Source organism: Geotrypetes seraphini, chromosome 1 (assembly GCF_902459505.1).
Source record: "Geotrypetes seraphini chromosome 1, aGeoSer1.1, whole genome shotgun sequence".
Taxonomy (NCBI): domain Eukaryota; kingdom Metazoa; phylum Chordata; class Amphibia; order Gymnophiona; family Dermophiidae; genus Geotrypetes; species Geotrypetes seraphini.
The window spans coordinates 1,549,126-1,621,214 of NC_047084.1; the positions used below are offsets into that span (position 1 = coordinate 1,549,126).

At 41.2% G+C, this 72,089-nt stretch overlaps 1 long non-coding RNA gene across 1 annotated transcript; it reads left to right on the plus strand.

The window, feature by feature from the left end:
• The first annotated feature begins 29,146 nt into the window (after window positions 1-29,146).
• On the plus strand, window positions 29,147-49,727 carry LOC117356750. Its single transcript, XR_004538707.1, has 4 exons — window positions 29,147-29,233; window positions 31,427-31,547; window positions 39,379-39,569; window positions 49,637-49,727. It is a non-coding gene; the product is annotated as an uncharacterized LOC117356750 (long non-coding RNA).
• The last annotated feature ends 22,362 nt before the right edge of the window (window positions 49,728-72,089 follow it).

The following is a 72,089-nucleotide window of genomic DNA, read 5'->3' on the forward strand; positions in this document are numbered from 1 at the left end:
GCCTCAATTCCGCTATATGTCAAAATTATAGAAGGCCTAGTAGCCAAACTCCTCACCAATTACATAGAGGACCACAACCTACTCCACCCCATGCAATCAGGATTCAGAACAAACTTCAGCACAGAGACATTACTAGGCTCCCTCATGGATACCGTCAGACAACAACTTAGTACAGGAAAAAAAAATGCTACTCATACAACTGGACCTATCGGCGGCATTCGACCTAGTAGACCACAACATCCTTCTACAGATCTTAGATGCAATAGGCATCTCAGATAAAGTATACGCCTGGTTCGAAGGATTCCTAAAACTCAGAACCTACAGTGTAAAATCAAACAAAGAAAAATCAGAATCCTGGTCAAACCCCTGCGGCGTACCACAAGGATCTCCACTATCCCCCACCCTCTTCAATCTATACACGGCCTCTCTAGGAACTCATCTGGATAATCTAGGCATAACATCCTATAGCTATGCGGATGACATCACCATCCTCATCCCATACGATCATTCCAAACCAACCATGACAGACGAACTTCACCAAACATTGGAAGCAGTCACAACCTGGATGGAAAATCACAAACTTAAACTCAACCAAGACAAAACCAAATTCATCCTCCTAGAAAACGACAAGATCCAAACCACAACCATACTAGACATAAACGCAACCAAATATCCCATCCAAACAACCATAAAACTACTAGGCATGACCATAGACAGATGCTGCACAATGCAACCGCAAATAAACAAAACAACTCAAAAATCATTCGCAATCATGAGAAACCTGAGACAAGTCCGAAAATTCTTTGAAAGTACACAATTCCTACTTATAGTACAATCCCTAATACTAGGCATATTGGACTACTGTAACATACTCTTCCTCCCATGTCCAGCAACTACGATAAGACAACTCCAAACAATCCAAAATACAGCCTTAAGACTCGTCTATTCATTGAAAAAACACGACCACATCACTGAGGCCTTCATCAACTCACACTGGCTCCCAATCCAAGAAAGAATCCAATTCAAATTCTACTGCATATTATTTAAAACCCTACACGGAGACAGCCCATCATACCTGAACAATCGCCTCATCCAAGCAACCAACACCAGACACAGAAAAACGCACTCCCCATTCATACCCCCCCCATCCAAAGAAGTAAAAAGAACAAAACAACATGACGGCCTCCTAGCCACACAAGCTGCAAGACTGGACAACCAGATATCCAACCTTCTGATGACAACCCCAGACTATAAGACGTTCAGAAAAGAAATAAAAACCACACTTTTCAAGAAATTCCTAAAACAGCAATAACAACACGACCTCTAAAAGCCCTTAAGATCTACATCTTACCTATCTAGCTATTCATTATAATTCATGTAATTAGGTAATTAGGTAATTCTGTAATTATGTAATTCTGTAATTCTGTAATTCTCTAATTCTGTAATTCTGTAATTCATTGTAATCCTGTCCTTAAACTAACCTTTTGTAATCCGCCTTGAACCGCAAGGTAATGGCGGAATAGAAATCCCTAATGTAATGTAATGTAATGTAATGTAATTTCTGACTCCTCCAAATCTCAGGGCTGTCATTGAGCTCTGTATTCCAATCCCTACCACCCCCACTTTGGCTCATTTACATTATCCTTGTGAATCTTTGTCTCTTAATGAAGGTCAAGGAGCCATGGCTGTTGTAGAGACACCTAATAATGTTTTAGGTTGCATTGGAGAAGACACACCTGCCTTAAGTTATACATTCTGCTCCCAATGAAGCAATTGTAGGGTGGAGAAGAAGGTGTCAGGTGAAGTTAATTTAATGGATATTCGGAAGGTTGTGTCTCTCACAAATTCATACTTATGGGCTGTTATGGATAAAGTTGCTCAGTTTTTCAAGGACACTGTACTTAACAAAGAAAAACAGAACAGGATAATGAGAGTGGAAGTAATTATGTCTAGATTTCCAGATGAGAATAAAACAGTCCACTTTGAGTTTATATAGTTATTCTGAAGTTATTCTGAAGATATAGGGCTCCTTTTACTAAGCTGCGCTAGCGGTTTTAGCGTGCGCTGCATTGCCGCGCGTGCTAGACACTAACACCACCATTGAGCTGGTGTTAGTTTTTACGCATAGCGCGGGGGGGCAGTGTGCGCTAAGTTTCAAGTTTCAAGTTTCAAGTTTATTATCTTTTTAATATACTGACCATCAACAGGTATCTGGCCGGTTAACAATAAAATTATAGCGCACCTTAGTAAAAGAAGCCCATATTGTGATCTAGGAATATCCAGTTCTTGAATTTTCCTACAACTTGTTCATTGTCTAACTTGAACTTTTGAAGTTTTCTGTGCTCCTGATTTTGATTTTAATGTCATTTTCAGCTTATATTATCTGCCAAATCATAATGTAAAGAGAGATAAAACTAAGGGAGTCTAATGTGTCAGTTCCTGACACATTAGACATTTCTGATTTATTCCTAATAGGGTTACCCTTTTAGTTATATTTGTAAACTTTATTTTATTAAAAAAAAGTTGTTTTGGTCAGTGAATTTGTTTCTTGACTTTCTTTGCATTACCCAAAGGAGGAGGAGGCCTCATGAATTTTCTGTGGGGGATGTCTTTAAAAATTTCCTTTCAAATGCCTGATCACTTGTTCCAGAAATAGTTATATATTCATAGATTCTTTACAATTGGAAACATTCTTGAGGTTGTATAAGTTTAGATGTATATTTATCCTTATATTATATCTTAGTATTGGACTGGTTAGTAGTAGTGGATATTTAATTTGGGAGAACATGGGTTATATTAGTTTTCAGCGCCTGCAACCGTCTTTCTGTAATGGGAGCTCGATTATCTGCATGATTACCTTTTAAATGTGATTGATTTCTTATTTTGTTCTCTGATTTTTTTCATATGTAAATATTAAAATTTTAATGAAAAAGAGAAGCACTTTATAGAAGGAAAGCAAAGCAATAAAGCCAGTACAAAGAATATGGTTTATAAATAATTTTTAATAATAATAATTTAAATTTTATATACCGCCATACCAAAAGTTCTAGGCGGTTTACAACAGTCAAGGCAATACATACAATACAGATGAATACATCAATTAAAATACATCTAAAGAATCAGCGAGATTAAATGCATACAATATAGGTAAAATACAGCAATTTAAAATAAAATAAAAAGGTAATTAAATTGAGAAACAAGATACATTAAGATATCAGCCTATTGAATAATTGTGTCGTTTATCTGTTTTCCAAAATCAAGATGAGAGGAAGCTTCTACCATAATTTTTGCAAGCCATGTATTTAGTATGGCGGCCTGAAATGAGAAGGTTCTCATGGGGAACCTCTTATAATGACAAGATTTTATAGAGGGATATGCAAACAAATGAACTCTTCGTGTACTTTTATTAGTATAACTCAAGGTAAAATGAGGAGTAAGATAATCTGGTAACATACCAAAAGCTACTTTATAATAAATGCATGAAAACTTAAACAAGACTCTGGAATCCAACAGCAACCAATGGAGTTTTTGATAGAAAGGGGTAATATGCTCCCATTTTTTTTAAACCAAAAATGAGGAGAACCGCAGTATTCTGAACCACTCTCATTTTTTTTTAGAATTTTCTTGTAGGCACCCAAATATATAATGTTACAGTAGTCAAGAATACTTAAAATAGAGGTCTGAACTAACAGGCGAAAAGAGGATTCGTCAAAATACTTCTTAATGATACGAAGCTTCCAAAGCACCGAAATACATTTCTTAAATATTAAATCAGTATGTTTTTCCAATGTAAGGGCTTGAAACTCACTCTCTCAAATAAAATACTCTTTTTAAGATTATTACAAGCTGTGAGAGGCTCGTCTTCAGTAAGCTTGCCAGAACAAGCTGATGGGAAGGCACTAAAATCTGTGCAAAGTGTCCTGAAGTCTAAAGAAAAAGCACTGAACTAGATAAATAAGGAAAAATGTGTTTGTGAAGAGAACAAGTTACCATGTAATTTCTGGCTCAGAACCAGTTGTCTTCTACTGTAGCAAGACAGCTGCCTGAGGTTACATTTGAAAGGTTTTGAGATCCTCCCCCCTTTCCACCCCACCAATTATCCTGCCAACATACACTTGAGCCCCTGGTGCTTGTTTACAAATGATGTGTCCTTTTACACAGACAACATAAGTAATGTGGCAGAAACTGATTTGATTGGAGAAAATATTGAGGCAGATATACAAGCGGAGCCAAACAATACTCGGATTGTAGTGCAGAGCAGATTTTGCATGGGGAAGAACACATTAAGGGGTAATTATACACATCCCCCAACTCTGGAACCAACTTCCCCCGCAACTCAGATCACAGAACTCATTGATGACCTTCCGGAAAGCGGTAAAGACCCTCCTCTTCAACTAAAATGAGAACTGTGATCTACCTCTTAAACTCCCCCGTCTTTCTCCCCTCCCCCCTCCATCCTGAACCTATACTTAAATTACTGTATAGTTCTCTCTTAACCTGTACCTAAATTGCTATATAATCCTCGTACTTGAACTACTGTATAATCTTTGTACTTTCCAAATATACACCACTGTGAATGTTTACTTGTAGGCCGTTCTGATCTACTGGGAGAACTGGATATAAATCGAAATAAATAAATAAAATAAATGACAGCAGATAAAGACCTGAGCAGTCCATCTAGTCTGGCCCTTAGTTAAACTCAAGATATTCTTTGATATTTCTGGGCCATAGACCATAAAGTCCACCCAGTACTATTCTTACATTCCAACTACTGGAGTTTCTCTCAAAGCTTACTCCAGCCTATCCAACCATCCAACATCCTCATGTTCCAAGTTACTGAAGTTCCCATTGATGCCCTCCCTAGCCCATACTACACCGAATTGCCTTAAACTGGACACAGATCATGTAAGTCTAGTACCAGCCTCAGTGTGGTGTAATGGTTAGAACTATAGCCTCAGCACCCTGAGTTTGTGGATTCAAACCCCATACTGCTCCCTGTGACCCTGGGCAGGTTACTGAATCCTCCACTGTCCCAGGTACAGTAGATAGATAGACAAAATGATTGAAGTACCTATATGTAAACTGCTTTGAGTGTGGTTGTATAACTATAAAGAAAGTGATATTTAAATACCAGTTCCTTTCCCTTATTTTCCAATTAGAGATCATCTGTGTTTATCCTACACTATTTTGAATTCCATCACCTTCTCTGTGTAAAAAAATGTTCTAACATTACTCCTAAATCTACCTTCCTCAACCTCAATTTATGCCCTCTAGCTTTGCCATATCCCCTTCTCTGGAAAAGATTTGGTTCTATATTAATACCTTTCAAGGCAAACTTGGAATAGAAAACTTGATTAACATAAGATATCATAACATAATGTGTTCTTACCACTCATGCACAATTTCAAAATTCCCAATTGTAAACACATATTAGGCTCCATGGAAAGGTTTGAGCAAAAAAAACCAAATGCTGTTGTAGATTGGAATTTTACCATAAAGGAAGAGATCAGTCTGATGTAGAGATGACTAAGGAGCAGATCTTCAGAAAACATAAAGAACCAGATTCAGTATTTGACAGTCAAATCTGGGTGCCAGAAAATATTGGAGCCCAGCACTGTTCTAGAAAGGGTACTCTGGGCTGAGCACCCTTTATAGAATAACATGAAGCACTGATTCTTAGAAGGCTCAGCTTGTACTACGGTAGCCCAGAAGTGATTGAGAATGTGCTGTTTGAAAAGATTGGAAACTTTCCCAAAATTATTAAGCAAAAGCAATAACAAGCTTCAAGAACTGGGAGACCTGGAGTTAGAGGCAGTCAAAAATGGTCTGCACCTCCCAGGGCTCTGTTGCTTGGATGCATCTTGTGCCATGAAGTCAATCACAGAGAAGGTGCTATACAATCTACTATGCAGGAGATGTGGTCCTCTTATAGCACAATGTTCAGAAAAATAACAACCATGGGAGCTTCTCCTCCTGTGCATTCTTCTAAAGCAGGGGTGCCCAAAAGGTCAATCGCGATTGACCAGTAGATCATGAAGGCAACTTGAGTCAATTGTAGAGCCCATCCCGAGCTCCGTGATAGATTTGCATTGACTGCTTCCCAACATCGTAAACAGGACATTAGAAGCACCAGGCCCACAAGCCTCCCCCCCCCGGCATCAATTCTAATGTCGGAGAGGAAGTTCCAGACCAGCCAGTCACTGCCTGGCTGGCCCAGAACTTTCTCTCCAATGTCAGAATTGATGTCGGGGGAAGGCTGGTGGGCCCGGCACTTCTGCTGTCTTGTTTACGGTGTTGGGAAGCCAGGAGAACTCAGAACTCGGTTGTGGTTGCTTGGGGAGGGGGGCAGGTTGAAAGAAAGACAAAGAAAGAAAGGGGCAGGCAGGGAGACAGAAAGAAAGGGGGCCAGGAAGACAGAAATAAAGGGGGGACAGAGAGACAGAAAGAAAGAAAGAAAGGGGCATGGAGAGAGAAAAAAAGAAGGGGGCAGGGATAAAGAAAGAAAGGGGAGGGGGCAGGGAGAGAGGAAGAAAAAGTTGGAGGAGGGAATGAGGTCTGGAGGAGAGGAAGCATACAGGAGGCTGAAAGAAGGGAAGAAATATTGGTTGCACAGTCAGAAGAAGAAAGTGCAACCAGAGACTCATGAAATCACCAGACAACAAAGATAGAAAAAATGATTTTATTTTCAATTTAGTGATCATAATGTGTCTGTTTTGAGAATTTATATCTGCTATCTATATTTTGCACTATGGCCCCCTTTTATTAAACCGCAATAATGGTTATTAGTGCAGGGAGCTTATGAGCGTCGAGAGCAACGTGGGGCATTCAGCACAGCTCCCTGCGCTAAAAACCGCTATCGTGATTTAGTAAAAAGGGAGGGGGTATATTTGTCTATTTTTGTATAGTTATTACTAAGGTGACATTGCATAAAGTCATCTGCCTTGATCTCTTTGAAAAAAAAACCCAGATTATAAATGATAATTAACATTTTCTCTGCGTATAGTGTGCTTTGTGTTTTTTTTAATTTTATTGTTCGTAGATCATTTTGACTTGGTCATTTTAAAAGTAGCTCATAAGCCCAAAAAGTATGGGCACCCCTGATCTAAAGGTTTATTCAAAATCTGGCTAACTGGAAAAATGATCCTAGCGTCTCATTTCATGCATCAAAGTAAATAAGGTCATCGACTTTGAAAATGAAAAGCCAGATAAGAAGCACAACAATATAAGGAAATCCATATCTGTATATAAAATTTAATTTAATTTAATGTGGTGTCTTATATACCGTTAAATCTCCCAAAGGATTTGAAGCAGTTTACAAAAGGCGAAAAAACAGTGTGACAAGGCAGTGGCTGCTGCCAGAAGGATTCTGGGCTGTATAAAGAGAGGCGTAGTCAGTAGAAGAAAGAAGGTGTTAATGCCCCTGTACAGGTCATTGGTGAGGCCCCACTTGGAGTATTGTGTTCAGTTTTGGAGACCGTATCTGGCGAAAGACGTAAGAAGACTTGAGGCGGTCCAGAGGAGGGCGACGAAAATGATAGGAGGCTTGCACCAGAAGACATATGAGGAGAGACTGGAAGCCCTGAATATGTATACCCTAGAGGAAAGGAGAGACAGGGGAGATATGATTCAGACGTTCAAATACTTAAAGGGTATTAACGTAGAACAAAATCTTTTCCAGAGAAAGAAAAATGGTAAAACCAGAGGACATAATTTGAGGTTGAGGGGTGGTAGATTCAGGGGCAATGTTAGGAAATTCTACTTTACGGAGAGGGTGGTGGATGCCTGGAATGCGCTCCCGAGAGAGGTGGTGGAGAGTAAAACTGTGACTGAGTTCAAAGAAGCGTGGGATGAACACAGAAGATTTAGAATCAGAAAATAATATTAAAGATTGAACTAGGCCAGTTACTGGGCAGACTTGTACGGTCTGTGTCTGTGTATGGCCGTTTGGAGGAGGATGGGCAGGGGAGGGCTTCAATGGCTGGGAGGGTGTAGATGGGCTGGAGTAAGTCTTAACAGAGATTTCGGCAGTTGGAACCCAAGCACAGTACCGGGTAAAGCTTTGGATTCTCGCCCAGAAATAGCTAAGAAGAAAAAAAAAAAAAAAAAAAAATTTTAAATTGAATCAGGTTGGGCAGACTGGATGGACCATTCGGGTCTTTATCTGCCGTCATCATCAATTAAATTGACTTAAATAATGGCCACAAATCTAATTTCCCTCTCTGTCCCAACAGGCTAACAATCTAACTATACTGTTGTACCTATGAAATAAATAATTACTTACATTTACCTATATAAAGAGAAGGAAGAGGGAAAAGATAATACAATAAATTCAATGCTATAGGTGCGTAAAAGACAGAACAGAAGGGAAAACTTCAATATCAAAGAACCCCAAAGAAAAATCCAAAAAATAAAAGCAGATGTGGCTCAATTAGGGACATGGAATTAGAAGCTGGCTGAGACCTAGGGTAGTGAGAATGACTGGGGTCTATTTTAATTTAATTTTTGCTTTATTTTTTTGGGCTTGTTTAATTTTGCTCCTTTTTGGAAGCGAATAGTTAACCAGATGTTCAAATTCTACTTCTATAGGGCAGTGATGGACTGCAGTATCACAGTATTGTTTAAGAAGTGGTCCTTGTGACACCCCTTATGCCCATTGGCTCAGCTTGGGATGTTTCCAAGTATATTCATCACTTTGATATACCACACCATCTGAGGGACCCTTTTACAAAGCATCTTACAACTGTTATAAAGGACATTTTAGGAAATGGCCATGCAGAGCTAGCTCCGTCTTTGAGGGAAAATGAAGTGTGCTGGTAACTATTCACCTTCAGTATGTATTACCCACAGAAACCAGGTCAGATCCGAATTGTATTTGATTTTGGTGTTCAGTTCCAAGGAACAGCCTTAAATTGGCACTAACCTAACCAACCACAAATTAAGGGTTGGCATCACATCTCCACTCTGCTTGCACTCAGCGACCACAAGCAAGTAAAGCACTGAGGTTGATGCTTCATGGAAGGAGCTACCAGAGTCATAGGATTGTGGATCTTTGAAACAGAACTATGCATCACTACAAGGTTCTCATCCAGGGTTTGTAGTATAATTGAAGGGTGAGGGAGTTTGTCATAAGCAGAATTTCTAAATTGTTTTGGGCAGCAGCCACATCTTAATAAACAAAAATTATTTTACGCTGGGTTTTACTAAGCAGAGTAAGAGCATTTTACCACGGACTGGTGAGGTAAATACTCTGACGCTCATAGGAACTCAAAGAGTATCGGATCATTTACCTCATCGGCCCAGAATTCTCTTACGCTGCTTAGTAAAAGGAGCCCTTAGACTAAGAGAATGAAACAAAATGGAAAAAAAGCTGTAAAGTACAAAATAAAATAAAGAAAGCAAAAGATTTTTGCCTCCGCACCTCTACTGGAGGAACTGATTTGTGACAATATGCAGATAGGTATCTTTATAACAAATCAATCTATTTTTATGATGTCATTCCCAATTTATATGCAAGTTCATCTTTAATGATGCAGTTACTTGTGTACACCTGCATAACTGTGCTATTTTATTTCAAATGATCCGTGTCAGATTTTATGGCATGCTACTCAAAGGAGAGCAAAAAGCAGTAAATAAGAATTTACTGAGCAAACATTTTTATTGCTTGCTATAAGAATACTTTTTCCTGCACACTGATTATTCTTGTCAATTTTATTTTTATGGAAACTCATTGCTGTTGAAACAATCCTCTCCTAGGCTTGCCTCTTCCCATCTGTCTGCATGTATTTTCTAAGTTTCCTAAAATATCGTTTATCTTTCTCTTCATCAGTGGTTTAGCAGGTCTCCTTTCAATGCTCTGATTGCTGAAGACTTTACATATTGCTCCCTGTTGATCTACCCTGATGACATGATCTATCCTTGCTAGTTGATACGATCTGACAATGCTTGGGATCAACAACTTTTTCAGCTCAGCTTATCCAGCTTTTTATATTTTTACAATTTGCAAAATGTGAGTATCATTAAACAATTCAAGACTACACTTGAGACCAGGTCCAGGTTTCCATTTAATTACTGGAGAAGATAATATAGAAACAGAAACATGATGGCAGATAAAAGTCAAATGGACCATCCAGTCTGCCCATTTGCAGTAACCATTATCTTTTCCTCTCTTTAAAAGATCCCACTTGCCTATCCCAGGCTTTCTTGAAATCAGACACAGTCTCTGTCTCCACCAACTCTACTAGGAGACTGTTCCATGCATCTACCACCCTTTCTGTAAAAAAATATTTCTTTAGATTACTCCTGAGCCTATCACCTCTTAACTTCATCCTAAGCCCTCTCATTCCAGAGCTTCCTTTAAATTGAAAAAGACTCGACTCATGCACATTTATGCTACATAGGAATTTAAACATCTTTATCATATCTCCCCTCTCCCGTCTTTCCTCCAAAGTACAGAGCTTGAGATCTTTAAGTCTGTGCCTTATGACGAAGATCATGCACCATTTTAGTAGCCTTCCTCTGGACCGACTCTATCCTTTTAATATCTTTTTGAATGTGTAGCCTTCAGAATTGTACACAATATTATAAATGAGTTCTCACCAAAGTCTTATACAGGGGCATTAATACCTCCTTTTTCCTACTGGCCATACCTTTCCCTATATACCTTAGCATCCTTCTTGCTTTCATGATCACCTTTTCAGCATATTTGGCTACCTTAAGATCATCACATACAATCACACCCAAGTCCCGCTCTTCTGTCATGCACATAAGTTCTTCACTCCCTAAACTGTGCCATTCCCTCAGGTTTTTGCAGCCCAAATGCATGACCTTGCATTTCTTAGCATTAAATTTTAGCTGCCAAATTTCAGACCATTCTTCAAGCTTTACCAGGTCTTTCTTCATGTTATTCACACCATCCAGGGTGTCTACTCTATTGCTGATTTTGGTATCATCTGCAAAGAGGCAAATCTTACCCGACAACCCTTCAGCAATATCGTTTATAAAAATGTTAAAAAGAGCAGGCCCAAGAACAGAACCTTGAGGCACCCCTCTGGTAACATCCCTTTCCTCATAGCGATCTCCATTAAGAACATAAGAACATGAGCAGTGCCTCTTCTGTGTCAGACCAGAGGTCCATCATGCCCAGCAGTCTGCTCACGTTGTGGCCCATCATTTCCAGGACCTGTATAGTAATCCTCTATCTATATCCTTCTATCCCCTTTTCCTTCAGGAAATCATCCAATCCCTTCTTGAAACCCAATACCGTACTATCCTATCACACCCTCTGGAAGCACATTCCAGGTGTCCACCACCCTTTGGGTGAAGAAGAACTTCCTAGCATTGGTTCTGAATCTGTCCCCTCCTACCCTCTGCCAACTTCCACTCAATCAGTTCTTGACCCAGTCCGTCACTTTGGGACCCATCCCAAGGGCACTCAGTTTATTTATTAGACGTCTGTGTGGAACACTGTCAAAATGCTGTTCTAAAATCTAAATACACCACATCTAGCACACATCCTCAATCCAATTCTCTGGTTGCCCAGTCAAAGAAATTGATCAGATTTGTCTGACAGAACCTAACTCTAGTGAATCCATGTTGCCTCTGGTCCTGTAATCCACAGGATCCCAGAAACTTGACCAGTCTCTGTTTTAAAAATGTTTCCATTAATTTGCTTACCACAGAATGTAATTCCCTACTTCTTCCTTACTTTCACTTTTGTAGAGAGGGACCACATCCGCCCTTCTCCAGTCCTCCGGTACCACTCCCGACTTTAGAAACTCATTGAAAAGGTCAGTCAGCGGAGCTACCAGAACTTTCATAAGCTCCTTCAGCACCCTAGGATGTACACCATCTGGCCCCATCGCTTTGTCTACCTTTATTTTAGCTAGCTCCTCACGAACACAACCCTCTGAAAATCGAACAGGGTCTATTATATAAAGAGTCTTTGTATTACAATTTTTTAAATTAGAAAGATAAGGCATTCCTAGATATACAGCACACACACACACGCCACTCCAGAGATGGTCACCTTTTCCATAAGCAAACAAATCAGCTGATGTGGTGAAGCTTAAAGACAATGCTGACGCAATCAATAAAGAATGTCTTTCTTTATATCTGTACAGTATGATGTCACATCGGCTTTGAAATAAAGACATTGTCTCTCTAATGTAAAATATTTTACTATGGATCTTAGATGGTTCTGATAAAAAAATGTTATAAGCGAAACTGCAAGAATTGCATGTTATTTTAATGCAAGAAAATGTATACAGCTCTGTGCAATTCAGGCAGGAGGAAAAATCTATAAACCCACTGGTGCTTAAAAAAACAGCACTAAAACAGTAAAGAAATTTTGAAAAAAGATTCTTCCCCTCTGCGGCTAGGAATCAATGTCCCTTTTTATTGCTGAATTGTTACAGCGTAAACAGGAATTTCAAATATACACCGGGTGGTCTCTTCCTCCTGCGCTGTGTTATCACCACTCTGCTGCTGAAACTAGCAGCCTCAAGGGCATTTGTTCAGCGTGTTATCTGTCAATTGCTGTGACTTAAACCTCTCCAAATGAAGGGAGACCATTTTATGCTACTGATGTCCCGAGTGTCCCTACAATTGACAGCTCATATTTGCAATAATGGTGCCAAAAAACCCCAATTATGTCACACTGCAAAGGGGAAGAAGCAAATTACTGTGTTGTGTACAGGAAACAAGTATACAAAATGGGCATACTCCATGAGAGAGAAGTTATATTAAAAAAATAATTCTAGGGTTATGTGTCTGTTAATCTCTTGCGCTTTCCATAGTACTTTGCCCATAGATCTTTCAATACTTAGAGGTGTACAGCCCAGAAACTTTATTTTTGTATCATTTCCTGTGTTGTTTCCAGGAGTGCTCTTTTCTTTTTCCTCCTTATGTTATCACAGGAGCCATGTCATTAAAAGTATTATGCACTCTTTCCAAAAAATACATACAAACCCCCCCCCCCCCAGTTCTCAGATTTGCGTGCCCTAATTCATACATGCACCCAAGATGTGGGTGCAAATTAATTGAATCTGAATCATCAATAATTGCATGCTAAAAACCAATTGACACCCATTAAATCTGCATGTGCATCTGGCTGTGCATTATTCTATAAGGCAGGGTGCCCAACTCTCATAGCATACGTCTCAAAAGGGGGCATTGCCATGCGAAAGGAAAGGGCATGTCAAGGTCATTCCAAAAAGTTAAATGCATAGTCATGGAATACTGGGTCAGTGCGCCCAATGTGGGTGCCAGCATTTATACCAGGTTTCAGCAGGCATAAGTCTGGTGTCCAGTGTTAGGGCATGGGAATTGGTGCTTTGCACTATTCTATGAAGGGCACACCCTTTATAGAATAGCACTTTGCACTGGATCTATTGGGTGCCAGTTTATGAGTGCCATTTATAGAATTTAGCCCTATTTGGAATTCATGAACTGTTCGGAAAGATTGCACACACTTCTGAAAAAGCATGCACACTTTGGGCCTGATTCTGAACAGGACGCCTGGTCTCAGCAGCCGCCTAAGCAGCTTTTGAGAATCACACATGGGCGTCCTGTACAGAATCGTGTCTGTCCTAATGGACAGATTCCTAACTACCCCGATTCTCTAAGCAGCGTCCATGTCAAAGACACTCTTTAGAGAATCGCATTGCCGCTGAGCTGATCGAGGCAAGGGAATTTTCCTGTCACGCGCAGCTGAGCGGTAGCGGCAGGGAACACTCTAACCCTCCCTCTCCCCTCCCCCCCCAAGTAGCTGGCAGGAAGGACACACAGCACACTCCCTCCTGCCAGAACCCCTGAAACAACCCTTTTTTTGTACTTTATTTCTTTTTTGAATTTTATATTTTCATGATAACAAAAATCATATCGAAATCAACAGTATCTACAATAATAGTAAATAGGCAATAATAAAACAGGAAGAAAAGTAAATCGTAAAACTGTTTGTTAGCCCACAATAATACTTGAAGGAGGAGTAATCCCAATAAATCGGAGCAACATTTACAAGAAAACTCTTAAGGCATTCAGACGGACCTCCTGAAGTGAGCCTATAATTAAACTACAAGCTTTATTCTTGCCTATTGACAGGGGTACTTGCTGTCACCACACCACTTTCCACAATAAACTTAGATAACTGCGAAGAATCAAAGAAAATATACTTTGCTCCTTTAAAATTAATCAAACATTTACATGGAAATCTTAATACGAAAGTAGCTCCCAGTTTTAAGACCTGGGGTCTCAATAGCAAAAACTGTTTCCTCTTTTTTTGTGTTTGCCTAGACACGTCAGGGTACATTCTAATTTTTTGATTCAATAAGAGTATATCTTTATGTTTAAAAAACATCTTCAAGAGCCAATCTCTATCAGAGTCAAGAGCTAATTGAACAAAAAGCGTAGCTAAACTAATCTGATCTATTTCTGATGACTCTAGTAAATTTGTTAAATCCAATAAGTCAATTGCTGGTTCCTGTTGTTCTTCTGGAGTTTTCTTCTTTCCCACCGGAATATAGTAAATCTTTGAGATAGGTGGAAATGAATTTTGCGGGATTTTCAGAATCTCCAGAAGATACTTTTTAAACATTTCCATCGCTGAAATAGTTGGTGATTAAGGAAAATTAATCAATCTTAAATTATTCTTTCTTGTCATATTTTCCAATACTTCCAACTTAAAGTTGATGTTACCATTTTCTTTCATTAAGTGGTGATTTTGTACACCCAAATTTTCCAATTTTTTTTTCTTGCTTCAGTGATTTATTCTCCAATTTTCCTACTCTTTGTTGTAACATCAAAGAATCCTAAAGTATCCCAGATTAATGAGTGGCAAGTGTTTGTAATTGAGAGCCTAAGGATACTTGTAACATCAAAATTACTTCCCATATAGAATTTAAATCAATCACTGGGGGCTTCTGTAGTGGAGCAATTGAAATTTAAAATCCCAAGTCTTTAATAAAAGATGTCAATGGGGGTTCTAGCAAGCCCTCTTGCAATTCCAAGAGTCTACGCGGTGGCAGTTGTGTTGCTGAAGCAGCCAACACTCTCCGTACTGCCCGTTCTTCTTCCTCCTCTGCACAGCTTATGGATGCGGCTGCTGCATTCCATTCTCTCTCTGTGTCTAGCAACATTGGGCAGGAGAGTGGCCACGCCGGCGTTCTGCGCTCTTCCGGGGAGAAGCTGACTGCCTCGAGAGAGGTTGAAGGACTCTCCGACCTGCCTTCACCGCTAGCCGAGGTCATCTCCACTGGAATTTCTTTAGGCCCCAGCTCAACGAAAACATCCATTGGGACAGAGAGCTGCAATTGGGACCTGGGCACTGAAGGGAAAACCCGGGTCTTTGACTTTTGCTTCACCATAAGTAACAGGTAAGACTCGATGGCGTTCTACGAGTGCCTTCAGGCCACCATCTTAGTTAAGCTTCTCCTTCCCAACCAGATTAAACAACCCCTTTAGATTGTAAACCCTCTGGGTGGAGACAGGAAAATATCTATTGTACATGAATATAACTTGCATTGAACTACTACTGAAAATATGTGAACTAAATTCAAACAAAGTAACAGTTTAATATGCTTCCTCACTGTGCCCATGTTGCTTATAAGTATTTGCATGTATGTTAGCATTTCCTTTCTGGGTGAAGTCTTCTGAGGTTAAGACACACAGGTATTAAAGGATTGACCTTATTTTCTTATGTGCTTGTAATGAGTTTGTGCTAACATTGCTTTTGTCAAAAAATTGCATTTAGAACTTGTGTGATGTGTTCTTTTACTATCTCCAATGGCTTCTTATGACCTGTCCCAAAATACTCATCCCCTTCATGCTCCTGATGTTAGTAGAAAGATGCTTACCATGGACGCCATGGGGCTCATAATCGAAAGAGAAAAACATCCACAAACTGGTCTAAATACGTCCAAAACCCATTTTTATTTTCGGCGCTTGGACGTTTTTGAGAAATGTTCGTCCAAGCGCCAAATATAAAAACGGGTTTTGGACGTATTTCTAAACGACCTAGGCCTTCATAGTGCCGCTCAATGTCCAAAGCTAAACGGGGCGTTTCGGGAGGCGTATTGAGAGCGGGAGTTGGGCGGGACATGGGCCGGCTTAGACTTAGTCGTACAGCATGTATAACCAAAAGTTTAACAACAGAGCCTAGACGGAACTTGGACGTTGTGACTTAGACCATGTAAAACATGGTCTAAGTCACAAAAACCCACCTAAACTCACCAGATAAGCACTGCAAACACATAACACAGACCCCCACACACTACCCCAGTGATCACCAACCCCCCCACCCCCATAAAAATTTTATTCACAACTTTAAATTTCAGCCTCCAGACCATCTTCACCTGGCCACCTGGCATAGGAAAGCCTAGTCGTCCAGCCCAGAGGCAGCTGAAGTCATCTTGGGGGTGGGTTAGGGACCCATAAAGAGGAGGACCCATGCCCATAAGCCCCTGTAATCACTGCATTGATACTTAAACATGTGCACTCCCCTATACACCCCAATACCCTTTTTTACTGGCATATAAGTGGCTCCTGCAGCCATAAGGGCTATTGGTGTGGTAGATAAGTGGGTCTAGGGGATTCTGGAGGTGGTTTGGGGGGCTCACCGTTACCTATAAGGGAGCTGTAGTGAGGAGAAGCCATGGCACCCTTTTTGTGAAGTTCACACCAGTGCCCTGTAAGGTACCCCGCTATTTAGTTGGCATGTCTGGGTGTGCAGTCCATCACTTTGCAGACCCCTCCCACATCCAACAGGGTTTGTTCTAGGACAGTTTTGGACTTGGACAGAAAGTTGGACGGAAATGTGGTATAAAGATGGACAATTTAGTGGCTTGGACGATCAGATCGGCAGGACGTATAATTAGACGATTTTGAAAGTAAAAAAAAAAGTTGGATGTATCTTTTGAAAATGTGTCTTAGGCTCTTTTTAACTTTGGATGACTTACGAGATGGATGTAAACGGACTTAGACATCCCTTTTGATTATGCCCCTCCACGTGTATACGTTATAGACTGCATATTCCTGGGGGGTATGCAGGAGGAAATGTATGTATGATTTGGGATCCTACCAGAACCTTACTACTTACTAGGTACTTGTGACCTGGAATGGCCACTTTTGAAAACATTGTGTTTGATGGACCTTTGAGCTGACCCAATATGGCAGATTGTGTATTCTTATGCAGACTTGTCCAAGTTCAGTTTTGCTGTCTTGCTTTTTTTTATATTAGTTTAGTCTGCTCTTTGTTCTGCTGTTTCTCATTGCAGATCATTTGCTCCTTTTACATCCCGGTATCCTAAAAAGCTGACTTGTCTCAAGGACTGAAATTGGAAAAACTTTTTCTTATGGGATATTTACGTCAGCCCTGGTTTTTAACTTACACCCCCAATTCTGTGTGATAGTTGTAATTCCAGGTTCTGTGTACTTAAATCAGTTTTATCAGTCATAATGTGTTGTTTGTTTGTTTTTTATTTGGTTTTACATCCCTTCCTCTCAGAAGAGCTCACTAGGTTACAAGTTTGCATACATAATAAAATGGATTCATACAAAGTTACGGCAGACATGACATGGTTTGACAAAGATGGCAAAAAACATAGGGGTCCTTTTACTAAGATGTTCTAACCGATTTAGTGTGTACTAGAGATTAACGCGCGCTAAATGTTAAGGCACCCATAGAATATAATGGGGGCCTTAGGATTTAGTGCACGCTAATCTTTAGCATGCGCTATATCAGTTAGCGTGCACTAAATTGGTTAGCGCACCTTAGGGCTCCTTTTACTAAGGTGCGCTAGCATTTTTAGCGCGCGCCGCCAATTAGCGGGTGCTAACCTCTGTGCTACACATAAAAACTAATGCCAGCTCAATGGTCATGTTAACGTCTAGTGTGCGTGACAATTTAGTGCATGACATGTGCACGCTAAGCGCACGCTAATATCGCTAACGCAGCTTAGTAAAAGGAGCCTATTGTTAACAAAGCATGGTAAAAACATAATACGACAAACATGGTATGGTGATACATCAGGACAGAGTTGTCTGAAATCCAGGGCAGGTATCTCGGCAGCTGTCCATTAGTCTTCCTCTTGCCATATCTTTGCTACATCATCCTTCATGAAATGTCTGGTGTTTCTGAGGTGATATCTGACTTCTTTATCATTGCTTTGGGTGACTACCAAGCTATTCCTCTCCCTGGTATTGCTGAATCAGATCTTTACCTTATAAGCAGAGAAATTTTAGAAGCGTATTAATTTTATTTGAACATTTGTTGTTGCTACTGTTTGCAAAACACCGAAGCAGGTTACAAGTAGCAAAAGAAGATAAATGGAATATCAAGAAAAAAAACCTCTAGTACTAACAATAAACTACAGACACCCAGGAGGAACAGGAATTTGAATAGCAGAACAGTAAATCGCGATGGCGAAATTGCATGATTGTGGTTCAAATTAATTCCCCATCTATCTATCTTTCTAAAATCAGCATTTCCATGTACTGTATATGTAATATACCATGTTTCCCCCCCCCCCAAATAAGACAAGGTCTTATATTAATTTTTGCTCCAAAAAAACACAGGGCTTATTTTCAGGGGATTTCTAATATTTTTAATGTACAATCATCTCTTACTTCCTTTCCTCCACCCCAATTCTTCTTCTCTCCTTTCTCCCCCCCATGTGCAGCATCTTTCCTTCCCTCTCACCCATCCCCTTATGCAGCATATATCTATCCCTCCCTCCCATCCCCCTGTACACTCCCACCGTGAGACTGACATACTGTACCTCCAAGGCCTCCAAAAACAGCAGCGGTGGCAACTCTTTGAATGGGCTGCTTCGCAGTCTTCTCTGTCAGAGCCTTCCTTCTGCTGCATCACTGATGATGTCATCAGTGATGCGGCAGAATGAAGGCCACAGCGGGGAAGGCCGTGAAGCAGCCCATTCAGAGCGCTGCTGCCAAAGCAGTTTTAGGAAGATTTGGAGTGGAAGTATGTCTGGTCTCACCAGGGTGGGGGTTGCTGAATCGATGAGTCCAATTTTTTTGGCGAAGCGGGCAACACTAGTGTCAGGGATGGTGTCAGGGAGTGTCGGGAATATTTGGGGGGCTTCAGAGGTCGATCTTAACTAGGGTTTATTTTGAGGATAGGGCTTATATTAGGAGCATCTTTTTTTTTAATCTTTATTAATTTTTAAAGCCAACAACAGTGCAAAACAATATACATACATATAATAATAATCATAATAAGCACTTATGATCAATCAATAACAACACAGAAAAATAAACCCCCATTCCCATCCAATTCTTCCATTAGGGAACAAAAGCAAACCCTCCCCTGGATATGTGTGAGCTAAACAACAAAAAAATAAAAATAACAACAGCTATAACGAAGCCACAAAAGACATCAATGGATCCCCACACTAATTTAAATAACTTATTGTGCACCAGCATATCAGCGTTCATCTTTTCATACTTATAACTTAAACATAGATTCGCCCACCAAAAAGTAAAACTAAAGCGATCGCAGTTTTTCCAATTGTGAGTAATCATTTGCATGGCTATCCTGGTCATAATAAGGAAAAGCCAACATTTATATCGGTCCAATGGGGGTTTAATATGCAATATCATCCCCTATACGACTACATCATATGTCAATGGGATTGATGATTCCAGTATGGTATTAATCTGTCCCCATGTTGACCTCCAAAAGTTGAGTATTAAAGGACAATAGAACAACAAATGATCCAGTGTCCCTATGGTTAGATCAGGGGTAGGGAACTCCGATCCTCGAGAGCCGTATTCCAGTCGGGTTTTCAGGATTTCCCCAATGAATATGCATTGAAAGCAGTGCATGCAAATAGATCTCATGCATATTCATTGGGGAAATCCTGAAAACCCGACAGGAATACGGCTCTCGAGGACTGGAGTTCCCTACCCCTGGTAGATGATAGTGCCAGCATCTATTAGACTTAGAACTATCTAATTTCTGCAAACGAACAGGGGTCCAGAAACTTCTATGTAACAAAAAAAAAATTCACGTTTGTCTCTTAGATGCTGACGCTGTACATCTCATCCTCCAAGTCCAAATCCGTGGCCATTGAGAAGCAGAAATCTGCTGCTTAATCTCAATGCTCCAAATGTCTCTTAGACTAGTTTTTGATTTTTGTTCAAATATTCTGAGATTAATTTATTTCACTTGACGGCCTGATGTCCTAGGAAATCAATCTGGAAGTATAGGCCCGGCAAACTATACTGATCCTTTAAATTTTGCCAATCAGGGAACTTCTTCTGAATGGCCTGCTTCACCTGCAACCATTTTATTAGGAGCATCTTTAAAAATCATGCTAGGGCTTATTTTTGGGATAGGTCTTATTTTCGGGGAAACACGGTACGTATGAATGCCACTATTTATATGGTATATACCATGTGGAGATTTTAAGGAAGAATAGGTTGAGTGTGGTTTGGGCATGAGTAAGGGAAAATTTTCCAGGTTAGATTTTACACCAGTTCAAAAGCATGCACGAGTTTTAAAAAGTGATCGTATTGATCTGGGCTTTACATGAGGGATTAAGGGAGTCATTCAACCAAATAAAAAATGTAACCTTGCTACTTAATTGGCAGCACTTATACTTTTAGGCTTACAAAATGGGGCATCTACACATGCCATTTACATATAAAAGTGCTGACAACTCCATGTGGAAGCTGCTGGATGCATATTATTCATTTTGCAATATGTATTTTGTAAAATGGCTGCTCCAGTTGCATGTGCTGGCAAATACATATAATCCTGCAGATATTTTAGAAAATGCTCTGGTAAAATACTACCAGAAGTGACTACATCCCCATGTAGATGTCTCAATTGCAAGCTCTAGTTTCTATGTAAAATGGGACTCTACATGCCAGTGTTCCCAAGGTGTCTATTACACAGCAGAAATGGGCAGATCTTCACTACCACCCAGGCACGCCCTCCAACTCCAAACTGCCAGACATCGTTCCTACTCCCACTTCATACCTATCTATTGGAACCAACTACCGCCCCCCCTCCACATCAGATCCCTTAATGGGCTCCTGAACTTCAAGAAAGCAATAAAAACCTACCTCTTCCCAAAACTACCACCTACGTTAGTGGTCTCAGACTCAAACCCTTTGCAGGGCCACATTTTGGGATTTGTAGGTACTTGGAGGGCCTCAGAAAAAATAGTTAATGTCTTATTAAAGAAATGAGTTTTCCATGAGGTAAAACTCTTTATAGTTTATAAATCTTTCCTTTTAGCTAAGTCTTAATAATAATAATGCAATTTATAGCTAAAGAGACATATGATCAAGAAACTGTTTTATTTTACTTCTGTGATTATGATAAACATACCAAGGGCCTCAAAATAGTACCTGGTGGGACGCATGTGGTCCCCGGGCCACAAGTTTGAGACCACTAACCTACGTAAATTAACTGAAGAGCTCAACTGTATTGTACTCAAAATTGAGCCACAGATTGTGTTTAGTGATCTGTAGATTACACTGTGTATATCGCCTTGGTGTGCCTAATATGTCAAATCCCTTTTTTTAAATTTCCAAACATGAAACAGGCAATTTATTTCAATTAAGCTGGAATTTGAGGGAAACCAGTGCATATTGTGATATCATCAAGCATTTTAAAACTATCTTACCATTAGTTATTCCCTGTTGTCAGCAGCTGACTTCATTTCATGCCTAGTTTCCCATAGGGAAAATATACTTCTAATGTTTAATGATATACTAATTACATAGAAATTAACATCACAAATGTTCTAGTAAACCCATGCAAATGTCTATACCAGCAAAGGAAACTAGGGTCATTTTAGAAAGATTTATACATGTATAAATCCTCTTGTCCAAAAGGAAAGTTTTGTGTTTTTTTTAAATCTAAAATAGTCTGGCTGTATATAAACACTGGCAGTGAGGCACATACTTTCCTATACATAAGTTTGCAGGGGCAGATTTGAGACAGACTTGCATTAACACTGATATTTTAGAAAATACGTACAGCATATACAAAGAGTACATACACTGAAGCTCATGAAACCTGGAAACTAGTTTGTTCATTTGTATCTATGATGGCTTTATCAAATACTGCACTTAAAAGCTGCACACTAATACATAATTTTTCTTATTTCAATAAGAATATAGACCATCAAAATTTAGAAGCATAAAAGCTGTAATTATGGCAGACATTAATGCTTCATTTAAATATCATCATCAATCCAAACTTCTCTAAAGTATTCTTACGTCACAATGATTACTAACTTAATATAACAATTCAATAGTAATTAACTTTAATAGCTTCAACCAGACACAATTATGTTTCGAGCTGTGAACATGCTCTGCATCAGGAAAAAAAATCTCCTTATTTATGCTCTCACAGAGCTTCTCGGTAACTTTCTAGTTTTTATAAAGTAAGCATTAAAGAGAGGCATTGTTCTCGTTATTTTAAGCACCCTTTTCTAAAATTACCCCCTAAATATCATGTGGAGGGACATTTTTGAAATGAAGTCCAAATCCAAGCTTGGATGTTTTGCTGAAGACACACAAAAGTCCAGTAGCGAACATGACCATTTTTGAAATATAAAAATGACTCTTTTTGTTTCGAAAATGGTCATTTGCCCTCAGGGCATCTATCTTTTTGAACCATTTTTGGAAAAAAAAACCCCACAAAACATGTTCAAAAGAAAAATGCACAAAACAAGCCATTGGGATGTAGGAGAGGACAACAATCTTAGTAGACTGGCCACACAGACATCCCAGCAGAGTCCTCTTTAAATGTGCCTGTTTAGCTTTCAAGATCCTACATGGCATCCTCCCTCCCGTTATCCGACTCTTCTGGAACTCCTCTAACCCTAATTCCACTAGATCCTCCCAAAAACTGAAACTATCATTCCCCTCTGCAAAAGGTATATCCCGCGTAGGAAAACTAGGAACATCCCTCCCCTTTAGAACCACAGAACTCTGGAACAACCTCATACCTCCGCTCAGAATTTCAAGCTCCCTTCAATCCTTCCGCAAACACCTGAAAACTTGGCTCTTTTCAAAAATCTAACATCTCCCGCTCTTTGGTACCCTGTCCCTCTTTATCTTCCTAGCTCCTTTCCTATAACCCTTCATTGTAGCTCCTTTTCAATCTAACCCTGTAAACCGTGCCGAGCTCTACGCTTGTGGAGATGGTGCGGTATACAAACCTAAGGTTTAGTTTAGTTTAACAGAGCAGTGGGGCACCATAAGGGACACTGAAGTGTTTATTCTTAGTATTTATAGACTGTTTTTCGCTGTAACATCAGTACAATTTACAAAAGGTTAATAGGGAAAGGAACACCATTTTCATAAGGACAGTAAAGGAAGAAAAAAAAAAAGCAGCCCAGGTACATAAATCTCACCATAACCCTCTAATAGTATATGATGAGCCCTTTAAAACCCACCTAAAACCTACTGGACCCAACTGTACACAAATAGTCCTTATGCCTGCAGGTGTCACCTATATGTAGGCACGGTAGGCTTTGGAGGGCTCATATGTTCCATCATAAGTGTAGCACTGTGTTTCTCTGAAAATAAAACAGTGTCTTATATTAATTTTGGGTCCAAAAAACACACTAAGGCTTACTTTCAGGGATGTCTTATTTTTTTCATATACAACAATCATCTCTCTCTTCCTCTCCTCCACCCCAATTCTTCCTCTTTCCTTTCTTCCCCTCCCCCCATGTGCCACATCATTCCTCTCCTCTCACCAATCTCTTTGTGCACCATCTTTCTAGCCCTCCCTCCTTCCCATCCCCCTGTGCAGCAGAACCCCCTAACAACTCTCCCACCGTGAGACTGACATACCTCTGCTCCGAGGCCTCCTGAAGCAGCAGGGGTGGGGGTTGCTAAATTGACAAATCTGATTTTTTTTATCAGCAAATCCGGCAGCACTAGTGTCAGGGATGGAGTCAGAGAGTGTTGGGGACATTCGGGGGGAGGGGGGAGGCTTCGGCGGTCAATCTTAATTAGGGCTTATTTTGGGGGTAGGGCTTATATTAGGAGCATCTTTAAAAATCATGCTAGGGCTTATTTTCGGGATACGTCTTATTTTTGGGGAAACAGGGTAGTTAGAATGGGATGTGGACCTGAGTCCCCATCTCTATGATTAACTACACTGCCCACTAGGCAACTCCAGGAACCTGCTTTCTGCACTACTAGGACTGGCCATAACATCTGATGCTATCAAACAGGCAGGTATATACTGTACTATTCATATCTTTAGGGGTGGGGGTGGGAGGGGGTCAGTAACCACTGAGGCAGTGTGTGTGCATGTGTGTGTGTGGGGGGGGGGGGGGCGGGGGTCATGCTGTCATTCCTTCAGTGGTCATCTGGTCATTTTGGGCACCTTTTTGGCCCTTATTCATTATTAAAAAGGTCTAGCCCCAGACATCCAAATTCTGCCCTGGACATTTTCTAAAATGTTTAATTATTGCAGAAAAATGTCAAAATCATAAGCCTGTCTTAATCCCACTCATACCACACCTCCAAAATGCCCCCTTGAGGTCTAGAGACACTGCAGACTACCACCATAGAAATCCATCTATAAAATTAAGTTCGAAAATAGTGAATTAGAAGGTTTTGAAGAGAAAAAGGTCCATCTGCCCCTTTATAATAATAACTTTATTTTTATATACCGCCAACTATCTTGCGACTTCTAGGCGGTTTACAATAAAGAGGAGTGGTTTACAATATAGAGAAACTGTAGTTACAATATAGATAAACTGTAGTTACAATAAAGAGAGACTGTACATACAGCGGATTAAAGGGTATAACATTGTACATCTGGTAGTTCCAACATTAATAAATATTAACAGCAGTTTGTGTGCCGTGCTGCTTACACATGATTAGAAATGTTCCTTAAATTGAATATAGTGTTCATGGTTGGTGATTGGGTTGGGGTTTATAATTTAATGATTTGGGTATGTTGTGGTATTATAAAGGGGGCTGATGTTCTGGTTCGTTATCTAAGTATTTCAAGAACAGGTATGTTTTTAGGTGTTTCCTAAATTCACCATAATTGGTTGTATATGCAATTAGTTTTTCTAAGTCTTTGCCCCATGTGGCTGCTTGGTACGATAACAGTTGTTGATGGTATCTCTTATATTTACACCCTCTAGCCGGTGGGGAGACAAATTTCAGGTGTGTTTTTCTTTCATGTCTGTTGGTTGGGAATGAGAAGAGGTCTGTGATGTATTTAGGGGCTAGACCGTTTAATACCTTGAAACAGAGACATCCTAGCTTGAACTTCGTGCGTGCCTTCATCGGCAGCCAGTGTAGGAGTCTGTAGGAAGGGGTTATGTGGTCGTACTTCTTCAACCCAAAAATCATCCTGACTGCTGCGTTTTGTATGAGTTGTAGTCTTTGCATTTGCTTCTGGGGGATTGTCAGATGGGTGATGTTGCAATAATCCAGGTGGCTTAGTATAAGGGATTGTACTAGAATTCTGAAGGCTGAAGTGTGGAAGTAAGCCTTAATAGACCTAAGTTTCCAGAGGGTGAAAAACCCTTTTTTGATTAGGGAGTCTATATGGTCTTTCATGGTTAGACTTTGGTCCAGCATTACTCCCAGGACCTTCATCGTTGGTTGAATAGGGTATTTAAGATTGTTAATGTGTAGTGATTTTGTCGTGTTATGTGCCTGTGGCGAGGCTATAAAGAATTTAGTTTTCTCTGAATTGAGCTTCAGTTTGAAGTCTGTGGTCCATTGTTCCATCATGTTTAGTGCTTCAGTTGCTGTTGGGGTGATTTCGGAGGGCGATGTATTAAACGGGATAATGATTGTGAAGTCGTCTGCATAACTAAATACTTTTACACCTCGCTGTGTCAGCTGCGTACCCAGTGAAGCTATGTAGACGTTGAAGAGTAGTGGGGATAGTGGGGACCCCTGTGGAACGCCTGATGGATTTCTCCATATTTTGGAGAGGTTACAATTGGAGCGCACTTGATAGGTGCGGGTCGTAAGGAATCCTCGAAACCAGTCCAGCACCTCGCCTCCGATGCCGATTGCGTCTAGGCATTGTAGTAATTTTTCGTGGTCTACCAAGTCGAAGGCCGAGCTCATGTCGAATTGCATGACTAAGGCTTTGTGGCCTTTGCTGAATAGGTTGCGTATGTAATCTAGGATCGCTGCAATCACCATCTCCGTGCTAAACAGCGGTCTGAAGCCTGATTGGGTTTCATGTAACAGCGAGAACTTATCTAGGTAGTTCATCAGTTGGATTTGTACTAAACCTTCCATTATTTTTACGAAAAATGGGATGGATGCTACTGGTCTATAGTTAGTTGCTGATGTTAGAGGTAGTTTATGATTTTTTGGAATTGGGGTGATTATGATGTGACCATTTTTTGATGGGAATTTTCCTTTTTTGAAATTGTTCGATATGTGAGTCCATAGTGTTATTTTAAAGTCTAATGGGGCTGCTTTCATTATATTGGGAGGACAGGGGTCTAGGATGCAGTTTGATTTAGTGTATTTGTGATAGAGTTTTGTGAAGTTATTCCATTCTGGGTCCTGAAAGGAGTTCCAAAACATGTCAACTGGTGTTTCATTTTCATGTAGGTTGGCTATTTGCTGTTCATCTGTGTTGTTTGTTGGGCAGTTGTTCCTTAGGTTCACAATTTTTGAGTCAAAGTGTTGTGCTAGATCGTCTGCTGTTGGGAGTTTGTTGTCGAGCGTGGATCGTCTGTGGCGTGTGGTGTCGAATAGATTTTTAACTAGATTGAACAATTCGTGAGTGTTAATTCCTTTTGGACTTGTGTTGGATATTTGTATTATGGATGAGTAGAATGTTTTCCTTTTTTCTTTTATCAGTTGTTTATATTCTTTTACGTTTGATCTCCAATTGTTCCTGTCAGTCTTATCGTTTGATTTTTTCCAGATCCGTTCTAGTCTTCGTGTTGATTGTTTCATTATTAGTAATTCCGAGTCGAACCAGTTATTGTATTTGTTTGATCGGTTTGTTCTGTTTCGTTTAGGGGCTATTTTGTCTAGGATGGTTGTGCTTGTTTTTGACCATTGTTCCCAGAATTCACCCTCTTCGTTTGTCTCCTCGAGCGCTTCATAGTGGGCCCAGTATTCTTCTGGGTTGATGTGGCCCCTTGTAAGATGTTCTTTTCTTATCTTTGGGTGAGGTTTTTCTTTTGGTTGGTTCCAGTTTAAATTGAAGTAATAGGTGAAATGGTCGGACCAGATGTCATGGTTCCAGATGCTGTTCGATATGGAAATAGCGGGGTTTGGGATTTCTTTTGAGGACATAGCTACCAAATCTAGCTGGTGACCTTTTTCATGGGTTTGTGTGGGTGAAGGGAGAATGTAGTTGAGTGAGGATAGGAAGTGTTTAAGCTCGTTTGCGTCAGGGTTGTCTTCATTCTCATTATGCCACTTGCTTATTTATAACTTTCAGATATTTAAATATCTCTATCATTCCTCTCTGTCTCTTGTCTCCTTTAGGATATGTATACCGAGGTCCTTAAAAATCACTCTTCAAAAGTGTGCAGGGAAGGTGCAAAGTTCAAGGGCACTTTTACCATGGAATATTTTATTTTTTGGAAAATTGCTCAGTTTTTAGTTTATTGGCTTAAATCTTGCTTTATACAAAGAAGGTTCCAAAAATTACTTACATAATATTTACACATCACATACAATATAAACAAATCAGATAAACAAAACATTTAAATGACCAGTGCTTACAATTATATTAAAGTTTCAGATACCTTATTTCATCATTCAAAACAAATACTTTTTTTTAGTAATTTCTTAAAATTGTGCAAATTTCCCTGCTCCCGGATGTATCGAGGGATCTCATTCCATGCCTGCGGGATTCTGCAAGAAAACATACTTGCCCTCGACACCTGCAAACGTAAGTGATTAATAGGTGGGACAAACAAATTACCACATTCCACAGAACGGAGTTTTGGAGGGGGAACATATGACAGAATACTATCAACCAGATATCTTGGTGCTAGCCCATGTACAAGTTTCAAGTTCAAGTTTATTATTTATTTGATATTATTTATTTGACTAAACTATCATTACGTCTAGGCAGTTTACAATAAATTTAATAAAAACATAACTGATAATACAGGGGATTAAAAAAATAACATTATTACTGGGACACACAGACAATTTTCCAACTCTTGCTCTCATTCTGATAAATTCCACCCAATACCACCTACATAGGAGGGTGGGGCTTTTCCCCTCATTGCATGACATATGGGGTGATCAATTCAGGATCAACCACAGATTCTTCCAGGTATTCATGCTGATGCTGCAGACGTTGCTGGGTTTTCTTCCCACTACACTGGGGGATGGGGAGCTCCAAGTGATGGGCAGGCAGTGGTTCTTTGAAGAAGTATGGGTGCAACAAGGCCTCTGTGGCCCGGATTCTATGTTTGAGCAGGTTCAGGGCTGGAGGAGATGCATCTGGTACAGTGGTATGGGTGGGTTCTCCTTGAAGGGATCTTGTTATAGTTAGGGAGTTCTATGATTTCCACCTCTGCAGGTGCCAAGGCCTCCCCTCCGGAGGAAGCCGCACTTTTTTTCTTGCTGCTGCTGCGTCGGCAAAGAATGGGGACACATAAGTATACCATAACCAGCAGCTTATAATGTATCCAGTAGTCTATACCCACAGACATTGTCCCCAAAGGATATAAGGCCATATACAGATGTATTATGCATGTAGATTATGAACATTTATTAATCACAAAAATAAAATAATAGACTAAGGAGCCCTCTCCTAAAGCTGCATCAAGCAGCTAATGCAGGTTTTATCACATAGTAAACTTTGTCACAGGGTAACTTCAGGAACTGAGAAACGAGGTCCAATAAAGCCTATTCCTCAGCCTAAGCCCATAAAACTACAAGAGAAAAGTAATCCTGAGCAACAGTGTTCCAATTTGTATTCTCCTGCCTGTGGTTGGGAAAGAGGGGAACAGAATATTATAGGAACTAATGGTACTAGAGAGGCAGTTCCTAGGGGGAAGTCAGAGCAGATTACTCACAACATCCAGGGGGGACCAAGAGTCTTCCAAAAAAACACCTCATTAGGGAACAGGCTACACCTGATACTTATCAGAGTTCCTATAAGAATAGGTAGTTTGCTGCAGAAAGGAAGCCACAGAACCAGCACCACCTAAGAGAAGGATGGACTCGTGAGGAGAGGCCATTACCTAGAGCCAGGCGATGCATGGCACAACTTGAAACCCAGGTTAGCCCAGAGTTTGATTTAACTGATAATATTGTTGAAGCTGAAACCTCTAATAATTATCTGGAAGATATTGATGAAGATGTTTGCCCAGATGACTTGATGGAATTTACTGAAGGGAATTCAGGATTAGAAGAGTTTGATATGGAAACAGACTGTGGTTAATGTAATGCTGTTTGAAGCTTGATGTTGCAATGAAGATAAAAGTTTGAGGTTTGTTTCCCAAGTAACTGTGGCTGGGCAACCTGAAGAAATGTGTGCTTAATGCTAGTACTCTAAAGACTTTGAACTTGATAAAGCCTTTGCTAAAAGGGAAGTTTAAAAGGAAAACATTTAATTTTTATTTTCCTTTTTGGCTATGCTGGATAGCGCTGCATAGCACAGGCAGTGGCTTGTATGTGTTTTTGAGCTGGATTATTGGAACCTATTATTGGGGAAGGACCAACTACTGGTCAATGTGGGAGGAGGCCCTTCTGCCCCTAAATTTGTTGTTAGAAAACACAGCATGGCAAAATCCAGCCAGGCACTGCAAGAAAAACCTTACTGACAAGAATTTTTTTAAAATTAAAGATGTGTGTTTTCCAATAGGGAAGGTTTGGCCCTATAGTGTTTGGGGGCCAAACTAAGACCTGCCATTGAGTAGGCCTCAGGCCTGCTTAGGCCCGTTGTTTTGCAAAATACATTTTTCCTGTTGTTTTTTGGCTGGACTGAAAAGTTGAAATTGAATTTGAGCAGTGCTAAAGTTTTTAAAATTGAATGATAAAGCTTATAGAAATGGAATGTCTTTTGAAGACAGCAACTTATAGTGAATGCAAAAGTTTTTTCCTTTTTGTTCAAGAACTTAGAATTTGTTTCCTGATTATTTAAGAAGCAGTGTTTTGCAGAGTATTGTTTGTACCAGTGATATATATTTTTTAAAAAAGTTCCAAAAAGTGGCCTAAATTGGTACTTGGACGATCAAAAATACTAACTTTACAATCTATCATATAAAATGCTAGTATCAATATGTAAAAACTTAATACACCTTAGACAACTGGCAACTGAATTCAATGACAGAAGCTGCTTTTGGATTTAACAAAACCGTAGCATTAGTGCTGGTCACTGCTTTAACAGCTCCAATGCTCATAGAATTCCTATGAGCTTTGGAGCTGTTACCACCATGGTCAATGCTAAAAACTGTGCTATGGTTTTGTAAAAGGGGGTATAAATGAACTGCTGTTAATTGACATCATTTGTGTCTTGTCTGCCTTTGATGTGGCAACAAGAGTCTTGTCTGCTGATCAGATTCCTACTTTTTGCAATGTCCTTCCATCAAATACCTAGCTTCTCAAGAATCTTACTGTTACTGCAACAGAGCTATCCATCGTTGCTAGCATCAAGGAGTATTTCCAAGACTCTATGAGCATCAAGAGCAGCGCGGGCCATTCAGCATGGCTCACCGCGCTATAAACTGCTAGCACAGTTTGATAGAAGAGGCCCTTATTTTACTGTTCATCCACTAGGTATAGCATTGAATATAGGCTGTACCTATATAATTTCCAGGAACTATAGTGTGAATGACTCAGATATTCAACGCTAATGCTCGGATATGTCCGAGTACTGAATATCCAGGTCTACTGTAGCCAGCAGCAGTCAGTGTTTAAAAAAAAAATGCTCAGCACTGCTGGTTGTATAGTGTCCTGGTAAAATATATTGAAATGTCTGAGCAGTCAAGTAAGTTACAGTAGTGCCAATTAGAAAAAGTATCCAATATCTAATCTAATCCAATCCATTATTTCTGAGGTATTACAGATGTGTATACAACAATATATTATAGCAATTTGAGGAGGACCGAGTTATGAAAAGAGTGACTGTAGTGCTGTAACACTTGAGTTGGGTTTGGGATTTAGAGATATTAGGTATTTTGAGTTAGTTGTCTATAGAGTTTATGCTTTCAAATTAGAGAGGGGGGTCCTTTAACTAAGGCGCACTAGCGTTTTAGCGCACGCTAAATGCTAACGCGTTCATTTTAGTCTATGAATGCATTAGTGTGTAGCGCATGCCAATATTTAACGCACGCTAAAACGGCTAGCGCGACTTAGTAAAAGGACCTCATGAGTTGTTGTTTATTTTTTTTCAAGCTGACATTTATGAAAAAAGCTTTTTCTGTGTTTATGTTTTTGGTTGAAACATACAATGCCATCTTTCTGGAAATAGGTATCTACCACTTCTGATTGACTTCTGCCCTGGCAAAGTTCTACATGTCAAATCAATTCCATCTTGTTGATTGGAAAACATGCAAACATGATTAAGAGAATGAAAATGCATTCTATGAAAGGTCAGTATTTCCTGTTCTACAACGGCTGATTCATTACTGTTATGCCAAACTTTAATATGTATTTTGGGGAAACTTGTTAGCTGAAAATTGGTACAGTAATAAAATAAAATTGCTTTATTACTGCTAAACCATTTACAGGCAATAAATTATTTCAGATAAAAATGTCAGTCTCTCTAAATATAATCATAGGATAGAAGCTACAGTCCAGAAAATCCAAATGGAGTGATTGCTAGATGGAAATGTTTTGGAGTGGTTTTCAGATACTTTGAAAGATTTAGAGACAAGGTTTTGTTTTTTTGTAATTCTTTTTATTTAGAAATGTTTTAACATGTGTAAATTACTTTTTTAAAGTGGGAATTGACTTATCATGTTAATTCATAGTTCAATGCATGTTTCAATTAATGTTGTATGTACTGTTTTGCATGCTTAAAATGAATTTCTGCTAATGAATGCACATCAAAAGAACATAAGAATACAAGCATTGCTAGAGTGGGACATACCTCAGGTCCATCAAGCCCAGTATCCTGTTTTCAACAGTGCCTAATTCAGGTCACAAGTACAGTTGTGTTCATAAGTTTACATACCCTGACAGAATTTGTAAGTTGTGTACCATTTGTGGAAATTTGAGTGATCCTGCAAATCGCCATTCTGTAATTTAGGAGCATTGGTCAAGTGAAGGTATTTATCATCACAGAATTCTGTGTGCCCTTTAGTAATCATAATGATAACTGAACTCTCACAGATTGCCCTGATCAAAAGTTAACATACCCTTGAATGTTTGGGCTGATAATATACACTCAGATTGATACACACATGTTGAGATGGCAATGAAGGGTAAGTATCCACTACTAGGATGGATCTTGTTTGCTCTCATGACTTTGCCCACTTTTAGTTTTTCCAGTTGTTCATAAACAATTTCTTCTGTGAACATTTACCTTGGTCAGCCAACTGAGGTCCTTCTCTAGATTTTTCTTCCATACACACAGAACTAGAAGTATTTGTTTAGCAAAGCCACTTTCCTCATCACGGTTCTCAGCATCTTTTAGTCTTACAATTTCATTTCTAGTCTTCCTCCTATCTCCAATATACCCCAAAATGATCTTGTCTCCTCACTTTACATTTCTAGCCATTTTTTCTTCTGCCTGTGCTTTTACCTATCATATTTCGCTCTTCATTTTTTTTTGTCTTATCCAGTATTTTCTGTGTTTCTCCTCTTGTGTTCTGTTGTATTCCTTGAATGCAGCCTCTTTTGCCTTTATTTTTTCACCCACCTGTTTTGAGAACCAAAATGGTTTTCTTTCCCTCGTGCTTTTATAGCTCTTTTCAGCTTGGATCACTGTCTTTCCATTTCTCTTATATCCTCCCGTCCTATTAGTTCTTTCTTCAGGAATGCTCTAATTTTACTAAAATCTGCATACATGAAATCTAGGACTTTGAATTTAGTGGGTCCATGGTCCTCTTTAGCTGTTACATCAAACCATACTGTATGATGATCACTGCTACCCAGATGGACACCCTCCTGGATATTAGACACACTTATTCCATTTGTGAGCACCAGATCCAGCGTTGACTCTTCTCTTGTGGGTTTTGATACCATTTGTCTGAGCAGAGTGTATTGAAAGGCATCCATAATCTCTTTGCTTCTTTCTGATTCTGCAGTTGGGACATTCCAGTCTGCATCAGGAAGGTTGAAATCGGCACCTCCTCTTTCAGACTCAGTTTTTGGATATCAGCACCCAGCTCTTTATCCAGCTTGTCTGTTTATGTTGGAGGTCTATACATGTATCAAGTTTAATTTTATCTTGATATACCACCTAATAGTCTAAGCCAGGGGTGCCCACACTTTTTGGGCTTGCGAGCTACTTTTTAAATGACCAAGTCAAAATGATCTACCAACAATAAAATTTAAAAAAAAACACAAAGCACATTGTACGCATAGAAAATGTTAATTATCATTCCTATTCCAGGGTTTTTCAAAGAGGTCAAAGCAGATGACTCTATGCACTATCACCTCAGTAACAACCATACAAAAATAGACAAATATACCCCCCTCCCTTTTTACTAAACCACGATAGCAGTTTTTAGCGCAGGAAGCTGCGCTGAATGCCCAGCGCTGCTCTCGACACTCATAGGCTCCCTGAGCTAAAAACCTCTATTGCGGTTTAGTAAAAGGGGACCTTAATGTAAAATATAGACAGCAGATATAAATTCAGACACATTTTGATCACTAAATTTAAAATAAAATCATTTTTCCTACCTTGTCTGGTGATTTCATGGTTGCACATTCTTCTTCTGACTGTGCACTTTCTTCCCTTCTTTTAGCCTGTATGCTTCCTCTCCTCCAGACCTTATTCCTTCCCCCAACTTTTCCTTCCTCTTCCCTGCCCTTTCTTTCTCTCTGCCTCCCTTTCTTTTTTTTCTGTTTCTCTTCTTTCCTTCTGTCTCCCTGCCTGCCCTTTTTCTTTCTTTCTCCCTGCCCTCCCCCAAGCCACTGCCACTGCCATCGGGGACCAGGACCCAAACGCCACCAATAACAGGCCCCAAGTTCTCCCTGTTTCGGCCAACTAGCATTCCTCTCCCCGACGTCAATTCTGCCGTCGGGAAGAGGAAGGCTGATCAGCCCAAGATCATGATCAACCTATTGGGGGAAATGCTGCCGGGTCCTGCCTTCACGGAAACAGAAAGTAGGCAGGACCCGGCAGCAAGAAGAGGAAATGCTTCATTTACTTGTCTCCCGCCTTAGCCCGTAGCGAACGCTTGCTTCAGGGCTCTCAACATGTGCGTGCCGGCTTCCCTTCTCCCCTCCCCCCCGGACATAACTTCCGGTTTCGGAGGGAAGAGAAGCCGGCACGCACACTTTAGAGCCCGGAGCATAAGTTCGCTACGGGCTGAAATCTCCAAGCCGGTTTTTTTTTGGGGGGGTTTAATGTTCAGCAGCGGCAGGTGACAGCTGGGCGGACCGCCCAGCTAAAAGGCCCTAGGGAGAACACTGGAGAGGAAGGCTGATCGGCCCGTAGATCAGGACGGCAACACGAGTCTGCGATCGACTCACGTTGCCTTCCTGAGCTACTGGTCGATCGCGATCGACGTGTTGGGCACCCCTGGTCTAAGCGGTGTACATACAAATTTATAAAAACAAAGCAAAATAGGTTTAAAACAAAATTGTCAGTGGGGCAGACATATACAAACGGTAAACACATACTTGCTACAAGAGGAAGGAGATGCTAGTTACATTAATTTCCTATATAAAAAAGGTGAGACAGAGTAGGAGGGGAAAGTGGGCTAAGTCTTGAAATGGTGATGGCTGGATGTATGTAGTTAAAGCATCTTTAAACAGAAATGTTTTAAGATTAGATTTGAATTTTGTCAGGCAGTCTTCTTTTCTGAGGTAATGAGGAAGGGCGTTCCATAAGCTTGGAGCAGTAACTGAAAAAGAGAGTTTTCTGGGTGGTATCATAGAATATATGATGAATCGAGGGGACTGAAAGAAGAATTTGGGCCGAACAAAGTGATCTTGAGGGGGATTATGGTAATGGCAGTTGATCGATGACAGTGTATGTTCAGATCTTCCTTTAAAAGTAAGAAGAAGGATTTTGTATGTTATCCGATGAGTGATAGGAAGCCAGTGGGCATCTTGAAATAGTGGAGTGACATGATCATACTTTTTTTTTCTTGTAGATGATTTTAATGGCAGCATTCTGGATTTTTTGGAGTCTTCTTATCTCTATTAGTAATCCCTTGGCATAGGGAATTGCAATAGTCTAGATGAGATATCACCAAAGAGTGAATAAGAATATTTAGTGATTGAGGTTCAAGAAAAGTGGGGATAGAACAGATCATTTGTAATTTGAAAAAAAGCATTTCTTAAGGTACCATCTTTTCTCTTCAAACTGATCCATAAAGCTTCCTCCATTCCCCAGGACCCCTGTATTTCAGCTGCTTTAATATTGTTTTTCACATATAATGCCACTCCTCCACCTTTCAGCTATCTCTATCCTATCTAAAAAAAATTTATAGCATGGAATGGTTAGATCCCACTCATGGGAATCATTGAACCATATCTCTGTGATAGCAACAATATCCGAGTCTGCCTCTAAGAGCTTACAGATCCTAAACTTTATTATCTAAACTTTGAGCATTTGCACCCATTGTTTTACTGAAATCTTCTGTATAGTGTTTTGCCTACTTTCCCCTTCCCCTTTGTTGATGGTGGTGTTAACATTACCTTCCCCACTGCTGTTGCATTTTTGCATTTTCTGGGGATGACTTTTTTCACCTGCTTTCCTTTGTCAACCCCACGCCCTAGACTGAATGTCTAGAATTATACTGTCTGATTTTCTCACCAAGTATCCTCCTTCCCACCACAGAAAGATGTAGGCCAGGGATCTCAAAGTCCCTCCTTAAGGGCCACAATCCAGTCGGGTTTTCAGGATTTTCCCAAAGAATATGCATTGAAAGCAGTGCATGCACATAGATCTCATGCATATTCATTGGGGAAATCCTGAAAACCTGACTGGATTGCGGCCCTCAATGAGGGACTTTGAGACCCCTGATGTAGGCCATCCTTACAATATAGCCTTTTATTTTTTCATATATTGCCCCACCTTCCTGTTGACACCAGATTTTGAGCTACTTATTAAACTTCTCTTTATTATGAAGTCTTTCCCTTACCGGTAGGCAGTACTTCAGAAAAGGCTACAGTCTCTAGCAAAGATTTCAGACCTTTTCCCAGCTTCAGAAAAGCTCTCTTTGCTTCAAGTACATTACTTTTGACCAGATTATCTGTCTCCAAGTGAATCGGTAATAAGAAAAAGGGTGCTTCTATGTCTCCTTTTGTCATCAAGGCTCAAAACTCTATGCCTGCATCAACTGAACTACCTGATCGAAAGAGGCATGCTGCACAGAACAAAACTCCAGATCAATAAAATCACTGATTCCTCACCCTGCTGAAAAGGAATGCATCCAGTTCCTTCTTGGAGATCAAACTCAAAGGGGACACCACAAAATTCAAAAAAGGATGAAGATCAATTGGTCCTGAAAATCTACCCAAATGCAACGCCTTTTGAATTTTTTCCCCTCACAATATCTTGATGATATAAAACTGATCCTGAATTGTGACACTTATGCTCCAAACATGGGCCATAAAATGAAATTTGAAAGCTAATTGAAAACCTATCCCAGAAAAACTGCATGCTACACTAACTTGCAGCAACTCAGAGAGCCTACAACTGAATGGGGGATAGAGTTTTGCTGAAGGCCTCCAACTGACACCCTGGGGGCAATTCTCACTGACTGAAACCTAATGCCAGAAAAGGGGCTATAAAACATTGAAACACCAGGTGTGCGGCCCCACAAACTAAACAATGATGTCAAAAGACAAGCTGGGCAATCAGATTGTCCAGCATTAAAAATGAAAATACTTTGCCTTGCAGAAAGGTTCAAGCCACACCTCCAGGCTGTGGTCCAAAACTCACACTAGACCCAATCCCCCCTAGCCACTCACTATTGGGCCCAAACACAGATGTAGGCTGACTGAACCTCGCAGATGTACTCCCCCCTTTCGTCACCCAGTGTCTAGCTAGCATGTTGGCCAACAATAAATCCATATCCTACAGTAATATCCCCAAGCCTCAGACTTATCCTTTGCCAATGCTTTCCTAAACGACTCATAATAATTGAGCTACACCTACCCACTGAAGGTTCTATAACAGGAGTGCCCACACTTTTTGGGCTTGTGAGTTACTTTTAAAATGACCAAGTCAAAATGATCTACCAACAATAAAATTTTAAAAAACACAAAGCACACTATACGCAGAGAAAATGTTAATTATCATTTATATTCTGGGGGTTTTTTTTCAAAGAGATCAAGGCAGACGACTTTATGCAATGTCACTTCAGTAACAACTATACAAAAATAGACAAATATACCCACTCCCTATTTACTAAACCCGATAGTGTTTTTTAGCACAGGGAGCTGCGCTGAATGCCCTGCGCTGCTCTTGATGCTGATAGGCTCCCTGCACTAAAAAACACTATTGTGGTATAGTAAAAGAGGGTCATAGTGCAAAATATAGACAGCAGATATAAATTCTGAAAACGGCCACATTTTGATCACTAAATTGAAAATAAAATCATTTTTCCTACCTTTGTTGTCTAGTCATTATTCAAATCTTGTTGGTCCCAGGTTCTGGTTGTCTTCTGATAATTTGCTTGCTAGAGTCTCCTTCTTTCTTCTTTCTCCGTGCTAACCATCCATCTTCTATCTCTGTCCTCCCCTTCCGTTTCCCTTCCCTCCCCTGGAAGTCTGACATCTTTCCTTTTTTTCATCTCCATCCACAGATCCACCTTTTCTCAACTACCCTTTCATCCAGCAGCTCTCCCTTTCTTTTCCCAACTACCCTCCTATCCAGTATCTCTATCCCCCCTCCACACCATCCCTTGTGTCCAACTTCTCTCCCTTTCTGTTCCTTCCCTCCCTAAATCCCATTGTCCACCATCTCTCTCCCACTCCTCTGCTTTTAGACCCATTATTTCTTCCTATAGTCTGGCATATGCAAGTCTCTTTGAACCCCCTTCCCTCCCTCCATTCCTTCAATACCAGGGCTCTCTTCCCCCTGAAGGTTTGCACCCCACCCCTGAAGTCCTACCTGTCCCCTCTGAAGTCCTGCACCTCACCCCTGAAGGCCTGTCCCCCCCCCCCTTGGGAAGGCCTGCGTGTTCCTCCCTGGCCTCCCGCCATCCCTTTATCTAATTTTAGCAGGGAGCAGCTTGCAGAGAGGATCGCCAGTACTTTAGCGATCCTTGCCATAGGCCTCAGGAGCTGTCTTCTATCTGCCACGATCCTGCCTCTGACTCAGAGGAGAGGCGGGACCGTGGCAGAGGGAAGACAGTTTCTGAGGCCTGTGGCAACCTGCAAGGATCGCTAAAGTACTGGTGATCCTCTCTGCGGGCTGCTCCCTGTTAAAATTAGGTAAAGGGATGCACAGGAGGCCACAGAGAAAGACGGATACCACAGCACTTCCCGACTGACCCTACCCCCTCACCCTCTAAAGCAGGAGCGGCGGCGGCTGGCCAGCAAGATTCAGCACTGCTGATCCTGCTTTAGGAGGCGAGGGGGGAGGGTCAATCACTGAATTGGGAGGCCGATTTTAGGTTTGTTTGTTGTTGTTTTTTTAAATCGTGGTACTTCTGTCTCCTGTAGTGAGCTAAGCTGCAACCCCCCTGCCATCACTCTGATTGGCTGGTGTTTTCCAAGAAATGGATTAATTGGACGCCAGTCAGGAGGAGAAAAAAAAGAGAAGGGAAACCGCATGGCTCCGCGATCGACTGGGGTTGCCTGAGCGATCAACCGGTCAATTGCAATCGACGTATTGGGTACCCCTGTTCTATAAGCTTGCAAAATTAAGAACTAAGCAATCCAAAATATTATGCAGGCTTGGACCCACTTAAACTCCGGAATTTGTTGCCAGAGAATCTGGTGAATGCAGTTAGCTTAACAAGGTGTAAAAAAGAAGTGGATCATTTCCTACAACCAAAATCCACAAGCTATTATTAAGATGGCTGGGAGAAATCCACTGCTTATTCCTAGGATAAGCAGCATAAAATCTATTTTACTCCTTGGGATCTTGCCAGGTACACTTATGACTTGGTTTGGCCACTGTTGGAAACAGGATACTGGGCTTGATGGACCTTCAGTCTGCCCCAGTATGGCAACTCTTATGTTCTTAAATGCTGGCATACACATGGAATGCAAGAATCTAATTAAGAATCATTTTGGACGCTCACATGTTTTTTTTTCTTACTACTCTCCTCTTTACTTTCAACACTCTAGATACTTGAGCCAAACCTGTAGGTGAAGAGCCCTGCGAGTTTGCTCAGATAAGCACTTTCTTTTCCAGAAAAGGAAAGCAAGAAGTGGATAAATGTTGAGAAACCTTCTTCCTGTTTCTTGTCTCATCCTGAATTTAACTTCGTGGATGCTTAACTATCGCAGGTGTTACCTTACACTTCATTGATTTGATTGTAAGTAGTCAAACAGCTTTTTAATGATCACTATCTCAGATGACCTTCTAACCCTTCTGTGGAGATGGTTTGTAGTTGACAAATATGACAGGCCGAGCTACTATGCCCCTAGGCCAGCAATATTTTTTTTTATCACTAATCCATCACGAACATCAAAACATAATGAGATATCTTGAAACAGTGCCAGAAGTGAGCTCATGTGACACTGAAATGATAAATTAACTCTACCACTTAGAAAGGAGCATACAGTAATGTAAAGGCAATTTCATTTCTTGGAGGGGCCTTAAATAAAAAGGTAAAATATTACACCCCATTGTTATAGGATTATCTCTACCTACAACACACATCATTTCTACATAGTTTCAACATGCCACAGCACGGCGAAAATGTTGCTTTCCATGTAGTTTATGGGATTTTTTATTTTGTGTTTTCTTATGTTTGTTTCAGAACAATGTCATCAATATTGTGCACTATTGACAACAGGAGAATAAACCTGAAATTTCACATTTTTTCCCTGTCATTTTGGGTTAAAAACAGCACTGGAAATGACTGTCCTGAGTTGAATATTGCTATTAGTCAGATATGTTCTGCTGTTGATCATCTTATATGGATATTCAGCACCAGCCACTGCCTAGTGACACTGAATATCCAGATTTTTTTTTTTTTGACCACCTGGGTCAGCACTTTTAAAAATGCTGACTGCAGCAGCTGAATATTGAACCAGTTATTCTTACTCTTATTATGTTTGCAGTATTAACTATAGATGCACATCTTTCACCTTTCCATGTAGACTGCTATGAGAAAAACAGAATGGGTTTCAGGTTTTTTTTTCTCAATCTAAGTCGGTGTATCACAAATTGTGTGCCGAATGAGATTTCGGGTGTGCTGTGAGACGCCAGGAAGGAGGAGAGGCACCAGTTGACTGCCTACAGGACATGCCACCAGCACCTCTCCTCCCTGGCGTCTCTCCTCCTCTCCGTGCCTCTTCTTTTTCAATATCACACACTGGTAGCTTAGGGCTCCATCTGAAGGGCCTCAGCGCATGCGTGGACATTGGCATAATGACATCACGCATGCACACTTTCAGGTGCCCTTGAACTGTGGCCACCAGTTTAGTGTGCCACGGCTTGTAAAAGGAGGTCTAAGTTATAACTTCTTTCCACAATGCTCGATATCTCCTCAGTATAATATTAATGGTGAAGGTCACACCCAGAATGATAGAATTGTACTTTGGCAAGATATGTAGCGTTCCTTTAACTAAATCGCAGTAGAACTTTTTACCGCGGGTCGGTGAGGTACCATATACCTTCTATACCGCAAGTTTCAACAAGGATTCATAAGAACATAAGAATTGCCACTGCTGAGTCAGACCAGTGGTCCATCATGCCCAGCAGTCCGCTCACGCGGCGGCCCTCTGGTCTAAGACCAGCACCCTAACTGAGACTAGCCCTACCAGCGCACGTTCTTGTTCAACAGAAACTTGTCTAACTTTGTCTTGAATCCTTGGAGGGTGTTTTCCCCTATAACAGCCTCTGGAAGGGCGTTCCAGCTTTCTACCACTCTCTGGGTGAAGAAGAACTTCCTTAAGTTTGTACGGAATCTATCCCCTTTCAACTTTAGAGAGTGCCCTTGTTCTTCCTACCTTGGAGAGGGTGAACAACCTGTCCTTATCTACTAAGTCTATCCCCTTCGGTACCTTGAATGTTTCGATCATGTCCCCTCTCAATCTCCTCTGTTCGAGGGAGAAGAGGCCCAGTTTCTCTAATCTTTTGCTGTACGGCAGCTCTTCTCTGGACCCTTTCGAGTAGTACCATGTCGTTCTTCAGGTACGGTGACCAGTGCTGGACGCAGTACTCCAGGTGAGGGCGTACCATGGCCCGGTACAGCGGCATGATAACCTTCTCTGATCTGTTCATGATCCCCTTCTTTTCAATTCCTAGCATTCTGTTTGCTCTTTTTGCTGCCGCCGCACATTGTGTGCACGGCTTCATCAACTTCTCGATCAGAACTCCCAAGTCCCTTTCCTGGGAGGTCTCTCCAAGTACCGCCCCGGACATCCTGTATTCGAGCATGAGATTTTTGTTACCGACATGCATCACTTTACACTTATCCACATTGAACCTCATCTGCCATGTCGATGCCCATTCCTCGAGCTTGATTATGTCACGTTGCAGATCTTCGCAATCTCCCTGCGTCTTTACTACTCTGAATAACTTCGTATCATCCACAAATTTAATCACCTCTCTCGTCGTACCTATGTCCAGATCATTTATGAAGATGTTAAAGAGCACGGGTCCAAGCACCGAGCCCTGCGGCACCCCACTGGTGATGCTCTTCCTGTCCGAGTATTGTACATTTACCCCCACTCTCTGTTTCCTATGCTCCAGCCAGTTTTTAATCCACGTGAGTATTTCACCCTCAATTCCATGGCTTGCAATTTTCTGAAGTAGTCGTTCATGTGGAACCTTGACGATCGCCTTCTGAAAATCCAGATATACAATGTCAACCGGATCACCCTTGTCTATCTGTCTGTTTACTCCCTCAAAGAAGTGCAGCAAGTTCGTCAAACACGATCTGCCTTTGCTAAAACCGTGCTGACTGGTCCTCATCAGCGGTTTACAATAAGATTTCTAGTCAGTGATCATGAACAATGAGATTTAGATGGAGGAAGTAGAGCACCATTGCATTTCGAGGTAAATGCTCCGATGAGCATCAGTGCATTTACTTCATCGGCCCATGGTAGAAATCTCTACAGCGGTTTTGTAAAAGCCGGCCTTAGCCAGAGGAAACGCTGCTAAGGCTAACTGCTAAGATTAATTTGAACCTACGTCATATTAATCTGAAATTGGTGTCCTGAACTGTATGAAAACAAAACCACAGGTGCCACCTCATCCTCCCTTGGGTCATGTAATGATTCATGCTTCCAGCTGTTTGTATAATGAATACTCTCATTACCTGTGGGACTTTGGCCGTCAGAACAGCTGATGAGAGACAACAGCAGTGAGCGTCTTATTCTCTTTCCTCTGTCAGGCTTTCTGATATGATATCCTTTGTTGTTTCCTTCATTTGTACATTTAGGGGGCAATTTAATAAAGCTATTTCCCAGTGCAATTGGCCCCATACATACTGTATATAATTGGCCTCCTATAAAAACCAACCAGCGCAAAAGTATGCATGATGACATAATGGTACACACTTTGTAGGCAAACATGTACAGGGATGAAGTTTGGACAGAGCATGGGAATAGTTTCCAAGCATGCATGTAAATTATAAAATGCACTATTCAATGCATGCACTTGATTAATCTCAAGAGTATCATGTGGATATGCCTGTACCTGCAAGGTGCAATTTCTGCTTTTCACATTCGTATAACGATACACAAGTGCCTCGCATGTCTGTAAAAAAATAGTGCCTAAGTACAGTATGTACGTCCCATCTTAAACCAGGCAATCTGGTAAAACTAATCTCTATGGAGGCCATTTGTAATAAGGAACTTAGGTAATACCTTATAGGACAAGAAGGTGCCTATTTTAGATGCCTATGTGCTGTACCTTCATAAAATATTATACTACTAAAATTCCCAATGCTACTAACCCACTTTTAGAGTATTACTACTAAAGAAAAAAGCAACCTACAATCACAGCGCACTCAATCTTATATTTTTTATATCTATATATCTATTTGGCCAAATCAGCAGTGAACAACACTGATAGTTTCACTTTCCCTCGTGTGCGTCAGGTCCCCATAATCGTCATTGGTCCATTTTAAACTGGATTTTCTCATTTGTAAATCTTCTCTTAAAGTGCAACAACTGCAAAATCTTGTGAATTTTCAAATTCAAAGCGTGATAGTTTCTTTGAAGCATTAATAATGAAGGACTGCCTACATAGCTATGTAACTGCTTCAGGATGCTAGATCTCTTCATGACTAACTGCTTTTCCTTGGACTTCTTTTGAAATACTTTATAAAATACTCATACAAATTCTGCAGTGAGTGGAGGAGCAAGAGTAAATATTAGCATACAAAGTACTACGTAAATTGCAACTCTACTTCCTTTCTGCCCTATTTCCGTGAGCATTCCAACAACGCCAAACACCACTGTAGGTGTGGCTAACAGCAGAAGTGGCATTAGGCATCATAAAGCACCTCTGTAGACGCGATTCACATGAAAGGTAGGTGCTGGAAATGTAGGCCTTGAAAACCCTGACCTATATTTCCAGTGCCTACCTTTCCTGAAGCTATGATTCTATAAACAGTGCTGTTGTGTGACTGACACATGATCAGCAGCCGTTTTTAAGGTGGCGGCTACCAGCAGCACCATTTAAAGAATCTGGGCCTCAATCTCTAGTTGAGATAGTTAAGATAAAGCCTGCAATGCTGTTCGACTCCTTGCAAGAAGGTCTCACGCTGCACTAGGTCTATGGTGATTCCAGTGGCCAAGTCAGTTATCAGCTTAACACCTCGCTTGGCTGTGTCATTAGCCATCTTCACTGTGTTGACAAACTTTCAGTGGTATGAAAGCTTGGATCTTCAGACCATCTATCCACTGGCGTCGCCAACTATTCATTGGTCATACCAAGAGCGTGATGCAGGAAATGTGATTCAGGCACAATCGAGTCTCCAGTGATACACCTCAGTTTACCTACTCAAAAACTGGCATTTCTCAGGCAGCAGATCAGCTGCTGATGTCATACTGCCCGGACAAGCCTAATCAGCAATTTTATAGTCAAAAGATTTATGGCTCCTTTTACAAAGTGCGTTAGGGCTTTAACGGGCGGAATAGTGCGCGCTAAAATGCCACGTGCGCTAGCCGCTACCGCCTCCTCTTGAGCAGGCAGTAGTTTTTTGGGTAGCGTGTGCTAATCCGATGCATGCGCTAAAAACGCTAGTGCACCTTTGTAAAAGGAGCCCTTAGTTGTTCTATGAGTTTCTGTTTGATTTCTGTATGACATTTCAACCTAGAAATTCTTTCACATATGTTAAATGTCAGATTTATTTACATTATATTTACATGTTTAATCTTTGTCCATAGCACAATGATAGCATTATATGTTTTGTGCAAAATTATCAGCCAGTTTTGAGGGGAAAACAGATTTTGGTGGTGCTTGTATTCATTGGCTTTGAGCAACCCCAGGATGGGCCTAAAAAACTGTACAAAAAATATTTTGTGATCAAGCAAATTCACGGGAAAAACTTCAATTAGTAAAGTTTCTCCAACTTTGGGTTTTTCTGGACAACCTAATCTACCACAACTGCCTTTAATTGTGTAATGTGTAACTTCTAAATGAGATCAATCCACAAATTTTTTAATTTGGAATAACAAACAATCTAAGATCTAAGAAAAAATTATGATTACCAAAACACAACTGTGCCTATGACGGTAGAATGGATTTTTCTTTTGCTGAAAATTGTATTGGTGCCCAGGTGATACGTCATTAGTCAGTGGGGAGTTTGTATATAAGAACATAAGAATAGCCTTACTGGGTCAGAGCAATGGTCCATCAAGCCCAGTTGCCCGTTCTCACGGTGGCCAATCCAGGCCACTAATACCTGGCCAAAACCCAAGGAGTAGAGTGTGTATTAAAAATAAATGACACCAAAGGATCCAAGTTGCAACTAAGGAGTGAGGAAATAGAAAATAAATAATTTCTAACCAACAGTATTTGGACTTGGGAGGGAATGAACAATCACCAAGGGCTCCTTTTACGAAGCCGCGTTAGTGGTTTTAGCGCACACAGCTTTTTAGCGTGCGCTAAACCTGCGCTACATGGCTAGAACGAACGCCAGCTCAATGTTGGCATTAGCATCTAGTGCAGCCGGCAATATAGCATGCGCTATTACGCGCATTAAACCGCTAAAGCGGCTTCATAAAAGGAGCCCCAAGACTCAGAGTGAAAGGTGAAAGTTGCATTGGAGTTGAGATAAGTTAGGATAAAGCCTGCAATGCTGTTCCTCTCCTTGCAACTAAAGAGGAAGGGGCTAATCCCAGTTAGTCTATTAAAACCAGGATGTGTTTACAGCATATCTGGGGTAGACCCACCTGATAACCCACGACATCATTACAGAACTGGATGTAATAGTCAAACAAAGGCCTTATCGGGTTCCTGTGTGGAAGTTGAAGAAATGTTAAGGCTGGGCATGATAGAAGAATCTAACAGCGATTTGGTCCTCCCCTATAGTCCTGGTGCCAAAACCCAACGGGAGTCTCTGGTTTTGTCTAGATTTCCGGAAGGAGTACTTCAGTAGTGCTAAAGAAATGATAAATAGTAATAGTAGTAGTCTCTCAATCTTTCTCACGTGATTCAGTGGCAGGGCAGGAGTAACCAATAGGCCCTGTAGGCACGTGCCTAGGGCCCAAAATGGTCAGGGGGGCCCGATGAAGGAGGGCATCAACATTGTTTTTTTCTAAACAGCGATGGGCTTCTCCAGCATTGATCGGCAACACAGCGCCCCCCCCCCCCCGATTGGCAACACAGGCCCCCCCTGATCAGCAACGCGCCCCCCCCCCATTGATGGAAAGTAAGACAAGCAAGCAACGCGGGTAAGAAAGGCAATGGGACCTGTAATTTTGCAAGCGATGCTGCTTGCCCAAAGCTTCCCTCTGACGCAGCTTCCTGTTTTCGCCTGGGCGCATGATGGGATGGGGCGGGGCAGGGGGCCCAGTGTACTTGTGTGCCTAGGGGCCCTCGATGACTTAATCCTGCCCTGTTCAGTGGCACTCAGTTCATGGAGGCTTCAGAAATCAGGAGAATTACAGAAATCCAACTTTCTCTAGTAATCAGCCCTCTCTTCCTCCCTGACATGCTTTTACAGTTGTTAGGTATTCTGAAGCAGAGCTGAGTTGCTGGTTTGAATATTTTCAGGATCCGAAGCTATTCAAATTCTAAACATGTAATGGAAGTGACAAAGCAGTCAGAGGCTAGCTTAAGTTTGGCAGGCAACAGAATGAGAACTAGCAGCATAAATTAACCAAGAATGGCTGATGACATAACCCAATGTGGAGCCGCAGACCTTGGTTGTGGGATCATGCAGAACAGCAATCTGTCAGTGCCACTTAGCACCTCACATTTCAATGGAGATTTTTATTCATCCAAATTCACCCAAATCTATATTTGGCTTCTGCAAAAAATCAGAAAAAGGACATAACTGCTACAGAATTAGATATTTTATTATATTGTTAAAAAAGAAGCACTTTTGTCACCATGCAAAAAAGGTTATTTAGGGCACTCAGTAAGAGTCACTATACTGATTCTCCTCTAATGCTCTCTATACTGACAGACATGTCTGCAAAAAAAAAAAAATCACTGAGATTCATACATATGGCATTTAGTATTCTTTAGAAGGCCTCAGACAAAAGCATGCTTAATTCTAATAGCCAGGAGTAACTCTAGTACTGCCTTACTAATTCAGGTTCCATTATTGATTGTGACACTTAGGGCTCCTTTTACTAAGCTGCATTAGAGCATTAACCCGCAGAACAGCGCGTGCTGAATTGCCGCATGCGCTAGACCTTAATGCCAGCATTGAGCTGGCGTTAGTTTATTTATTTTATTTATACAATTTTCTATACTGTTCTCCCAGGGGGGCTCAAAACGGTATACATGTATTTGTTCAGGTACTCAAACAGTTTTCCCTCTCTGTCCCAGCGGGCTCCCAATCTATCTAACGTACCTGGGGCAATGGGGGGGGGATTAAGTGACTTGCCCAGGGTCACAAAGAGCAGCATGGGTTTGAGCCCCCAACCTCAGGGTGCTGAGGCTGTAGCTTTAACCACTGCGCCACACTCTGCATGCGCAAAAAAACGCTAGCGCGCCTTCGTAAAAGGAGCCCTTGGTAAAAAATAACAAACTCTTCTTCCTAAGTCCAGCTTCTTCACTTCCAACAAGCTGGAATCAAGGGTGATATGGATACAATATCATCAGATGAAAACAAAAACTGTGGATACAGATGTTCTGGAGAAAATTTATTAAACACTGGCATATAAAACCATGAAAATTCAATTAAAAAAGTACAATGATAAAAAATACTGTGTTGGATACCGTTTGGATTTTTATCACAGTATTTTTTATCATTGTACTTTTTAAATTGAATTTTCATGGTTTTATATGTCAGTGTTTAATAAATTATTTCCAGAACATCTGTATCCACAATTTTTGTTTATGTTTTCATCGGTGGATTGTTTTCACTGCGGATCATTAGGTCTCCCCATTTTTCTTTGTTGTGTGACACAATATCATCAGCCCTAGGTTAAAGGAGTGCAGCTCACTGAATCCTCTCAGAAATGGAAATATTCAGTACAGATAAAGGGAGAATATCCCTTCCTTGGGTAATGTTCAGCGGTTAAACTGTTCCTGCATGGTGAATGAATATGTCCATCGATGCTTAAAGAGTCTTTCCACTGGTGTGCTTGATGGAAGACTCATATTCTTTAGAATAAACACTTCTTTCACAGTTGGATAGCACTGGAAACTGGATATATCACATGCAGCATCATTCAAGAAGAGGTCTAGTTCCAACTACACAGCGTTGTCCCCTTTATTTGATTCATAGAAGGAGAAGCTGGTATCTTCACTGGAAGTTGGTGCTGCATTAGGAGTTGTGTCTGCAGTGTCAGCTTGAACCTGCATTGCTTGCATCAGCAAGTATTTGGCACGAGCTCTGGCAGCACCTGACGATCCAGCACAGCTTGAAATGTGGACGTGAAACACTTGCTACTATCAAATCATCCTTACCTTCAAGTGGAGCAAAGCGCTTAATGATTCCACTCATTAGAGCATCAACAAGTGGGCTGGCAAATTCGAGCGAAGGCCTGATGGAGATAAGATGTGCACGTAGGGAACAAATAATTGGCAGAAGAACTCCCATGAAACTCTGGTCTTCAACCTGCAGTGTGTCCAGTGCCATAGCAATCGGTTTCATCACCTTAATATACTCTACCATGAACGCAATTTCATTTGAGCGGAAAGCTGTTAGGGAAAGCTTCTCATAGATGTCATTGAGCACAGTTTCAGACTTTTTCTCCATAATAGAATACGCTTTGCCAACAGCATAACAGAATGAATTCCTTCTAGTAACATTTGGTACATCAAGTGTGGTTTCCAAAGTTTCGTACACTATTTCAGCTGCCTGTGGATTTTTAGGGATCCTTTTACGAAGGTGCGTTACAGCTTTAACGTGCGGAATAGCGCGCGTGCTAGCTGCTACTGCCTCCTCATGAGCAGGCGGTAGTTTTTCAGCTAGCATGCACTAATCCGGTGCGTGCACTAAAAACGCTAGCGCACCTTCGTAAAAGGAGCCCTTAATGTGCTTGTTCCAGACAGCACTGCATTTTGCCAAGGTTCTATGGCTTAACTTCTTGTAATTTGCATCTTCATGGGCCCCTTCTGAATAAGACACAGCAATCAAGTTCATTGTGTGGGTACTACAATGATGGTAAGATGGAAGTACATACTCTGTTGCTTCTGCTTCTGTTTCTTGTCTAGGATGTCTGCAATATTTGTGAAAGTCACCTCTCCATTGTTGATTTCTGAGGGCACAACTTGTGTTGATTCTATGACTGTTGTTTCTGTCTCTGAGAACACCTTGAACACCTTAACAAAGTTTGATCCATTGTCAGTAACTGTGCAGAGAACTTTGTCAATGATACAAAATTCGGAGTGGATGCAATCAGGTCGAAAGTATGTTGTCCTCGCAACATGAACACGCCAATGCTGCAGACTTTCATTCCAATGTGCTGATCTCGATATGGTAGCTCCTAAAAAAACTTCTGTTGTGGGAGGTCCATATGTCAGTTGTTGTGCAGATTTCACTCACTTATTCTGAAGGTCGTCTGTCATCGTACAATACAGGTTCTCAATGTGTCCAGTAAGAACCTTGCGAGTCAACATGGTTTTGCTTGGTTGAAGACCAGTGACCAACACAAAGAATTCTGGTGACTCAACTACTGAGAAGGCTTGCAAGTCCCCAATAACAAAATTTGTGATGAGATCATTGACCCTTTTCTGTGATAAAATGATGCCCCGGTTACTGCTCCTTGAAGTAGCCAAAGTTTGCTGTTTCTTTGGCAGGAATTCTGATGCATCTGACGAAGAACGGTTTGCTGATCTCTTCAATGAAGGCAGTTTATCATGCACAGCTGGATGGACATTTTGCAGGTGCTTCTTAAGATTTGCTGTAGTATTGACTGCACAGCTGTAGGTCTGCTTAGAAGCCGCCAAAGTTTTCAATGTACATGGATATTTCTGCTGCCTGGCTCTACTAGTGTAAAACATTCAGTGAACATTCAAATGAGTTTGCATTGTGGGCTTACTGAGGGTTAGGCCACAGCCAGAATTCATCCCCTCAAGGGTCACCCAGAGAGTCCCAGTTTCCCAGAACTCTGACAAGGTGCTTTTCCAGTCCACAGGTCTTTGTCACTGCCTCCTTTTTAATCTCAGGGTGAGATTATTTTATGTCCACAGTAGTCCTTCGTGGAGGCTTCCTTTTGGAAGGGGGTCTCGTCCTCCCCTTCTGGGGTTCTCTTCCCAGTGTTTAGGGCCTCTTAGCTACTTCAGAGACCCTTTTAATTACTAATAACAGTACATGCCAATGAGTTTGCAAATTACATTACATTTGTGATTTCTATTCCACCTGTGCCTTGCGGTTCTAAGCGGATTACAGTTAAAAGAGATCAGGACATTACCGAGAGAATTACATTACAACGATTTAAGTAAATTACATGTTGTGGTATAGAAATACAAGTATAAGATATCTGGATTTATCGATAGAATAACTTGACAGGGTTCAAGTAGTTACAAGGTTCAGTGGGGAAAACAATATAGGCAACTGAAGAAAGATACCTAACTTTGAAGGAATCAGTTAAGTGGATACCTAAGGGAGATGCTTATTTAGGAGAAGGTTAAATGGATACCTAAGGGAGATGCTTATTTAGGAGTTTGGATATTTTTCGTAAATGAGGTTCAAGGGGATGACTAGTGTGTTATTTGCTGGGGAGAGTGCATGTGCGATTGGGGAGGGGAATATTAAGTAAGGACGTGTTTTTTGAAAAGAAATGTTTTGATTTCTTTCCGAAACACTTTGTCTGTTGTTTTGATCATCAGTTTGGTGATGGTGGGGTCAATTTTCGCTGCCTGAGTTGTTAGAAGGCTGTCGTAAAGTTTCTTACGTTGGGTACCATTATGAGGGGGGAAGGTGAAAAGATTCTGAGTTCTTCTTGATCTGGGTAGTCGGTAGCGGCAAAGACGGTTGTTCAGGTAATTGGGGGCCATACCATGGGTTACTTTGAAAAGTAAGCAGCAGAGTTTGAATTGAGTTCTTGCTTTTATCGGAAGCCAGTGAGAGTCTACATAGGCGGGTGTGATGTGGTCTAATTTGCTGAGCGAGTAGATGAGTCTGATAGCTGTGTTCTGAACGGTCTGTAGTTGTTTTATCATAGTATTTGGGCAAGGTAGGTAGAGGCTGTTGCAGAAATCTAAGGAGCTGAGTATGAGGGATTGTACAATGATCTTGAAGTGTTCTTTGGAAAAGAATTTTCTTATTTTTCTTAGGTTTCGCATGGTGAAGAATGCTTTTTTTATGGTTTTGTGTATTTGTGTTTGCATTGTGCAGCCTCTGTCTAGGTGTGTTCCCAGAATTTTGAGAGTATTCTGTATTGGATATTTGATTGTGTTTACATCTAGTTCTGTTAGGGATGGTTTTTGTTCCTTCTCTAGTAGTAGGAATTTGGTTTTCTCCGCATTCAGTTTTAACTTGTGGTTCGTCATCCATTTTTCTACAGTTTCCAATGTTGTTTTCAGGCGTCCGTTGGAGGTGGGGTCTTGGATGTCGAAGGGGAGGAGGATGGTTATATCATCCGCGTAGCTGAAGGATGTAATGTTTAGGGCGTCTAGGGCCGTGCCAAGGGATGCTATGAAGAGGTTGAAAAGTATGGGCGATAGAGGGGATCCTTGTGGAACTCCGCAGGGGTTTGACCATGAATCGGATAGAAGATCATTTGACTTGACTCTGTATGATCTTGTTTTGAGGAATCCTTGGAACCAGTTGAGAACATTACCTGATATTCCTATGGCATCTAGTATCTGGAGTAGTATGGAATGGTCAACTAAGTCGAATGCTGCTGAAAGATCGAGTTGGATGATTAGTAACTTATTTCCTTTGCTGAGGTGCTGACGGGCTATGTCTAGTAGGGAAACCAGAAGTGTTTCAGTACTGTGATTGGTTCTGAATCCAGATTGAGTAGAGTGTAGGATGTGGTGGTCTTCTAGGTAATTGGCGTGATATTGTGCTACTAGACCCTCTATGAGTTTGACGTATAGAGGTATAGAAGCGATTGGTCTATAATTTGTTGGGCTGTCTATTGGGCCTTTGGGGTCTTTTAGTATGGGAGTAATTATGATTTTGCCAAGTTCCGGGGGGAACTGACCTTCCCTTAGGGTGGTTTGCAGCCATAGCGTGAGACCAGCTGTGAATTTAGTGGACGCTGTAGCTAGTAGATAAGGACAATTGTTCAAATCACATGAAGATTTGCTGTATTTTTTATACAGCCGGTCTAGGTCTGACCATTGTGTCGTTGGGAAGTCGGTCCAGATCCTATCTGCTGAGGTGGCTTCGTCTTTTGTGGGTTTTGTTAGTATCTCTTCTAAGATGTTTCGAGAGTTATTAAATGTGGATATGATTGTGATGATTTTGTGTTTGAAATGGTCCGCTAGTTGGGAGGCTGTTGGAGTTTGGTTTCCTAGGGTGGCGAGGTGGGGTTTGGTATCAGTGAGATTTTTGACAAGGTTGAAAAGTTTTTTTGTGTCCGGTTTATCGGTGCCAATGAGTTTGGAGTAGTAGTCTGTTCTTTTTTCCTTCAGTTTGATTTTGTATTGTTTGATTTGGTGTCTCCATTCTGTTTTGGTGTGGTCTTGTTTCTGTTTTTTCCATGTCCTTTCTAATTGTCTGCATTGTCTTTTTAGGTGTAGGAGTTCGGCGTCAAACCATTTGTTTGATGGTCTGCATATTTTATTTTTTGTTTTTAGTGGTGCTAGTTTGTTTAAAGCGGATTCACTTGTGGAGCGCCAGGTGTTTATGAATCCTTTGGGATTGTTTAGGTCTATTTCTGGGTCTACTGTGTCCCAGAATGTGGTAGGATCGATTTTCTAACTGAACTTGAAGCTTGTGTGTGGCGTGGGTTTGTTGTTGTTCTGCACCCAGTTAATTGTGAAGGTGTACTTGTAATGGTCAGACCATAAGGTGGGATGCCATGAGCCGTTGGTGATGTGGATGTTTTGTGTGTTAAGGTTGGGGGAAGTGTAAGCGGCTATATCAAGTTGATGGCCCTTTTCATGCGTGGGTTCGGGATTGAGTATCTGGTAAGATAGGGTGTTGAGGTATGAAAGAATGTCCGCTACTTGTTTGGGGGTGTGGCCTTCTAAGTGGAGATTGATGTCTCCTAGGGTCAGGTTATGTGTGGAGGAGAGGGAATGCTGGAGGATAAATTCTTCGAGTTCTTGTTTAGAGGTGTTCCATTTCCTGGTGTGACATAGCAGAAGGCAGTTCAGAGTTCCTGTGAGAGTGTTGTCAGAAAGTTGGCAGGCTAGAAGGTCCAGGTGGGGGGTGGAGTGCATGGCTAGGACTTTAATGTTGAAGTTGTTTTTTGCAATGATTGCTAGACCTCCTCTTCTCTTTTCTCTACATACTAGCTTTAGTCTAGACCTTTATGAAGCAATTCTTTCAGTTCAGTAGCGCCTGTTTGGCTAGCTGTCACCATGTATAGCTGGTACATGGGTAGTTATTGTAATGCACTGGAGAGGCATGAGAAACAAGTTGAATTGGAGGCTTAATGAATAAAATAGCACGAATGGAAATTTGTTCTGCATGCTATGTAACAGGACCACAAAAGTAACTTGTAAATTATGTTAGTAGTTACTAAAATAAAGTAACTAGTTACATAATCCAGTTGATCTTATCAGCAAGTAACTACCATGTTTCCCTGAAAATAAGACACTGTCATATTAATTTAGGGCCCAAAAAAGACACTAGCTGCCTCTTTTACAAAGCTGCGTGGCAACAGCCCCAAAGCCCTTTAAATCTCTTTGGGCTTCGGGGCCGTTAGCGCATGGCAGTCGCTAGCGTGGCTTTGTAACAGAGGATGTGTTATATCCCTCCCCCCTCAGACCCATCTCTCTCTCCCATCCAAACCGCGAGACAGAAATAAATACCTTATAACAAACTGGCAGCGATCTAGACAGGCTGCTTCACGGCCTAGGCTGTTCCTCTGCCACGTTGCTGATGATGTCATTAGTGATGCAGCAGAGGAACGGCCCAGGCCGCGAGGCAACCTGTCTAGATTGTTGCCAACGCTGCCAGTTTGTTATAAGGTATGTATTTCTGTCTCGCGGTTCAGATGGGAGGGAGAGATGGGTCGGCAGGGGGGAGGGTGAAGCGCTGCTGCTGCTGCCAGCAACTAGGGCTTATTTTTGAGGGTAGGACTTATATTAAGACCTACCCCAAAAATCATGTTGGAGCTTATTTTCAGGGTAGGGCTTATTTTCGGGGAAACACGGTACAAGGTATATGTATCTTTTATAGAATCATGCTGAGCACTGGTATGTAACGGATAATTTAGGTGCAGGCATTTAGATCAGCTAAAACCAGGCCTAAATGCCTATGCCTAAGTTGTGCATAGATTGGGAGTAGTCTATAATAATGCATATAACTTTTAGGAAAGTTTGCGATCTAACCCAGATCTGCTTAAGCTATGCCCCCTTTTCATATTTACTGGCGTTTTCTTTTCAAAGAAGTGCACTTTCCGAGTTGTGTGCATAACTTTTAATTAGTCCCAAATAGCATCAATTACAGGTGTTAATAGCCAATCATCGGCACTGTTTAGGCCCGTGCATCACAAACTGTATGCCTCCTGAGATTTCAAGTGTGCCATGGCACACTGGGGAGGAGGAGAAGCGCTGGCACCAGTTGACTCTCTACAGGATGTGCCTCTTGTGGTGAGAGGCACGTCCTGTAGGCAATCAGCAAGTGCCAGTGCCTCTCCTTCTCTGTGGCCCTCTTCCCTGCTGGCCCCTCCCCCCCACTGGTGTCTCAGGGCCTGTCTGGAGGGCCTTCGCGCATGCATGGCCATCGATGTGATGACATCACACATATGCGTGATGTCGTCACGGTGACATCCACACATTTCCGGGTGCCTCGAGCCGCTGCCACTATTTTTAGTGTGCCGTGGCTTGAGAAAGTTTGCGGGCCACTGGTTTAGGCCAATTAATCATTACGCTGTGCGCATAGATCAGTCATGCGCATCAATGTATGTGTACAACTTTAGGTGTCATATACAGAATTTGGAGATTTCTGCAAGTTAACTTTAGCCTTTAACATGCAGTAAGTGCAAAATCTCATCACCCTTTCGTAAAAGCCCACCATTACTGACAAATTCCACTAAACTCCTAAATGTAAGAGCATAAAAGGCTCAGCATCAGCACCTGGGGCTTGGGGGTGGGGATGGCTTGACCCGTACATACACCACGCCTATAGAATTAAGATCCAAAATATCCTTCTACGTTTGAAAATTCAAAACTGGTCTAAAAAACTCATCATCAAATTTCATTCAACATACAGTATGGGATTAAGAAGCCATAATCAATGCCCAATTCATACATCATTTTATAAAAGCAAAAGAAAGAAGTCAGGGAGCAGGTGCTTAAGCAGGCAGAAAATACTATTGCATTTCAGACAAGTGCTCGTATTCTAACAGAAAGAGTTATTCCTCTCTTCCGTTAAAGCCTTGTAAGCCTTTCTGAGGTCTTGACATTCAATCCTCTAATTAAGAAAGATGGTATGATTCTTAATTCATTTTTTAGGGCTTACATTACAGCTCAAGGAAGGTAGATTGCTGCACTCTGTCAATTAGAAGCAAAGCAGATTGAAGAGATCCAGAGGTTGGTAAAAGGTAAAAGTGGCACGAAACACTCTGTCAAAGGATTTATGGGGAATGGGACTTGTATATTGCCTTTTTGAGGTTACACATCCCAAGTGGTTTACATATATCTAGGTAATATTTTGTACCTGGGACAATGGAGCATTAGGTAACTTGCCCAGGGTGTTGAGGCAGTAGCTCTACCCCTAGGCCACTCCTCATCTTTACCACTCTAGTTTTTCCAAAAGTTTGTCTCTTTGATTTTTATTTTTCTCTTCTTTTTGCACTCATACATCATTTGAGGAAATGCAATCAACATGATAGAGAATACTTTTTCACCCAGAGAAAAAAGGTTATAGGCAGAGATTTTCTGGCTTAACTAAAACCACTTAACTAGATCGATAGTGACTAAATATTGCAGCTATCCATATACTGTAGTTAGATGAAATGCTCTCGCTTCACCCTGACTCTGTCCAGCCAAAGAATTTACAGGAAATTTACAGGGAATTATTAGAATCATGGAGGGGCATAATCAAAAGAAATGTCCAAGTCCCCTTTTGGCCTAAGTCCCTAGGCGCAGAAAGTAGGCTTTCCAAAAGAATGTCCATTCTCAAAAGAAACTTCCAAAATAAGGGTATTTTTTTAGAATGGCCTACCTCTACGTTCAGCAGTTTAATCGCTCAGACCACCACTACGTATATCCTTACAACATATTCCCGACCAAAATATTGCCCAAGTTCCAAATGGCCAAAACAAGACCTTTTAAGCGAAGGAGGGGCCAGTCCTTCACCTATAATCAAGATTCTCTAATGGACGCCTGTCATAAACAATGCCGGTTACAGAATCCTGGAACTGCCCCTCTCCTTCCCCCCCCCCCCCCCCACATGGCAGGAGAGATGCCTAGTCCCTCCTGCTGCGATTCCATGCGACCCCCCCCTGAATTTTCCCCAGCAGGAGAGATGCCCAAGCTCTCTTGCCGCAATCCCTTCAAATTTTCCCTGGCAGGAAAGATGCCTAATCTCTCCTGCTGCAATCCCCCAAAACTTTCTCCAGCAGGAGAGATGCCTAATCTCTCTTGCTACGAACCCCCCGAACTTTCCCCGACAGAAGAGATGCCTAATCCCTCCTGCTGGACACAACTTCCCCCTCAACACCCATGTGATTACCTGCAGGAGGGTGCCCAATCACTCCTGCTGGACAACCCCCCAAACCCCCTTTGGTCCGTCTGCGCACCCACCCCTTCAGACCCCCCCCTCCACACACCACCTCTAACCTTAGTAGATAGGTAGCTGGATGGGTCCTCCTGTCCATCCAGCAGGCCTGGCTTCCCCTGGGATGCACTGGGGAGGAGCCTAGGGCTTGATTGGCCCAGGCACCTAAGGCCCCACCCAGAGGAAAGGCCTTAGGAACCTGGGCAAAATGGAACTGACCCATTTGCCTAATGCCCCTCCTATGGGTGGAGCCTTAGGCACATGGGTCAACCTAAGATTCCAGTTGGCACCCATAGGCGGGGCATTAGGCATCTGGACCAATTCTGGTGGGCCCAAGTGCCTAAGGCCTCTCCTATGGGTGTGGCCTTGGGTGTGTGGGTCAATCAGGCCCTAGGCCCCTCCCCAGTGCATCCCACAATGCACCAGTAAAAGACAGACCCACCATTCAGAGGAAGGTGGGCTGGCCAGCCATCTACTAAGGTTAGAGGGGGGGTCCTGGGGGGAGTTGGGGAGGGGTTACAGGGGTATGGAGGGGGATCTGGGGGGTGCACAGGCAGGCTGAAGGGGGCTCGGGGATTGTCTGGCAGGAAGGTTTGGGCACCCTCCTGCAAGTGATGGCATGGGTGTTGGAGGGGGGGTGTCTGGCAGGAGGGATTGGGCACCTAAGATTCTGGTTGGCGCCCATAGGAAGGGCATTAGGCAACTGGGCCAATTCCATTTGTCCCAGGTGCCTAAGGCCTCTCCTATGGGCGAGGCCTTAGTCACATGGGCTAATCAGGCCATAGGCCACTCCCCGGTACATCGCACAATGCACTGGGAAGGGGCAGGCCCGGCATTCAGAGGAAGATGGGCCTGACGGATGGATGGATGGAGGACCCATACGGCTGGCCATCTACTAAGGTTGGAGGGGGGTCCAGGGGGGAGTTGGGGGGTTACAGGGGGTGTGGAGGGGGTCCAGAGGGTATGAGGGTGGCCCAAAGGGGGTTCGGGGGTTGTCTGGCAGGAAGGATTGGGCACCCTCCTGCCAGCGATGGCATGTGTGTTGGGGGGGATTGTGTCTGCAGGAGGGAATGGGGATCCTCCTGCCAGTGATGGTGTGGGTATTGGGGGGGTCTGGAAGGAGGGAATGGGCACCCTCCTGCTGAGGAGGTTCAGGGGAATTACAGCAGGAGAGATTAGGCATCTCTCTTGCCGCGATCGTTACCTGTGCAGTGGAATGGGTTGTTTGGGCTGCTGACCTGATCGTGGCAGCTGTGATCAACTTAGTGGCCTGATTCAGAATTTATACCTGTTCTGATGTGGTCTAAGTTAAAATGTATAAGTTATGTTTGGCAACCTGTCAAAGTTTTTTGGTTATGGCTGCCAGACGACTAAGTCTAGGTCAGCTCACCTCCCGCCCTATCCACTTCTCCAAAAATGGTCCTTTTCACTCTGGGCATACAGAGGCAGTGAAAAAGCCTAAGCTGATTTTAGATACGTCTAAAACCAATTTTGATTATCGGTACTTGGACGATCTGTCTTTTTAATCGTCCAAGTACCGACTTAGGCCGTTTTTTAGACTTTAAAAAAAAAATTATTATGAGCCCCATAATCTATATGGAGCTGTTGAAAATTAACAGATTAGAATTTATATATTTTTCTCTAAGGAGATAGTTCTATAAGGAGTCACCTAAAGTTAGACAGCAAGTACATTTGTAAATAATAGGATACTCATTCTTCTTTAAGCACACACATATCTTCAACTGTGCATATTTTGCAAGTAGGTATTCACATGGGAAGGGCACACACTTATACAAATGGGGAACCCCAAAAATTGGCACTAAGGTCTTGATTGTATAAAAGGCACCATTAAAAAAAACAAGGCACTGAGGAACACAGTGCAGAGTACTTGTCAATCTTAAGTTAGGTGACATTTCTAGAATTGTGCTTAAACTGAACTTGGATGCCGGTAGGTGCCAAAATCTTAGGCACCCTTATTTATGCCAGGGTTTTCTTAGCCTAAATACCAGCGCCTAAGTACAATTTATGTTCCTAGATGCATAATATGCCCAAGGTCCACTCACAATCCACCCCTAATCACGCCTAATGTCTGGTAAGTGCCTATTGAGTTAAGGGCCTACCACCCAATTAATTTTATATTTTGCCAATTATAAGCTCATTGTTGCTCATTAACGGTGCCGATTAAGCTAATTAAAAAAAATAATGTAGGCGCTGATCTAGATGACTAACTTCAGGTGCCTTTTATCGAATCTGGGCTTAAGTGCCCTTTACAGAAAAATGTGTAGTTCTGATTCTTGCACCTACCTTTAGGAGTCAGACTTATACCTGCTGAAACTTGGTGTAAATGCTGGCACCCAAGTTAGGCATGCTGAGTGTAACCAAGGTTATAAATAAAATTTTTTAAAAAAGGTATTCCTGTAGGTTTAAGAATTTGTGTCACTTTTAGAATTCTGGACAGCACAGCTCTCTCCAGGAAGTGAGCAGTGCTGGAAAGTTCTATAACTGCCATGGAGAGCAGTTTCAGGGAATTGGGTGGTTAGCAGTTGACAGGACAGGTTGGTTTTAATTGCTTGTGTCCAGAAAATAACTTTAAAAAGATATTAAAGTGGATATATAACTAATTTGGTTTGAGTTCAAGTTTAACCTGTGTTATTATAGAAGCTGTATTTGATTATTTTTGTCATGCAGAAATTTTGTATCATTTCTGGGTGGAAGTACGGAGCTCATGTTCCATTAAAATACAGTGGTACCTTGGTTTACGAGCATAATTCGTTCCAGAAGCATGCTCGTAATCCAAAGTACTCGTATATCAAAGCGAGTTTCTACATAGGAAGTAAGGGAAACTCGCTTGATTCGCTCCCCCTCCCCCCTCCCCCCGTCATCTCTGAGAATCTTGGCAAGAGCGGGAGCCAGAAGGCCTTGAGCACGCGCAGATGCTCAAGGCCTAGCCCAGGCATTGGTGCTGGTGCCGGTGCCAGATTGGGGTAAGGGATTGTGTTTGGGCGCGTGGGCAGGGGATGTCGGATCACGGGGGGGGGGGGTGGGGGAACGTGAGCGGGGGGTCTCGCAAATCGAATCAACGCTCGGTTTGTGAGGCACGATTTGTGGGAATGTTTTACTCATCTTGCAAAACACTCGCAAACTGTGTTACTTGCAAACCGAGGTTTGACTGTAGTACCAAAGAAATTATTATGTTTTTGTCCTGGCTGATGCTAGGAAAAAGGATATAAAGTATTTTTTATGGCGGTATAAGAAGTTGTGCAGATGAAATATTTATTGATGTGTTCTGGTGATTTAAGGGATTCAGTAATACATTGGAGTGTGTTTTATTTGAATAAAAGTTTGATTTAAATGAATAATTTTGATTTTTAAACCTTGGATTTAAACCTAAAAGTTGATACATTGTGGGTGGGTTAAGTATAGGAAATTTCAATTATCCTTTCATTTATTTGGGTAGTTACCCCCTCTTCTACGAAACTGCGCTAGCGATTTGTAATGCAGAGAGAGCACAGAGAGCTGCGCTGAATGGCCCGCACTGCTCCTGACGCTCATTGAGTTCCTAGGAGCATCGGGAGCAGCGCAGGCCATTCAGCGTGGCTCCCCGCGCTAGAAACTGCTAGCGCAATTTTGCAGAAGAGGGGATTAGTGTTCACAGTGTTTATTGTTTTTTAAGCCATCAAATAGGGATTTAGGGTTTTGCTTCCTTTGGGTTTTTTAGTTGGGGAGTAGGTACACCATTCCTTGAAGCTGAATTATCTGGAAAGACGAAGCGCTGGTACCCAACGTCCCTGCAGAAAAAGGAGAAAGGAAAAGAAGAAATACATACTAACCTGTACAGGTTCAAAGATGTATCTAATTGTGGAAGTATACACCTGGACCCTGTGAAAAAAAAATGTATTACAAAGAACCAAATTCTTTGAGAACTGTTTTATTTGGAAACTTATTCTGAAGCTGTATAGATACATACATTTGTTTCAAAAGTTTCACTTATTGTTCACCCGGTACCTTTTATTTAGGGTGAAGTATTATATTTTATGCTAACATTTCCCTCTTTTTAGAAAAAATTTTAATTTTTTTTTTTTCCAATTTCCAGATCATTTATTTTATTTATTTTTTTGTTCAAAATATTTTTATTGATTTCATAGATATAAAATAGAAAATATACAACAAAAGGCTTCCAAGAAGCCAAACAAGAAAAACCAAGTGACAGCTCCTTTCAGTACATCATAACACAATAAGATATATTATCAATATTAAAAAATAGAAGCAATAAATAATAATGATAAAACATGCTAATACAGTCTTCTGGTCACAGTACAATGCAAGATAGATAAATAGGATGGCAGGACCATGAAATATGTATAATATCATAATGTAGTCGAGTATGTAAAGCCATAGAGAATACAAAAGCTTAGTAGAATCTGGTATTATAAATGGAGAGAGGGTCACATTGATTCCTGAGATATATCAGATAAGGAACACCAATGAAAAGTGTGAAAAAGTAAAACAAATATATGTGATGTTATATCAATAAATGATCTCATAAGTATTATTTCAAAGGTCTTGAGTAGAATGGTCTATTAGTATCGACCATGTTTTATCATAAGTGGACAATGACTTAGAGCGTTCTGCCATATGTCTCTCATATTTAGCATGGAGGCATACTGAATTCCACCAATGAGTGAGGCTGAGGTTAGAGAAGTCTTTCCAATTTTGTAAAATTAATTGGAGAGCTATAAATAACAAAAGGGTCAAAAGACGATCATGATACAAAGATAAAGGTGAGAACAGTGCCGAGGATCCCAGAAGTAAGACATCCAATGTGAAGGGGTCATTAATAATAAAAAGTTTGGTAATCACATTCCAGATAGAGGACCAAAAAATCTGTAAATGGGGACAGTCAAATAACATATGTCGTGGGGAGCCTTCGGAGGATTTACAGGTCCAACAGGAGCTATCTGTGGACCTCTTAATTTTGGCTGTTTTGGACGGAGTCCAGAAGGCTCGATGATACAGAAAAATCGCAGTTTGTCTATGGGAGGCCGAGTGGAGTGATTTAAAAATCCTGATCCACAGTTCCGTCCACATACGATCAGTTAACGGAGATTGCAACACCAAATCCCACTTAGTCAGGGAAGCCGGAATTGCAGGGAAACATTTTGAATGTATATATTTATACCAATTAGATGATTGTCCATGGGATGCAGAGAAGGAAAGAGCCATAGAGTGTAGGTCTGAAGTGGTATGAAGAGATGTTGGAGAAGGATACCTCGCAGAAAGGCAATGGTGGAGTTGAATCCAATTGAAATATTGAGAAGGAGGGATGTTAAATTTGGCCATGATATCTGAAAAAGTAATCCATTTGTCATTAGTCAAAAGATGGGAAATATGCCAAATTCCTCGCTGTTACCTAGTTTTCCAAACCATCACCGCATTGCCTATCTTGAGTTTGGGGTTATGCCAAATAGGTGCAGATACTGAATCAGCCAATTTCATGTTTGAAAGGGAGTCAATATAATTGATCGCCTGCCAAGTACTTAACAAAATCGGGTTTTGTTTTGCCTGTTGGGGAAGAGGAATGGCAGGAGCATGATGCAATATATAAGAATCAACCAAAGATAGTTCCAAAGGTAACCACGTAGGAGTTACAAGCATAGACTCAACATTCAGCCATAAGGAGCCCTGAGACATCAAAAATGCATGGTGATATTCGCGAAAGCTAGGAAAGTTGACTCCTCCCTGCTCCCTAAACCATCTGCGAAAGCAGAAATCCAAACAGTTGATCAAGCATGGTCTCTACTGAAAACCACCATTACAGAAGCACAGAATCTTTACATACCGAAGATATCCAAAGGAAGGCAAAAAAAGATCAAAGGAGAACCAGCTTGGTTATCCAAAGAGGTGAAGGATGCAGTGAGGGATAAGAGGAACTCGTTTAAAAAATGGAAACGTGAAAAAACAACAGAGGCCTGGAACTGCCACAAAACCAACCAGAAAAAGTGTCATAAAGTGGTAAGAGATGCCAAAAGAGTCTATGAAGAGAAGATAGCACAAGAAACCAAAAATTTCAAGCCCTTTTTTAGGTATATAAAAGGAAAGAAACCAGCAAGAGAGGTAGTGGGTCCTCTCAACGATCAAGGAAGGAAAGGGTCAATAAAAGAAGACAAACAGGTTGCCGATAGGTTAAATTCATTCTTTGCCTCTGTCTTTACAAATGAGGACACTACAACAATGCCAGAAACAAGGAGGATATTCGCTGGAAGCATAAAGGAGAGCCTCGCAACAGTACATGTGGGGTTGAACATGATATATTTTCAGATTGATAGACTTAAAAATGACAAAGCCCCTGGACCGGACGGAATTCACCCAAGAGTATTAAGGGAACTTAAGATAGAAATTGGCGAACTATTACAATCCTTAGCTAACATGTCAATCAGAACCGGGCAAATACCGGATGGCTGGAGGATAGCAAATGTCATCCCAATTTTCAAGAAAGGATCAAGAGGTGAACCGGGAAATTACAGACCTGTGAGTCTCACATCGGTTCCTGGGAAGATAATTGAAACACTAATTAAGGATACCATTGTACAACACCTGGAAGAGCACAACCTAATAAGTGCTAGTCAACACGGCTTCAGGAAAGGGAAGTCATGTTTGACAAATTTACTTTAATTTTTTGACAAGGTGAATAAACAAATCGATACTGGAGATCCAGTGGACATAATTTATTTGGACTTCCAGAAAGCGTTTGACAAGGTCCCGCACGCAAGGCTTATGAGTAAATTACTAAGTCATGGAATAGGAGAAGTGCACAGATGGATCGGCAAATGGCTAGAGAATAGAAAACAGAGGGTGATAATAAATTGGAAATTCTCGGATTGGGAGAAGGTGACTAGCGGCGTGCCCCAGGGCTCGGTTCTTGGACCCATCTTGTTCAATATTTTTATAAATGACCTTGAAGAGGAAACGACATGCAATATAATCAAGTTTGCAGATGACACAAAATTATGTCGGGAGGTTGGCTTTCCAAGGGACTGCGAGGATCTTCAGAAGGATCTGAACCAGCTAGAAAAATGGGTGATAAAGTGGCAAATGAATTTCAATATAGACAAATACAAGGTGATGCATCTGGGAAAGAAAAACAAAGAACATGAATATAGAATATTGGGTGTGACTTTAGCCAAATGCGAACAAGAAAGGGACTTGGGGGTCCTGATAGACAGAACCCTAAAACCATCGGTTCAATGTGCGGCGGCGGCAAAGAAAGCAAACAGGATGTTGGGCATGATTAAAAAGGGGACCACGAGTAGGTCGGAGGATGTCATAATGCTACTTTACAGAGCGATGGTCAGACCACACTTAGAATACTGTGTCTAACACTGGTCTCCATACCTCAAGAAGGATATAACTCTGCTGGAGAGGGTGCAGAGGCGAGCCACTAAACTAGTCAAAGATATGGAGAATTTGAGCTACCAAGAACGCCTCAGAAAACTTGGACTGTTCACCCTCGAAAAGAGAAGATTGAGAGGGGATTTGATAGAGACTTTTAAAATATTAAAAGGATTTGACATAATAGACCAGGAAGAAGCATTACTGACATTTTCAGATGTGACACGGACAAGAGGTCATAGCCTGAAACTGTGTGGCAGCAGGTTCAGGACAAATGTCAGAAAGTTCTGTTTCACACAGCGAGTGGTGAGCGCTTGGAATGCTCTCCCAGAGGAGCTTGTGGCTGAGACTAGTGTTCAGGGTTTCAAGCGCAAGTTGGATGCACACCTTCTTGCAAATCATATCGAGGGATATGGGAAATCCGGGTCTCCAACAGGGAGCACCTAACTGGGCCTCCGTGTGTGCGGATCGCTGGACTAGATGGACCTAGGTCTGATCCGGTGAAGGCGTTTCTTATGTTCTTATGTTATGAAAATGGGTAAAAATTGAAGACTAACGGCCACATTTTGTGACCTACTCTATAAAAAGGAATGCACATATTATATAGTAGTTTTTCAGTTAATACCTCACTTATGAAAATCAGTTCGCATTCAATTTGAGGTCCACAGCCAAATTTAATGATTTACTGTAGGAATGAGAAAATCAAAAGATATTCAAATTATACCTCATTTATGAAAATTGGTGTAGTTTTTCCAGAGGATTAGTCTGGAAATGCTTCCAGATTAGCCTGTCAGAAATTAGAGTTTTAACCATGCAAAGATCATTTTCCTGAGAAATATCACCAGCATGTTTTTCTCAAATACTGTACTTAAATTTACAAAAAGCTCTATAAATCATACAAATTTCTTTTAAATATATGGCCTCAACCATTTTCTCAGTCAAGCAAGCAATTTAATAAGGTACTTGACAGATTTATCTCTTTTCTAAGTGTCACACTGAAAAAAATTATAGACACAAACCATACATATTGTTATTCTGCACCACAAAAGAAAAAGGAAGCATTTTTATCCATTTAAGGTAGACTATAAGCCTTTCCCCACAGCTGAAGTACTAGCAACTGCACTCAAAAGCAAATCAGTCAGGAAGCCCTTGGCTAAAAAGAGTGATGAAGTGATATCATTATTCTATTATAAACTAGTATGGTCTTGTCATGATAAGATTAAAGACTTTTTCACATCTCAAATGGAGAACTTGGTGCTGTATAACAATGAGAATTCAAAGAATGAGGCAGATTTCTGCTCCATGGTGATCACAGCATGAAATATCCTTACTCTCCACCTACAACCGCTAAATTATAATAGAACTTCACATGGTATAAATGTAATTCTGTCTGATTTTGTGCCTAAATTTATTACTTGCATGCACCCAAGTTGCCTTTTTCATATTGGGAAAAGGATTCTTCTAGTAGCTTGAAACCTGGCTGCTGAGCATAATTGCATCAAGTATGTATTACAAGGGCTGCAGGCTATCCCATATCCTTTTAGGTGTCCTGAGGATATGCGGTGAGATCTCATATGTAATGGCATCTGGAAGCCCAGATTCTGTTGTAGATTCTAGCAAAAGCCAGTATTGGCAACTGCAGCCACCCAAATGTGGCAAGGGTGTGCATAACTTACTGTAGTCTGTAAATTATACTCATAAGTTATAGCCCCTCCCATGCTCTGCCCATGTGAATGTCACCTTGCATTTATACACCATGCCACTTACTCACATCCCTATAGAATAGTGTAGAATAGTGCTTATATGCCTTGTTATCCAACCTTTGGATACTCGGTAGGCCAGTCCTCGCCATGCTTCCATGTTTTCTATAGTTTCTTTCAATTGCTTGATGTTCATTCCTGTGTCATTTTTTATGGTATCCAGCCATAAAATGGTCTCCCCTGCTTCCATTTACTACTGACCATTCCGAGTAGTATCTCCTTTTCTAGTGAATTCACCCTCATCACATGTCCAAAATAGGTTAGTTTCTGTCTGGTAATTTTGCCTTCCAGGGACTTAAAAACATAAGAATTACCATGCTGGAACAGATCAAGGTCCATTAAGCCCAGTTTCCTGTTTCCAACAGTGGCCAACCTAGGTCCTAAGTATCTAGCTAGATCCCAAGTAAAACAGATTTTATGCTGCTTATCCTAGGAATACGCCATCTCAATAATGGCTTATGGACTTCTCTTTTAGGAAATTATCCAAACCTTTTATAAACCCCGCTAAGCTAACTAATTTTACCACATTCTCCAGCAACAAATTCCAGAGTTTAATTACACATTATGTGAAGAAATATTTTCTCCAGTTTGTTTTAAAATCTACTACTTAGTAGCTTCATTGCATGTCCCTCAGTCCTAGTATTTTTGGAAAGAGTGAAGAAGTGATTTATATCTACCCTTTCCACTCCACTCATTTTATAGACCTCTATCATATCACCCCTGAGCCATCTCTTCTCCAGATGAAGAGCCCTAGCTCTGGGTTTATATGATCAAGAACATCTTGGGCTTCGTAGAAGTCTTCTCCAGCATCACAGTTTGAAGGCATTTATTTTTCTTCTATCTGCTTTCATGAGTGTTCATGTCTTACAGCCATATGTCACGACTGGGAACACAATATTTGATGGTGATTAGAATGTCCATGTAATTCCATATTTGGTCCATACTCACCATTGCTGCACGCCCCAGTGATAATTGACGCTTGATCTCTACTGTTGAACCACCACTATGATCATGTGGTACAGCACTCAGCTATTACTTACAATAATATGGCACAGATGTTCCAGGTGCTATATCAAACTATCTGAAAATGGAAGCATGCAGTGGAGCATGGCTAGCACTTGAAAGCTATTTTTAAAGCAAGTAAACTCTATCGTGCTTATATTTAGTAACAGAGAAAGTATTATGAGATGAAATGTCTGCGGCATTCTCCTAGAAAATTTCATACTTCATCAGCCAAACACAGCATAAAGTATTTTCATAGAATCATTTAATTCCCTACTTACAGAAGCAAGTTGCAAAGTCATAATTAGAGCAATGGCGAGTATTTATGAGGCATTCATCCTTGCATTACAATATGCAAATGTGTTGGGTATTTAATAATGTGGAATTTTTTTGCCTGATCAGATGGACAGAATGGATGGGCTGTTTGGCCTTTATCTGCCATTACATTTCTATGTTTCTTGAGTGTGCCTCCCAGGTACTATGAATTATGTGTATTACTTGACAAATCTAGATGTGCTAACTTATGCCTGCCATTGACATGGCATAAGAGAATGCACATAAATATTGAATTCTATAACAAAATCTTGGCACCAAGATGCCATTATAGAATTAGAAAGATAGAAACATGATGGCATATAAAGGCCAAGTAGCCCATCCAGTCTGCCCATCCGCAGTAACCATTATCTCTTCCTTTCTCTAAGAATTAGCACATGACTATCCCAGGCTTTCTTGAAATCAGACACAGTCTCTGTCTCCACCACCTATACCGAGAGATTGTTCCAGGCATCTACCACCCTTTCCTTGAAAAAGTATTTCCTTAGATTACTCCTGAGCTTATCACCTCTTAACTTCATCCTATGCACTCTCACTCCAGAACTTCCTTTCAAATGAAAGAGACATGATTCATGCGCATTTACATCACATGGGTATTTAAACGTCTTTATCATATCTCCCCTCTCCCACCTTTCCTCCAAAGTATACAGATTGAGATCTTTAAGTCTGTCCCCATACACCTTATGACAAATACCACACATCATTTTAGTAGCCTTCCTCTGGACCGACTCCATCCTTTTTATATATTTTTGAAGGTGCAGCCTCCAGAATTGTACACAATATTCTAAATGAGATTTCACTCAAGTCTTATACAGGTGCATCAATACCTCCTTTTTCATACTGGCCGTACCTCTCCCTAAGCACCCTAGTATCCTTCTAGCTTTCACCGTCACCTTTTCAACCTGTTTGGCCACCTTAAAATCATCACATACAATCACTTCCAATTCCCACTCTTCTGTCATGCACTTAAGTTCTTTACCCCCTACACTGTACTGTTCCCTTGGGTTTTTGCAGCCTAAATGCATGGCCTTGCATTTCTTAGCATTAAATTTTAGTTGCCAAATTTAAGACTATTCTTCAAGCTTCACCAGGCCTCTAAATGCATACCATAGGGGTGCCTAGACTGATGGGTCAATTTATAGAACCATCCTGCTTAACTCTCCATCTGTAGCTGTGTTTAGTATGAGACAATATGAAAAAAAAGTGCATGCACATTTATTTTAATTGAATGATAGAATGAAGTTCATTATATCAACTACTTTGTCAAGTTCATTGGTAAAATATGAGAATGAGCTGTTATATGTACTGTTATGTATTATGTGTACTGGCTGGGAAACTACATAAATAAAACCAGATAGACCTACAACGCATTCCGAAAATCTATCAAAACCACTCTGTTTGACAAATTCATCACCTAAATAGACCAATCTGCGCTCACTATGCTTTTTCCCCCTACAAACCCGAAGCAATCTTCAGGCAGTTCCTACCCCTCTCACTTTCCCTCCCCCTTTCGACCCCTCTTACATTCCCTCCCCTACAACCCTTTTCTTCTGTAACATTCCCCTCATGCATTTGTAATTCGCTGAATGTCCAGCCTTCTTTCGATGTGATCCACCTAGAAGTCGTCTGACTATGGCGGTATAGAAAAATAAAGTTATTATTATTAGTTCATTGATAGTGAGATTGGGCATTAATTTATCAGATTTGTTCAAACATCATTAAGATTTTTTTGTCCGTGTTCAAATGTTTGTTTTTATAGAAAAAGCAAACAGAAAAATATACAAACAGGTAACTAAGACATGAGCTGGCTGGGTCAGATGTCTGAAATGGTCCGCTTCGAGCTCTGCTATTATAAACACTTATTTAATCCTGAGTTGTTGGCATATTTGGCACTATGGAAGGTGTTTCTGCAGATACCTTTGGTCGCACGTTACGGGGGGGAGGAAGGAGGGCGAATGGGTGAATTGAATGGGGAGGGGGTGTTTGTGCTGATTGGATGGATGGATGGTGTTGTGTGGAGTGCCCGGACTCTCCCCTCATGGGTTAGGATGTTTGTACTTTTCATAAAAATGAAAATGTAAGGGGTCGCCTGGGTGACATGGGATGTCCTTTTAGTCTCACCTCCCTCCAGTAGGGGGGGGGGGGTTCAGTGAGGCCTTCTGTCTTTCTACCTTTTCTGTGATACCAGGGATGCTCCTCTATTGCCTATATGTTATAGCTATTTCCTCGCCTTAGCTCGCTGAGGGGTGTCGGTTTCTTTTGTTGCTTTGATACTTTGATATACCTATCTTACCCGGTAGCTATCAGTGAAGAGTGTACTTTTCTTGTATTTCTTGTATTTTTACTGCTTATTTGTATTTGAGCCTTTGGTATTTCTGTTTATCATGTTGCCTTGTTGTACCCTTGCTAATAAAAATGATTACAAAAAAAAAAAAGACATGGTACAGTCCAACTACACTAAACATCAATTAAGATTAAGATTTTTTATAATTTAACAGGTTTACATTAAGTTTAAGTGTCTTGAAATATTATTAATGTATTTCTTCTTTAGCATCTCAGATATAGATAGTGCCCATTTAAGTAAGAAAGAGCCAATGGCAATTCAGCTTTAACAATTACTTTATGACATCATAGTATAGCTTCAATGCTATTTCAACTGAGCTCATTGCACACAGAGGAAATCCTGGTCTTAATGTAGAGATGGGACTGGAGAAGGACATGTGACACCTGAGCTCCCAGCACAATAGAAAACTGCTTGATATACGATCATTCTGCACAATGTCTGAAGGAAATCAGAACTCTGTGAAGGGACTCGAAAGAAATCCATACCTAACAACACATAGCATCTCTGCACTCCAAGATGAGCAAAAAGACATGATACCATCTCCGTCAAGCGAGATATGCATTCCAGAAGAGGCTGAAGCCCAGCATTCTGTAGTAGAGACAGCGATAGAGACTAACCTCAAAGAATTTATAGCTGAAATTAAAACTTCAATCAAAAGCCTGGATGTGAGTATAAACATGGTGTGTGGTTCGATATCAAGTTTCAATAACAAGATTGGGGAAATCAACGGGCGGACTCAGGAAATAGAGATGCGGGTCCGTAAGCTAGAAAGCTGTTCGAAAACACAAGAATATCAGATCTCAGACCTGACAAAAAGGATCATCAAGCAGAAGCAAAAAAGTGAAGATTTGAAGAACAGACTCAACAAGAATAATTTTAGAAACACATGTCATTCAGAAGGATCAGGAGACGACCAGTCAGAAGATTTTGTTGAAAAAATGTTACAAGAATTAGTGCACCAGCAGGTAAAGCTAGATAAAATGATGATAGACCCTGTGTGCAGAATTCCAGTGACTAAGATGATGAAACAGTTTCATGTCAAAAGGAACTGATTCACTCATCGACCTCCATCATCATCACCACCTTTTACCTCCCACTTCATTGTGAACCAGTAGTTCCAGTTCCTTAAATTGGAACTGCAGATCCATAGATGCAAAGGAGGGTATCCTTGGCTGTCTCTTTTGACAAAAAATATGTGGTCACTCTATCTCTTTTTGGGGGTTTCTGAATCACAATTTACCCTTATGTAAGCCCTTTTGTGTTGATTTGCCTTTTAGGCTCAATCCAGGGGGTCATTTTATGGTTGAAGGGGAAAACCATTCTTCCTACCTTTTGGGTCCTTGAGGAATGGTGGGGGAGGACCCATTCAATGCTTTGCATTCATTGGATGCTTTACATGGGAGCTGCCTCATCTCTTTCTCTTGCTAGTCACTCTAATAATAATGCCTATCATTTTTAACGCTACTATACACAGCATTATACAGTGGTGGTAAGTGTTCAAGTACAGCACAATATGTCCCTGCCTAAAAGAGCTTGCAATCTAAGCTGGTATCTTAGGCAGTGGGAGATAAAGGGGCTTGCCAGGTCTCAAAGAGATTTAGTTACTCGAGCAGGAATTGAGCCCTGGCTTTCCTCCTTTTGCTCTAAGCACTGGGTCACTCTTTGCTCACAATCTTAGCTATATAATAAAAGTAAAAGTCTTTATTGAGTAATTTAAAAAGGTTCAACTGTTATATTTTCAGACAGAAAATAGAAAGGTGGAATCATGTGGGACATATGAAATTAATATTCAGCATTAGTAAGGACTTAAATATCCCTCTCTTTTCCCCTGTAACCCTCTCTCTCTTTTCCCACTCCATCTCCCAGCATTGCTAGAAAGTGGTAAGGGGTGACAAATTCCCCCCCACCCCCACAAAAAAAAAAAAAAAAAAATCTTGCTGCCTCTTTTCAATCCATTCCTAGGCCAAAAATCTCTACCAAATTCTATGCTATATCCTATGGTCTTAGCTGCCCAGGCCATCAGCAGGAGGCACATTTGATGTAATGTGCCAGTCTTGCAATAAGAGCTGCTTGATTCTGAAATCTTACTGTGAAATTCAAGCCCGCAGCAACAGGACATGATGTCAAATGTGTCTCCTGCTGTCACCTGGGAATCATCCAGAACTTACCATCAACAGGAAATATATCACAGAGGGGGACCAGACAAGACCAGACCTTGGAAGTACAGGATCACAAAGACTGTGACACATTGGTTTTCTTTGTAGTTTACCTGAGCAGTGCAGGAAAAAATGAAAGCCTCTGCCACTTTTGCTGCCAACAGGCTGGCCTATTAAAGGAGGAAATAACCATGTAGAGGAAGGACTAGAGATGGGAAAAATCACCAGGAGGGAGATGGCATGAGAAGGATGTAAAAGGATGTAAAAGGTCTGGCAGGAAAATAGGGAGATATTGAAGAGGCCCGAAGAGTGAGTGAAAAAAAGTAGAAAACTAAATGAAGGTGTGGAAAAGGGAGGAAGAATTAAGGCTGGGAGAGATGGGTGAGAAGATGGCAGAAGAATACTTGAAGGAAGGATGGGA